Source organism: Phragmites australis, chromosome 11 (genome assembly GCF_958298935.1).
Source record: "Phragmites australis chromosome 11, lpPhrAust1.1, whole genome shotgun sequence".
Classification (NCBI taxonomy): domain Eukaryota; kingdom Viridiplantae; phylum Streptophyta; class Magnoliopsida; order Poales; family Poaceae; genus Phragmites; species Phragmites australis.
The window spans coordinates 31,105,495-31,171,943 of record NC_084931.1 but is presented as its reverse complement, the minus strand read 5'-3'; the positions used below and the strand labels follow the sequence as shown (position 1 = coordinate 31,171,943).

General features: G+C 45.1%; 11 protein-coding genes across 29 annotated transcripts; 4 read left to right on the top strand and 7 right to left on the bottom strand.

The window, feature by feature from the left end:
* Positions 1–2,553: 2,553 nt before the first annotated feature.
* Positions 2,554–5,514, bottom strand: LOC133885417 (glucan endo-1,3-beta-glucosidase 8-like). The gene is made up of 2 exons (XM_062325127.1): positions 5,141–5,514; positions 2,554–3,823 (listed from the first exon to the last, which is right to left on the bottom strand). The coding sequence occupies exons 1-2, from the start codon at positions 5,512–5,514 to the stop codon at positions 2,713–2,715; spliced, it is 1,485 nt and encodes a 494-aa protein (XP_062181111.1). The 3' UTR covers positions 2,554–2,712.
* A 1,427-nt stretch (positions 5,515–6,941) lies between these two features.
* LOC133884727 (protein MLN51 homolog) lies at positions 6,942–12,445 on the top strand. Of its 12 annotated transcripts, none has more exons than XM_062324256.1 (12): positions 6,942–7,587; positions 8,734–8,827; positions 8,917–9,311; positions 9,408–10,153; positions 10,604–10,721; positions 11,022–11,132; positions 11,248–11,300; positions 11,427–11,472; positions 11,558–11,599; positions 11,745–11,811; positions 12,009–12,073; positions 12,149–12,445. In XM_062324256.1, exons 1-9 carry the CDS (start codon positions 7,097–7,099, stop codon positions 11,583–11,585), a joined length of 2,082 nt encoding a protein of 693 aa, XP_062180240.1. In that variant the 5' UTR covers positions 6,942–7,096; the 3' UTR covers positions 11,586–11,599; positions 11,745–11,811; positions 12,009–12,073; positions 12,149–12,445. The 12 variants fall into 12 exon arrangements, with proteins under 12 accessions (XP_062180240.1, XP_062180238.1, XP_062180244.1 ...); XM_062324254.1 differs by having other exon boundaries at positions 11,902–12,073; XM_062324260.1 differs by lacking the exon at positions 11,745–11,811 and having other exon boundaries at positions 9,408–10,123; positions 11,558–11,744.
* A 1,410-nt stretch (positions 12,446–13,855) lies between these two features.
* Positions 13,856–16,039, top strand: LOC133884728 (protein SODIUM POTASSIUM ROOT DEFECTIVE 2-like). Of its 2 annotated transcripts, XM_062324262.1 has the most exons (3): positions 13,856–14,174; positions 14,274–14,349; positions 15,863–16,039. In XM_062324262.1, the coding sequence occupies exons 1-3, from the start codon at positions 13,965–13,967 to the stop codon at positions 16,030–16,032; spliced, it is 456 nt and encodes a 151-aa protein (XP_062180246.1). In that variant the 5' UTR covers positions 13,856–13,964; the 3' UTR covers positions 16,033–16,039. The 2 variants fall into 2 exon arrangements, with proteins under 2 accessions (XP_062180246.1, XP_062180245.1); XM_062324261.1 differs by having other exon boundaries at positions 13,856–14,349.
* A 699-nt stretch (positions 16,040–16,738) lies between these two features.
* On the bottom strand, positions 16,739–19,025 carry LOC133885426 (calcineurin B-like protein 4). The gene is made up of 8 exons (XM_062325140.1): positions 18,525–19,025; positions 18,323–18,405; positions 18,163–18,222; positions 17,963–18,071; positions 17,821–17,873; positions 17,616–17,696; positions 17,410–17,522; positions 16,739–17,292 (listed from the first exon to the last, which is right to left on the bottom strand). Exons 1-8 carry the CDS (start codon positions 18,604–18,606, stop codon positions 17,238–17,240), a joined length of 636 nt encoding a protein of 211 aa, XP_062181124.1. The 5' UTR covers positions 18,607–19,025; the 3' UTR covers positions 16,739–17,237.
* A 9,615-nt stretch (positions 19,026–28,640) lies between these two features.
* Positions 28,641–30,690, bottom strand: LOC133885861 (uncharacterized). The gene is made up of 2 exons (XM_062325625.1): positions 30,005–30,690; positions 28,641–28,863 (listed from the first exon to the last, which is right to left on the bottom strand). The coding sequence occupies exons 1-2, from the start codon at positions 30,611–30,613 to the stop codon at positions 28,702–28,704; spliced, it is 771 nt and encodes a 256-aa protein (XP_062181609.1). The 5' UTR covers positions 30,614–30,690; the 3' UTR covers positions 28,641–28,701.
* A 3,055-nt stretch (positions 30,691–33,745) lies between these two features.
* LOC133885664 (pentatricopeptide repeat-containing protein At3g49240, mitochondrial-like) lies at positions 33,746–36,434 on the top strand. The gene has a single exon (XM_062325402.1). It carries the CDS (start codon positions 34,337–34,339, stop codon positions 36,248–36,250), a length of 1,914 nt encoding a protein of 637 aa, XP_062181386.1. The 5' UTR covers positions 33,746–34,336; the 3' UTR covers positions 36,251–36,434.
* Positions 36,435–38,369: 1,935 nt separating this feature from the next.
* Positions 38,370–42,574, bottom strand: LOC133884723 (CLP protease regulatory subunit CLPX1, mitochondrial-like). 5 transcript variants are annotated; one of them, XM_062324244.1, is made up of 14 exons: positions 41,765–42,574; positions 41,454–41,515; positions 41,267–41,361; positions 41,094–41,173; positions 40,896–40,946; positions 40,570–40,644; positions 40,395–40,472; positions 40,104–40,160; positions 39,688–39,758; positions 39,489–39,588; positions 39,289–39,393; positions 39,039–39,101; positions 38,799–38,921; positions 38,370–38,717 (listed from the first exon to the last, which is right to left on the bottom strand). In XM_062324244.1, exons 1-14 carry the CDS (start codon positions 41,939–41,941, stop codon positions 38,397–38,399), a joined length of 1,458 nt encoding a protein of 485 aa, XP_062180228.1. In that variant the 5' UTR covers positions 41,942–42,574; the 3' UTR covers positions 38,370–38,396. The 5 variants fall into 5 exon arrangements, with proteins under 5 accessions (XP_062180228.1, XP_062180225.1, XP_062180226.1 ...); XM_062324241.1 differs by having other exon boundaries at positions 41,267–41,367; positions 41,756–42,573; XM_062324242.1 differs by having other exon boundaries at positions 41,756–42,573.
* Positions 42,575–43,024: 450 nt separating this feature from the next.
* LOC133884725 (uncharacterized) lies at positions 43,025–45,442 on the bottom strand. The gene is made up of 3 exons (XM_062324247.1): positions 45,282–45,442; positions 44,965–45,174; positions 43,025–43,373 (listed from the first exon to the last, which is right to left on the bottom strand). Exons 2-3 carry the CDS (start codon positions 45,150–45,152, stop codon positions 43,187–43,189), a joined length of 375 nt encoding a protein of 124 aa, XP_062180231.1. The 5' UTR covers positions 45,153–45,174; positions 45,282–45,442; the 3' UTR covers positions 43,025–43,186.
* Positions 45,443–46,259: 817 nt separating this feature from the next.
* Positions 46,260–48,689, bottom strand: LOC133884724 (uncharacterized). Its single transcript, XM_062324246.1, has 2 exons — positions 48,163–48,689; positions 46,260–46,763 (listed from the first exon to the last, which is right to left on the bottom strand). Exons 1-2 carry the CDS (start codon positions 48,528–48,530, stop codon positions 46,529–46,531), a joined length of 603 nt encoding a protein of 200 aa, XP_062180230.1. The 5' UTR covers positions 48,531–48,689; the 3' UTR covers positions 46,260–46,528.
* Positions 48,690–48,976: 287 nt separating this feature from the next.
* Positions 48,977–55,991, bottom strand: LOC133884722 (probable starch synthase 4, chloroplastic/amyloplastic). Of its 3 annotated transcripts, none has more exons than XM_062324240.1 (16): positions 55,598–55,989; positions 54,986–55,094; positions 54,701–54,776; positions 53,672–54,608; positions 53,514–53,565; positions 52,786–52,908; positions 52,607–52,682; positions 52,347–52,531; positions 52,038–52,229; positions 51,888–51,944; positions 50,805–51,014; positions 50,557–50,682; positions 50,192–50,341; positions 49,876–49,937; positions 49,709–49,784; positions 48,977–49,628 (listed from the first exon to the last, which is right to left on the bottom strand). In XM_062324240.1, exons 1-16 carry the CDS (start codon positions 55,720–55,722, stop codon positions 49,458–49,460), a joined length of 2,727 nt encoding a protein of 908 aa, XP_062180224.1. In that variant the 5' UTR covers positions 55,723–55,989; the 3' UTR covers positions 48,977–49,457. The 3 variants fall into 3 exon arrangements, 2 of the variants coding, with proteins under 2 accessions (XP_062180224.1, XP_062180223.1); XM_062324239.1 differs by having other exon boundaries at positions 51,876–51,944; positions 55,598–55,988; XR_009903163.1 differs by lacking the exons at positions 48,977–49,628; positions 49,709–49,784; positions 49,876–49,937 and having other exon boundaries at positions 50,198–50,341; positions 50,557–50,695; positions 51,876–51,944; positions 55,598–55,991.
* An 8,898-nt stretch (positions 55,992–64,889) lies between these two features.
* Positions 64,890–66,221, top strand: LOC133885692 (probable serine acetyltransferase 5). The gene has a single exon (XM_062325428.1). The coding sequence runs from the start codon at positions 65,004–65,006 to the stop codon at positions 65,973–65,975; it is 972 nt and encodes a 323-aa protein (XP_062181412.1). The 5' UTR covers positions 64,890–65,003; the 3' UTR covers positions 65,976–66,221.
* The last annotated feature ends 228 nt before the right edge of the window (positions 66,222–66,449 follow it).

Sequence of the window (66,449 nt, the reverse complement as noted above, 5' to 3'; positions counted from 1 at the left end):
CTCTCTCCCGAGGACTTTAGAGGGACCTTCGGGGCACCGAGTCCTCGGGGGCTGCCACGCGCAGCCCCGAGCACCCTCTCCCGAGTACTTGAGTGAGACCTTCGGGGCACCGAGTCCTCGCGGGCTGCCACGTGCAGCCCCGAGCACCCTCTCCCGAGTACTTGAGTGAGACCTTCGGGGCACCGAGTCCTCGCGGGCTGCCACGTGCAGCCCCGAGCACCCTCTCCCGAGTACTTGAGTGAGACCTTCGGGGCACCGAGTCCTCGCGGGCTGCCACGTGCAGCCCCGAGCACCCTCTCCCGAGTCTCTGCTTTTACCTTGCAGGGTGGTGATATGTGGTGGGCGGCCGGTTTGGCCTCGGGACTTAGGGACCCCTGGTTCTAAATACACCGACATAGGTTTATTATGTATGGGTGCTACTCCTCTATCAAACTAGAGGGTATTTAAGGTGCACCATGATACCGGTTGATAGGAGGTATCATAGATTTCATCTAACCGTTCATTTGCTAGAGTAATTTAGTAATTATTTTGTTAATTGTGAAATAAGCCATATGTACCCCTAAGGGTAATTACATCTTTCGTTGTTAACGTTTCATCGTGTGTGTCCCTGTTTGTCTCAGGTGTGAAGGCATCGGATCTGCCGCCACCGCAAAGTACATGCTGCAATTTTTCAAGCTGCCATCAATAATAGCACACCCTGGTCTGTTCACGCGTACGTGAGGCGGGAGGATGGCCGGCGGTGAGCAGCTTCGGGAGATGCATGGGGTCATCGGCTCCTGCTTCGCCGCCGTGTTCGTCCTCCCCGGCGCGAACCTCTCTCATGGCGCGAGCTTCCCATTGAACACCAAATTCGTCTACACCTACTCAGTGGCGCGGGGGTTGGGTTGGGTTGGGAATTGCGAGGGCTTGATCGCCGAGTGTGAACCAGTCCGAGCATCGCGACGGTGGGCCACCCGTAATGAGCTTCCACGCCATGTACCTGCGCGTGCCCACGATCCGCCTCCCCCGGCTACCGGTGCGGCGGTGCTCGAAGCCCTTCGCTCCTTCTTCATCTTTTGGGTCTGTCGGGAGCTCGCCGGCTAGGTCTGCCGTGCCAAAATGGCCGATCTTGACGCGGAAGAGGGGGTTGTCACCGCAGACGAAGACGGAGGAGGCGGTGAGGCAATTGTTGATTGTATCGGGCTGGAGGTGGATGTAGAAGAAGGCGTCAAGAGCGGGGCCGCGTCAGAGACGAGCTTGTAGGCGTGGAAGAGTGTATGCGGTCGGGGGAGGTGGCAGCGCTGAGGAGGCGGGGCGATGGCGGCGTGGTGGCAATGGCCGACAACGGTGAGGCAGGCGGAGACCTCGCGTGCGTCGCGGCGGAGCGGGCGGCGAAAGACGGTGGCGGAGTGGCCATGAAGGGAGCACACAATGAAGAACCCTAGCACGATGAGGAACCCTAGTGCACAATAAACCAATCGATATGAATCTGTAAAAAAAATAATTTAAAATTATGATTACTATTTTGTCATATTTAAATCCAGTTATTTATAAGTTTGTCACTTATTCTATTTCCAATAATACTCTTATGATACCTATGATACTTATATATGATACTATAATACAGGAGATGATGAGGAGTATCATTAAATTGATCTAAACCGTTCGATCAGGGAATTGAATGATCCATATTAATTGTAGTGCACTGTAAAAGTCCTCTAAAACTACGCCTTGCGCCCGCGTTCGAACCGTGTCAACGGTGAGCGCCTATCTGTTCGGGCCTGCGGAAACTAGTGTTTACACTCATGATGGAAGGCACGGGACACCAGTACAAAAAATGCTCATATCAGACGACCCATCTTAGGCTATGTTTGGAAGCTAAGAAGAGGGAATCCCAGAGAAGGAGATCCCTCAAGGGGATTTTGAAGGCAATTTGTTTCCCTGGGGGATAGGGGAAAAAAGAAGAAAGCTACATTTTTCTTTCACTTAGTTCATGCATCCAGACAAGATCAAATCTTCCAGTGCAGGACAGTTAAACTGAGAAAACTGCTCATTACATATATGAATGACTGTTGGCCAGTAAACAGGTAGCATCAGTACTTTGTATAAAAAGAAATACAAAAGGCACCAAAGAGCTATGTATCATTATATTAAAAAAGAAAAGGTTCCAAAGTACAATACCGTGCCAACGGCCGGGTTAGCTTTGGTCTAATATGCGCCACAAGCATCAGTAAACGACCTAATCCGACTAATCACTCTAACAGATCACGCAACCCCCTAGCTCCCCCCATACACCATAACCAGGCCTCATCGAAGATCTTCCCCAATAGGCACGTCACGTGTGGCCGGTCACCCTCAAATACACATCTTGCTGTAATATATCAGTAGCCAGAATAACAACTGTTACCGTAGGAGATTAAGAACTTTACACTTGTTGATATGCAAGATCATCAACTGAAAAGTAGAAAGAAATATTAGTTTCTCCAATCACATATGCCAATTTGTAGCTTTCTCACTGTGGAATGTTAGTGCACGCATGGTACTACTGCCAGCAGGACAGAGAGAACAGCTCGGTTCAACAGCTTTGTCTTCCTCATCAGCTTCATCCTGAGTGACTCTAGGAATACGAAGGAACAACGCTTTTGCATTCCTGTCTTCTTTTCTCTGTCATGTGCACTCCTATTATAGCTTCAATGACTTAATATTTCAGAGTTTACTACTGTCATCTCTTGTCTATATTAGAGTGAATACAGATACTAAAAGAACCAAGGACATAGGCAAAAATATCAGTGGCACCACTCTTCCTGAAGCACTCAGAATCTGTACTGGAAACAAGCACCCTTCTTGTGATGCGTTTGTTGTTGTGATCTTTGCAAGGCCTCCAAAAGAACAAGCCCTGACATCCTCATCCATTGTTTGGAAATAGATGTTGAATGCATATGATATGTTACCATCATGGCTGAGACCATTGCATGAGGACCCATACCCCAGTGGTGTACAATCTGCATTTGAGCATGCATAGTTTACAGAGGCCGGCAGATCTTTGTACTTATCCTTTGCATCCTTGTTGAATACGCACCACTGTGATGGCAAGTACTGTACTCCTTTTACTCCAATGAGATACTTGTTTTGGCCATTTCCACCGAGATCCATAAAGAACTTTGGTTTTCCATCATAGGTAAATAGTCCCCAGTGGCGCTCAAAGCGTCCAGGCAGTACACTCTTCTGGTTTTCATCAATCAACGCAAACAGGTAAACATCCATGTGACCAGGTCTCAGAGGTGTGCCGACATTTTTGGCCATCTTCTTCAGGAAACCATCATAGAACCTCTGTGCATACTTGACATTAGCGTTCTTATCACCATCTGTTGGCCAGCCAACCTCACCAACGATGACTTTCATGTCGGGCGCACCAGCTTTCCTCAATGACCAAACAAGAGTGTCGAAGTTGGCATCAAACACATTGGTGTATACCAATCCTTTGTCATAAACCGGCTTAGTACCACCATCAAAGAAGGAGAAATTCAGCGGGAAGTTGGGATTCTGGTATAGGCTGAGAAATGGGTAGATGTTGACAACAAAGGGTGCATCATTCACATTGAGGAAATTAACAATGTCAACCATGAGGGCATTGATATCCCTGCGGAAACTCCCAGCTGATGGCACTGGTTTGTTCTCAGGGGAGCTGTAGACATCAGCATTCAGCGGTACAACTGCCTTGATGCATTGGCCAAAACCAGCCTCATCTAGAGCTCTTTGCATGTTCTTGAGAGCAGGAAAGGTAATGTTGATGAAGCTCCCATTGTAGCTCTTCAGAAAAGGCTCATTGCCAACAGCCACATACCTGGACAATTGACATAACTCGTTGAGGCAGTCATACAGTCCACAATAGGTCTACTATGAAAAGCTGGAAATCAGTAATCAGTGTAATTTTATGTGCAATGAGTTCATCGGATTCATCTAAATATGCTAACCTTACACTGTTAATTAAGATGGTGATAACTAATCAATGCACTGGGCCTTCTCTATCTCAAAACATAAAGATTCATCTTAGTTTTTAAGCACCATCTTAAGAAAGAAGACAAAAACTGTACTAGGAATATACATAGGATACTACCTGTCATGCACATGAGAAAAATGTGACTAAGTGAAAATAAAAATACAAAGTTCGCTAGCTAAACATGACACTGCAATTTCACCGGCAGAGGCACTGAAGTCCAGAAAACTCCAGAAATACCAAACTATGGTGCATTGACCCATGCTTTACGGTTCGCCCATACCATCACCAGTAAAACACGTCTAAATTATCACAAAATACTCACCAATGTAGGTTTAAAGCAGTTTAAATCAAACAAAAACTTCATCCTGACTTTCTTTGGCAACCTACATTTAGAAACCTATAAATTGTAGGCCACTTGATCAGCCTTCTCCAGTGTTTTACTCACTTACAATGCCATGCCTGATACTTCTATGCATAAACAGTGTGCCATCTCACATGCATGACACACTCCTACGCACATCGCATGCCATCCCTAGGACCTGCACGCGCTATCTTCCAGGACAAATCAAAGCGCAGTCCTCTAAACCACATATATAATATACAGCTTCCTATGTGGACCAGCATGCAAAGTTTGATGCTCTACATTCAACATGAACCATTAACTGTCATGCATTTGAAAGCAGCACTATTGCACTTGCCTGTAAGTAACACCTATATCTTCCAAACGGCAGGAGAGGCATGAACGTCTGATGTGAATAATAACAACAAGAACATCACATCCATTTCGCATGAACCAACAAACAGGCACATCCCACTGCGATATCCCATCAACCAAACACTACGTAATCAACAGCACACACAACTCCATGCCCAATTGTGGTGGCATTCTACGAAACATTTCCTGCGCACCAGAACACACCACGTCCGATTCGTGCCACGAAGCTATCAGCTCCATACACACATTTCGCACGCGCACTGGAAGGCAGGCACCTCGTCTCGCCACGCAATTCCGCCGAACACTCAGCACGCAGTGCAAATCACATGCACGCCACGCATGCGCGCGCGACATCCCACGGCGCCAACCCGTCGAGAATACCAGAACGCGCGAGGTAAGGTACTAACTACTCTGGTATCTGGGAGAAGGGGCCCGTTCGTGGGTACCTGACGTCGACGCCGGCGTCGAGGTTGGCGGTGACGTTCTCCCGGACCCAGTCGCGCGCGCGGCGCGGATCGCGTGCGAGTGACGCGAGCTGGTCGTTGGGAGCGGCGAGCATCGCCTGGATCCCCGAGTCGGCGAGCGCGGCGACCGTCCAGGGGTCGGCGTCGAACAGCTTCACCCGGTTCACGCCGTTGGCGCGCAGCATCTCGACCACCGCCGACGGGAGCATGGGATGCGACATCATCGTGCCCCAGTTCACCCCCACGGCTGCCTCCGCCGCGTCGGACGCTGACGCGGGAGGGAGGAGCCAGGCCACGACGACGACGGCGACGGTGACCGCCGCGGCCGCGATGGCGGCGGCGGGGCGTGGCTCCATGGGAGGAGGCAGCGGTAGGTGGCAAGGCGGTAGGGTTGTGGTTCTAAATGGTAAGGCTTGCGGGAGAGGGGCTGGAGGAGTGTGCTCGCATTGGCGAAGGTGGCGACGAGCGTGGGGAGATTTCTTCGCGGGGTGTCCGGTGTCGTGAGGAGGAACAGAAGGGGAAGGGGCTTAAGAGCAGGACGGCGCAAGGTTTTGGCGCCATTGGCTGGCTGACAGGTGGGGCCCGTCAGTGCGTGCATGCCAGCTGTCTTCGGACAGGATCTAAAATGTGAGAAAATAAATAGTATCATAACTTTTAAATACTGTAATAACATAAATTGTAACTAAAAATAATGTGAGAGGATAAATAGTAACATGTGTCGCTTGCAGAGTTGATCAATGCGGTCAACATTGGCTTCGTGAAAGATGAGCATTTTGATTTCCGAACATTTTACCTATTTTAAGTTATTCTTTTTTCCTTTTTTATGCACGGAAGGATAAGTATGCCCTTGCCTCAATAACTACAGGATTGCCTGGTCCATTTGGTGACCTCACCTGATCATTCAATGATACGATTCTGTTATACTCTCTCTGATCGTAAATGTAGATTATTTGTCTTTTTAACTATTCTTTAAATATAAGTTATTCTTAAATTTTTATGTATTTTTTTTCTCTTTTGTTCCTTTCTTATTCTTGTTTAATAAATAATATCACTCTTATAAATGAATGAGTTATCTTTTCCAATACAGAATAAATAAGGAGCAATAAATTCATTTGATCTACTTTCTTAATCCTTATTTATAAGTTTAAAATAACTTATATTTACAATCGAAGGAAATATTTTGGAGCTGACTTGCTTGCAGAGCTTATCACTCCATGTGATCCCGTACGAAGAAACAAAATACCGTATGATCATGTTACCTACTGCACAAGTTGAATTGAAAATTATCTGTACAAGCTAGTGTTTGCACTTCAGTTCATAAGGAATTATTCGTTCCTTATAAATCCAGCACATACAATTAAATACACCAATACCCATCTTGCAGAAAGAATATTGAGCTTAAGAGCGTACTTTTTCTTTCGCGTACTAAAAACAGGCAAGAAAATAGAATGAATTAGAATAGGTAGAATGTCAAGGAATTAAAATGTTTCATATTTTGAGTGTCATTTTGACGAAGCTAATATTAACGGTTTTTAAAGTCAAAGCCACGCGTTCTATGTCAAAAGTACAATTCCCTTAGAATAGGAAGAAAATAAAATAGATTAGAATACGCCAAAAACAGGGAAGAAAATAGAATGACTTAGAACAAGCCAATAATAAAAAACAGTCAAATACGCCAATAACCATCTTGCCGGATGTCAGGATGTGGACCATCTCTGTCGGTGTCCGGAAGTTGGAGGATTTGGGCAGTCCGATGGTTTTGAATCTTTTTAATCTCAATCCATCCCCACCCCACCTCTCGTGGATAGCAAACTACCCGCAGAAGCAGGCAACACCGGAAGCCTCTCGAAGCTTCCTAATTCCGTCGAATCCTTCCCCGAGCCCTAATTCTCTCGCCGAATTCGCCCGATCCAACTCGTGATCTCTCGGTTCCCACCAATGGGCGACAAGGAGAAGGCAGCGGAGGCGGAGGAGGAGTACGAGAGCGACCTCGACGACGCGCCCCTCCCGGCGGTGCGGCGCCGCGCCGCGAGCGATGACGAAGAGGAGGGTGAGGATGGCGGTGGGACGCCCTCGCAACCGAGGAAGGCCGGATCCGACGCGGAATCCGACGGGCAGGGCGCCGCCGAGGTGTACGACGAGGGCGTGTACGATGATGGCGAGGAGGAGTACGAGGAATACGAGGAGGTGTACGAGGAGTTTGAGGAAGGAGGTGACGGAGGGCGTGGGGAGGCCGCCGAGACGGTGGCCGCAGCGGGACGGGAGGAGGGCAAGGCGGGGGATGGGGAAGCTCATGAGGTGGATGAGGCAGCGGCAGGGGAGGAGGAGAAGAAGGGGAACGAGCCCTACGCTGTGCCAACAACCGGCGCATTCTACATGCACGACGACCGCTTCCAGGAGGCCCGTGGCCGTGGCCGTGGGCGCCAAAGGTTCTGGCCTTTCCATCTTAAGTTTGTTGCTTATTATGGTGCTATTATTTCCGTGAGTGATATTAGGATTGGACTATAGATAGTTAGTCTACTTTAGTTGCATTGTTAACCTAGTTTGGCTGCAGCTAGTTACAGCCTGAAGAGATTCTGTTTTCAGTACGCCCCGTCTAAATTTACCCAAATACTGTATTATGGTGACTAATGACTAGTGCTGTGATAGTGCTAAAGAATTCCAGATACTGTTATTTTAATGAACTGTTAAAAACATATGATAAAGCTGATTTGCCTAATTTTCATTCATTATTTAGGAGGTGAGAACGGTTAGAATAAGCATTATACCATGTATGATGAGCATGGTCCATTGTACCAGCAGCCATAACATGTGCATGCACGACCTTTACTTATGACTTATGAGAGTTCATTGTTGTGTATAGAAGCATGGAGCAAAAATAATAATAATAATAATAATAAATCACTGCATAATGCACTGCACGAAAGAGCGATCCTATGTTTATATTGTGATGTAGAATTAGCATAAAACCAGACAAGAATAACGATTAGCAAGGTAAATCAGAACTTGAAACTTGGTATGGAAACCATATAGCTTGCAATGTCTATTGATGGAAGTATAGATTTGCTCATGAGTAACTAAACCCCCCTGTTTGCATATTATACATCATTCCAGCTCTTAAGCATAACAAGTAAGATGCATGGTAAAGATGATAATATAATGGGGTGAATGATACTCGATGGGAATTTGGAAAGATGTTTCTTGGAGAGGTAGAGTGAAATCAGCATGAAACTAAAGCTAAAGCAGAACATGACTTATACTCAATGACACAGATGCAGTATAGTTCACCTACGAGATGTTGCTTCTGGAGTTTACATATTGCATATATATGATGCTGCATATATTATGACATTCTTTTTTTTAAAAAAAAAAGTGGCCTGACCAGTGAGTCAAAATTCCAACCAGTGAACTGTGTGCTTAACAGTCAGACTTATGAGCTTTGGTTATGTTTGCATGAATGTTCTACCTTAACACCAAGAATGTTGATGTGATGATTGATCACATAATCTCGATATTCCTGATGGATTATAATCAGGTGTTGATTGATGTTTAATATTTCCATATTGTCCACTTAGGAGAATGGTGAACAATAGAAGGTTGTGGAATCCTAAAGAGGAGCAAGCCTGGGTTCATGACAGATTTGAAGAGCATGATATTCATGGTGGCAATGTAAGTATTATGTTTTCTTCCTTTGTATTTATCAATGCATCTTTTGATCTATTCATACCAAGTTGCTGTTTCTTCAACTGTTCTTTTAGACAAAAAGAAAGCAGGGAGGTCGCTTTAGAGGACGTGGTGGTGGACCTGGTGGTAGAACTCGTGGTAATTTCAGAGGCAACAGATCTCAAACATACTATCATGATGGTAGCAAGAACTACAGCTATGTTCCAAAGGAATCTCATGTTCACCTTGATAATACCAAGAACACACGACGCGCTTTGTACGATAATGTGAAGAGCAGAGCTCCAAAGCCATCCCATGCTCAATATGATGATGTCAGTCACTATGACATTGTTCCGAAAGAATCTCGCACTTACTACGGTGATGCTAAAAGTCAAAAGAATGCGCCAAAAGTAGTTCGAGGAAGAGGCTCTAAACGCTACCAGCCACGCTGGAGGAGTACCACTGAGATATCTTCAGTGCAAAACAATAAGTGAGTGTTCTTTCTTTAGCGGTCTTAGCACCTTTATTGTGAATTTATGATATGTTGAACTAATGCAGCGTTTTTGTTTCTGTTATTGCATTTCAGATTTCAGAATGAAGACACTTCGTCAAATGCAAACTTGGGAAAAAGCCAACCTCAAACTTCAAATTCTCAACCTGAACAAGTTCTTCCAATTAAGCAAACTGTTGCATCAAACTTGAATTCGGCTTCACCACCCTTTTACCCTTCTAGGTCGTCCCATCAGGAATTCCAAGTTAGCCAGGTAGGGAATGGACAACCTAGTACTACTAGCAGACCCTTTGTTTCTCCGACCCCACAATATGGCAACCTTTTGAGAGGGAAGTCTTTTGTACCATCAGTTGGGCATGTTGAAGCTGCTATGAAGGGAATGAATAGCCCATTGCATTCATCTGCATCATCGTCAAATGGTCCATTTCCCGTAGCAACTAATCAAGTCACTAGAGATTATGTTCGGCCTTCATATCCAATTGTTCAACCAAGTCCAGTTCTACCAAGTCCAGTTCAATCATCTACACAATCTGCTCCAAGGATGCCTGCCCAGATGTTTGGAGCACGATTTGGTAGTAGCAATAAAATGCCATCTTCCAGACAACGTGGCTCGACATTTTTGAATGAAGATACAGAAATCTCTTCTCCTAGTGGATCAAACAAACTTAATACTCGATTAACATTAAAGGGACAACCTGGTGACCAGGGGGAAGAGTGTGCTTCTTTTCTTTACGGTGGAGCTCATGTTCTTGGGGCTACAGGTGCAATGGGCCTTACACTTGGTGACCAAGGTATCCATGGCACCCCGGCACTGTTGCCAGGTTTGTATTGTCAGTTAATGGAATAGCAATAGCAATTTAATAACATGAGTGCTAAATTCTAACATGGTTGAGGCGGAACAAGTTATTCAACCCTCTGAATGATCTTGTCTACTGATACTAGAGAGTACATGCTTTTGTGCATTATAAGGGAAAGAATCGGTAACGATGTAAAATCTTTGACAAATAAACTACTTCAAATATTGATGCTATATAAACCTTCAACATACTTAAGGTGTTTTTTTTTAATGAGGGATTTGGTCTAATATCATACTGTTATAGTGTTATGATGCTTTCAAGGCTACCAATCTCCTGGTAGATGGGCACTAGCGTAGGGAGGGTGGATGCACCATTATACAACATTCATTTTCTTACTATCTCCTCTCCATGCTTGTTTTAATCCTGAAGGTATTGTATCATATAACTTTAAACTGTTTCTTTTTTTGGGTACAGTTATGCAGTTTGGAGGCCAGCGTCCAGGTGGACCTGGTGTTCCTTCGATTGGTATGACTCTACCAGGATTTGTATCTCAACAACAACAACTTGGTCTCAGCAATTCTGAGATGACTTGGTAAGGAGCTTACTATTGCTTTTTCTGGAAACTATAATATGTGCAATGTGGAATTGTACTCCATGTAGAAGTTTGTACTCTGCTCCTGGTATGTTTATGGGGAATATCCATTGTTATTAACCACTTTAAATTATTATGAGTTTAGGACTGTATAGTCATATCAGGGTGATAAAGCAACCTTGATTGGTATTACACTGTTATGTACTACTTGCACATACTGATCCAATTTTGAATGTGCCAATGTGGCATTCATAATTAAATTGTACCTAAGTTTATCTTCTTGTGTTTTCATGAAATTAGGCTACCAATATTGACTGGTGCCTCTGGAGCTTTAGGAGCAACTTATGGTTCGCCTTATATAGCTGTGGATGGGAGCTATTACTCCCAACCATCTTCATCAGTTTCTCTTAGGTATGTTGTCTAATACTCCGATATGGTGCAATATGGGAATTTTTAATTTCAATTGCATGTTATAAAAGGATGATGGATTATTCTTGCTGCTTCATCTTGTTTCTCCTCTGTGCAGAGAGCCAAGTTCAAATAATGCCTCTTCTCTGTTGAAGTCCCATGAAATAACAGGTAAAACATCTAGATTCCCTTTTTGTCTACTTGGCAATCCTTCACCAGTAATTATTTCCAATTATGTTAGTAGTTTTGCCTCACCTGTGTCCTAGAAATGTTTTGATGCCTTTTTCCCTTTTGCAGAGGTTGTAGGCGATGAACTCGGTCAACGCCAAAACAAACCTCGCCGGTATGTTAAAAATACACATGATAAAATAATTGTTTCCTTTCTGCTTTAACACTATTTGTTGACATCATTCTACCTTTTGCTACAGATACTCGGAAATGAACTTTGGCCAATGAACATAGTGATGATGGTAATTACTGTGGTCTCATTTCTCAGCTTTGGGTCTGAGTTAGACTTGTGAAGACCTACTATCTTAAGGCCTTCCTCAGTCCTTGCAACATTTCACTGTTTGATGTCTAGCACTATGGGCTAATTTGTAATCCAAAAAACGCCAGGTACATATGCTTCTTCTACTGCATGCTGAGCACATATCCAGTATCGTGTGACTTTTGAAATTCCATTGTATATCTATCTTCTTGTTCAAGTTTCTTATCTTTCACTTCACAATTACTATTGTTGGGTATTTACTCAAGATTGTTCTAACTATCTCAGTGAAGTAGTGAACAACCCGGTTTGGATATTCTAGACTTCAGAAGCTAGTTCAGAATCTGTTGGTTGTGGCTACCAAATCTGACAAGCTTGACATTGCACATGTGCAGGTATGACAGCTGACAAGCTTGACATTGCACATTGCACATGGTCATTGGTGTTATTGCATTATTAGGTAAGGTACATTTCAACTGCTCGATGAATCCTTACTATGCCGTGAAGGTTCTGACTCTCGTTTTACATTTATTAGGTGAGATTTATACGGTACTCTATGATACCATGTTGAGCGTCCATTGTGTAAAGTCATAAGCACGAAGAATGTGATTATGAGGTGTCTCCATTCTGTAAAGCTTGTGTCTTATGGTAAATGAGTTTGTGTACTGGGTGTTGGTTTGCTTCTGTGCCTGTCTTCTAGTGTTCAGCTGACTTGCCAGCTCTTTGCTTATGAAGCTCTGTAAACTTGCAATCTGTTCCACTGTGTTCATGACATTGTCCAGGACTGTAGTAGGGGACGAATTAATAATATATTCTGAGTTATGGTGGTAAATCATTATTGGGATGTTAGCGATCAAATAGGAAAGGAGAAATATCATGCTGAGCCGCTGCGCTAGCTTATGGGAAAAGGCAGTGCATATTATGCTCATTTGGACATTTATCACCCGTGTTGCCCCACTTTCCGGACATGTTCGCTGTTGCTTTGAAGTGAGCTGGCCATGTCATCACGAGTGCACGGAGCCATGTTCTCATTCATGTAACACCAGTGTCACGGATTCCAGAAATAATCGAGACTATTATTGCCGAGAAACGTGTCCAACTTTGAAAACGGCTGCCACAGGTAGACGAGAGTCCTGAAGTCTAGACCAGCGCCGAGTCACGAACGCTGCGCTCGGTTCGGTTATAATGGAGACACCTACGCTTGGTTCTACGGCTACTCTTGATTTCTCGTTCTCGTCCGCGTACAGTTACTATTGTGCATTATATCGAAGCAGAGCAAATAGACCCATGCTACCGTATTGCTGGTACAGCTAATCCCCTATTGGTTCGCGTGCCGTATCGCCGTGCATCGTCTGGTCCAACAAGATTTGTGCTGGTCCACAGTGCATCGTCTGATCCTCTGACTTCACCTCTTTGGTGGCACCATAACTTCACTTCAAACCGAAAAATGTTGCACAACTAACTGAAAAACGTTGAATTAGTTATAAAATTGGAAAATATTGCGTAACTTACTGAAAAACATTAAACTCTAATAAAATTAAGATTCAATCTTAAAGATTGATTATATATTAGACGGCTCTTAGAGTGAAGTCACGCCGTGCCTTTACAGGTGTGAAGTGAGAGGATCAGTATCCTCTCACCTAAGCATCAATCCTTGTAAAAAGAAAAAAGCAGCAGCACTGCACTATCTGTTGCTGCGCAATAAAATGGTATAAACAGCGGCGATTTGCCACACCCTCTCTACTTGCTAATCTTTATCAGCCAGGCCAGCCTATTGGCAATGTAGTCTTTCGCCGGCATGATCACTCTTTAGAAAGCAATGATTAAGCTCTTTCCCAAGCTATTGTCATCTAGTGCATCTTCAGGTACAAGCACAGGCTATGATCAAACAACTATGCGAGAGATTCCACTATTAGTCGCGCATTGTCACATGGGGAGCTTGGCAACCTGTCCCCTTGCCAAGCCGAACCAGGCAGCAAAAATAGCTGTGATTGCACAAAACACACGCGATCCTTTGGTTGCAAGTAGTTCGGATATATTCGAGCAAGAGCCCACTGAGCCGGTATTGTTGGTACCTGATAGGGGTAGGTCACTGGCTCATGTACCAGCCTCGCCGATCTCTTGCAGCAGCAACGGTGGGCAGTGGCGCCCCTGGCAGTGTCGTACCACGCCTTCATTTACCATGGGCATCATAACTAACTAGATCTCGGCCAATCTTGATGAGAGAGAAGAGAACATGCATGCTCCTGCTCCTTTTAATAGATGCATCGTCTCTTGCAGTAGCTTCAAACACGGAGTAGCTAGCTAGAGAGTGAAACAGTGAGTGAGTTAGTGACCTGAAGGGCAAGGCAATGAGGAGGCTGCGCATCGGCAAAGTCCTGGGTGACTGCTTCTCCTTCTCCCTGTGCACGGGCACCTGCGTCTGCATCCGCGCGTTGGAAGACGAGGAGGAGGTGGCCGTCGAGAGGAAGGCGCTAATGAGCGACCGGGTGGATCAGGTGCTGAGGCTGAGGGATCTTGCTGATGGAACCAGGACGCTCGGTTTCCATCTGGAACCAAAGGTATTGGATACTGATCCCATTCTCCGCCATGAGATATCAGTGTGCTATCGACATTGTCTGGTATATTTTACTTCGGTTGGCTTCGCTGTTTTGATGCAGACTGTGGAGCTCAGGGTGTCCATGCACTGCAACGGGTGCGCCAGGAAAGTTCAGAAGCACATCACCAAGATGGAAGGTACTTATCAGAGCATGATCTTTTAGCTTCTGGGTTTTCAAAAGCAGTTTTTATTTGTTTTTGGAGACAGTAAATGTTTAGGAGAGAGTGTTTGCTATACATGACAAGGTCGCTTTCATTCGCCAGATTAACTGAGCTGAACTCCACATTCATGCGGAACTTAGAATTTTGTTTTCGTCAGATAAACTGCAGTCCTTTTTTTCAGTCAAGGACAGAAGTTGTCTTTTCGTCTCTCCCTTCTTCGTCCTTGTTCCCCTGAAGTTGCAGCCATGTCCACTGGATAGCAAAATTTATTCCCACATTTCGACGAGTTTAGTTCAGGTCTTGCCATGCAGGCTGGAGGCTGAAGAGATTCCTTGTATAGATTTTGGAGTAGTTACCTTTTTCAACTGCTGGGCAAAGGGGCTAAGCATCTTTCGAGTTGGCCAACCGAAAACCGTACAAACCAAGGTTGTAGACGCATAGTACCATGAACATTGAATCCTCTGCATTTTATGTGTCGATATCTATCTCCCTGTCCTGCCACTGATCAATTTCATGTACTTTTGCAACTACTGCCTGACGTTTCTTTGCTCCAACGCCACCTGATAAACCGGTTCCTATCCTCTGTTTGTCGCTAGTGACGATGTTATCAGTATCTCGAACTGTACGTCGTCCAAATCTTACAACATTTAGAACCACGATTTTTTTTGCAGCTTTGATCGTATCCTCCTGATGCTGTAGTCCCGAACTTTTCAGCCTGAACATGATCCTGGTTTTGATTATTACATATCTACATCAAATAGTAGTAGTATATTATATCGAAGACGGGCAACCAGGAAAAGACATATATTGAACTCAAGAACTTCAAAGATCGAGCGGCCGTAGCAGAGACTGCACAGCAGAGAACATGGGACAGGAGGATCACCAGTTCTTGTCTCGTCACCGATCAACTCACACTGAGCTCGCGCATACGGCAGACCCCGGGTCTCTCATTCCACGTACATGCCGTGGCCGTTGGTCGCCTGCAGCCGAGCTCGCCTGGGACCCGAAGCATTCAGTTCAAGAGTCATTCGTGTGGCCGCTAGCTCTGCCCTTTTGAGACCAGGGATTAAATTTTTCGTGAATTTTTGTGAATTTTGATAATTTTGGTGGAGAATAAAATATTTAATTTTAAATTTTTCTTTCATCGACATGTGAGATACATATGGTAGAGGTGAAAAATAACCAAAATTTTGATAAAATTTTGTGAATTTCGGTTTTTCACCAGCGAGCGAAAAAATTATAAAGCGATATTGAAATCCCTGCTCGAGACTGTTGCACTCCCCAGTATTCCTCACATGCTTGTCCTGCCCAGTACAAGTGCGTGTCTCTCTCACGTCCAGCGTGCCAGCAGATATTTGGAACGAATGGTGCCAAAACTGATCTGTTAAAAAAATTTATCAGTCTTTATCCGGAACAATAAAACACGTTCAATCGATCACAGAAGAAATGGCAGATGTCTATCGCGAGTGTCCTGTCTGTGGTTCTGTAGGTGTGACGTCGTTCGAGGTGGATTTGGAGAGCAAGAAGGTGGTGGTGATGGGGGACGTCACGCCGCTCGAGGTGCTGCAGAGCATCTCCAAGGTCAAGTTCGCGCAGCTCTGGATGGCTCCAACTGAACCGACGAAAGGGACCATGACTTCTTATGGTGTTGAGCGGTGACGAAAGCAAATTTTATACGGTTTTGTCTAAAAAGATTCTTATAAAATTTTATCTATATTATTTATTCTGTGATCCATACAACTAGTAGTACTACTTATCTTTTATATAATTAGATCTATAAAATTTACTTTCTAAAAGCACAGCCTGAGCTGCAGATTCGGCCAGGTCTCATCTAGCTTGTACCGCGCCTGCAGGCTGCACGGCACGGGTTAGCGAAGGCTGTGTGGTAGACTGGTAGTGGTTATAAGTAGTACTACTAGTTTGTGTGGAGTAATTGCTGGTATGCTTTACTTGCCGCTGCTGTCACTATAGTTTGGGATCTCGAGGGTTGTACAAATCGTAGTGCACTATCAAAGCAATGCAGGCTTCTTCTTCTTTTTTTACCGAGGTGATGATCTAGCACTTTGGTCTTTGGGACAAAACATTGAAAATTGCTTCCTAACTCTGTGTGTTTGGATTCGCCATGGCCCATGGACCGAACATGGTACATAGACTTTCCCATCCGGGGCCATGTAGAGCCCATATGACAGACGTTCATTGACAGATACATGAACCATCACTCCCCAAAAATCGGTACTTGACAATTAGTATATTTTTGTTAGACGAAGGAAATACACCTTCCGATCTCTATATCAATAGGTTATTAGGACATCAAGGATATATATAGTTATTTTATAAATATGAGCATTTTATAAATATGAGCATATGTACCGAGTACAAGACTCAACCCAAAATATTTCACCACAAGGACCTGACCTAACAAACTATGCTCAGTTCAAATGTGATTATGATCATCTTACTACGTGCCCTTCCAAAAGACTATTATAATCCACATGTGCTATTCCTCACCAGTCAATACTGCTTTACAACTACATGCAAGACGGGCCTTGCAACTATATTCAAGCTGTAAAATGAGAACATTTCAGGAGTCGGCACCGTAAGAACTTGACTCGCACTGCTTCGCTGAGCAAGCTTGTTGAGCCTCTGAATCCTTCACATGGGAAGAAAATCATTGACTGGTCATCTTCTGATGCTTATCATCATTCACATGTCCTCTTGATCGTCATCATCCTGTTAGGCCACATTTCAGTGGCAGCTACATTCTGAACTTTCTCCAGCAAATTCGGAGATAATTGAGCCACAAGCCCACAACGGAGCGCATTGAACTAACTGCGCTGGCTTACATACTACTCTACCAAAATGTTTCAGTCATTGGCTTCTGAATGAACTACAAAGCTTGGAAATGCCATGGTAATGTCCCTGAACAATTAGTAATGACGCAAAAACTTATGAGATTGAAAACGAAATCACTTGAAAAGAGGATAAAAACAGCGAATTTCTAAGGAACATGTTTCTTAGGGGAGATGCAGTACTCACTGCAAATATGGAAGTGACATGTTTCTTAGTGCTGCTGGGTTCTTCTTCACAAATTCCTCCCATTCCGTAGGATCTATCTTGCCATCTCCATTTGAGTCTGCTTGACTGAATGTCTGCAGTTCAAACGGATCAGAATAAGACATGTTGGAGTAAAAAAAAAAGAGAGATCTTTGAAGATAAAAACTTGAAGAGAAGTGTCTCCTTACATTATCAACAATCGTCACGACAGCGCTGTCGGAAAGACAGAGATCAGACTCGTCTAGAAGCGCCAAGACCATCTCCCTGAGCTGTTTGAATAAAATGATGATTTAATTAGAATAAACCCCAATGCAGTGTCCAGATCCACTAGTGGAAACTATGAGTAGCACAAGCATAAATAATGTAGGTGGAAAAAGAGAAGTGAATGATCACCTCTTCTTTCTCGATGTAACCTGTCCCCCTTAAATCATATAATTTGAACGCAACTGCATAGAAGAGAAAAGCAAATCAAACATGTCAATTTCCTAGCACGCATGACAATAAGATGAACGAACATGAGGTAAACAGTTCATACACGCTGTTTTTTCTGATGCAGGTGTTTTAGGGTGGAATATACTGAGCGACCGCACGAACTCCTCAAAATCGATCACCCCATTCCGCTTGAGATCGAACAAATCGAAGACCTGTCAACAAAAAACACATGAATCGAGTTGATCAAGAGAAATACGAATTGATCAACTCTCCTGTAAGAGCAAGAATGGACAGGGGACAGACCCTGTCTGCGAAGAGATTGGCCTTCTTGCTGTTCCTGAACAATGCGAGCTGAAACTCCTCCTGAATAACACAAACTCATTCATCAGCACAATAAAAGTCGTATGCGCGCAAAGTTTCATCGAGGTACCATTGCCAATGGAGTTGAATCTATGTGTCCTACCTTGTGAATGAGCCCGTCTTTGAAGATGGAGAAGCTCATCTTCTTATACAGCTCGTACAGCGCCTCCACCTCGTTCACCGTAACTGCCACAAGCAAAGCAACCACAATGCGCAGCACTTCTCAGCGTTACAGAACAAGAGTGCCAAATTGCTCATCAAGAACTACAAGTGAGATGCAGAGTTGTTGGTCAGGTGGTTCTCACATGAGGTTTCGGAGGCGAGCACGGCGGGCTCCTCGTACCCAGGCGCGGGTCTGCTGAACTGCTTCGACGACACGCACCCCATGGGACGCGAGCTTCAAAGCGCGTCCGCGCGAAGCGACGACGGGCTCGGCAACTGATGTGGCGCAGGCGCGCGGGGCCGTCGAGTCCGCCGCCGAAACGATGCGCGAGCCTCGGCCGGCACGAGTCTCCCTCTCCGCACGGTCCGCAGCCGCCGGCCACGAGATACTTGTGGAGCCGCGCGGCAGGGCGATCTGTCCGGCCGCGGGCGCCAAGAAACAGCCAGAAGAAGAATCCTCTCGTCTCAAAGGCAATTCTATCTAACCTTGTGATTCGGAGGAGTGGGGAAGGAAGAGGCTCGGCGATGCTCCGCCTCTACTTTACTCTCCCTCTCGCGCGCGGAAAATCTCGTGCCGCGTCCTCACCCTGCACGCGCACGCCTCTCTTTCCGTCTGTCTCCTGGCTGGAGTCGCGCGTCACCGAGGCTGCAGCTTTATGGTTTCCACCGGCACGCCGCTCGTAGTCAAACGTCCTTGTGCTTTTCTGTGCGGCGCGCACGCACAGTTGGCGATTTCGTGGACCCTGGGCGCCCAGAGCGCGACAGGTGCGACGAACCTGGAGGACGAGAGGCGGCCCACGGCTGTGCTCCACTAGGACACCCCAGGCCGGTGAGCCTCGAGGGCCACCGGTGCCGTCCAGTCCTCGTACAGGCGTACTCCACACGAGGCCGCGCGCGCGAGGCGAGATCGCTGAGCGGCACTGGATATTTTGCCCGGCTGAACCCGTTGTGGTTCTCCGCTTCTCACTAGGTCGCTCGCGGAAATTGAACTGGTGGATGATGAGAAGGTATTCTATGTAGTATTGGATCATCACTAACAACTAGGATTGGACTTATATGTCATGCCAGGCTGAACCCGTTGTGGTTCTCTTTTCACTCGTGTCGCCTCGTGGAAATTAAACTGTGGACGACAAAGAGGTATTCTATGTAATACTGCATCATCACTAATAAGTAGGATCGAACTTATATGTTACTGCATCGTTTAAGGATCTATTTCTATAGATGATTATCACTGTAAATTGGTAAGTTGGTTGATGGGAAAGCTCAAATCTGGATAGATCATATTGGAAGCAATTTTTCTGGTACTAGGGTAGTATTTAATTTTTTTAATTTAATCGGTAAAGGTGAATCTTTAGTTTATAAAACTTGCATCTCTTTACCAAGTAAGGAGTTAGAGCGCTCATGGGTAAACACCATCAGATCCGCTGATCCAACCATGACTACCCGTGTAAACAGTCAGCTGTCATCGGGGCAGAGGGAGGCGTGCAGCCCCGTCGAATAAGATTGTGAGCTGGACGACGACTTGGTGGCTACTAGTTTTCAACGACGCAGCACAGTATGGCACGCTCATGCCGCACAGACACACCGGAAAGGAAATTCTACAGGATCCTATGTTAAAAGACCCCCAAAAGACCATCTCATATATGTATTTGGTCCCAGGTGTCACATAAAATAAAAGGAAGACACATATCTATTTAATTAGAAAATCTTTCGAAAGATGAGATACTATATAATTTTCTTTGGGCGCACGGACACTGCTTGAGACTCTACATCGGCTGCAAGTTCAGCGCACCCACCTACGCTATGTACTTGTGAGGTGTTTGCATTGGTTCCTCAGCTTTGCTAGGGCCTAGAGGCTTGCGTGCGTGCTTGCGAGCGTGCGTGCTTGCGACCTCAATTACGTAACGCCGCGGCTGCCATCGCGCGACGCGCCGAGGCTGCAACTACAGGTGCAGGTGCAGTTGCAGAGGTGCTCAGGTGCTCAGTCCCCATCGGAAAGGTCACACCGTTCCTTCTCGCTGGCACGATTTGTTAAAGAAAGAAAGGTCGGACTACCGTTCATTTTCTGGATGAAACGGATTACCTCTCATTGACGTGATAGCGCGAGCTCGTATGATTCTGCTCGTTCCAGTCCCGCCTTGTTACAGTGGAAAAGCGCTTTTCGTGCCGGTCACGTTGGCGACTGGTCCTTGGCATCTGGGTACACTCTGGTCGACTCGACTCTCATCCTCCGCCGTCCAGCAAAAGAAAAAGGAGCAAAGAGTGACCGAAACCGAACTCTGAAACCGAACTCGATCGTTCGCAGCACCTTCCATGATTTGTGCCTGCCAGCGGCACAATTGGACTGCGGACAATTGTACCTCCAAGAGAAGGGCAAGAATCCCGTGAAGTACTACTCCATCTGTTTAAAAATAATATGTATATTTTATTTTAAAAAAATTAGATTTTGTGTACTTTGATTTATATTGAATCAAATTATAAGAATATTTAGTATATAAAGATTATACAATTAGGTTTATAATTCAAAATAATTTCACATTATATAAGTTTTTTTTGTTATACATGATATATTTTCTGAGAAAATCATAATCAAAATCTAATTTCAAAGATCAAACTAAAAAATTATATCTACTATTTTTAAACAGAGGAAGTAGATGTAGACTAATTTATTTGCCATTCAGCACACGCGGACTTCTTGCCGGACATATCGCTATTGCCCAATTGATCAATGATACTAGCAAGCTCAAATATTAAATCTGGACATAACTGCACAATACTTTTACTACGTAAAAATAGACAAATGAGATATAAAATTAATAACAAATTATAATACGATATATCATATATGATAATAGTGATAGGTCATAGTTGTACTAGTTAACTACTATCTATCACTAATGATTAATTCATTAGCGACGGGTTATCTTAGAGAGTCATTAGTGTTGGATCGAGTTATGACCCGTCACTAATGACTAGTTTGATGAAATCGAGCATGTGAAAAAAAATTAATTAACCAATCACTAAATGTATTAGTCAATCAATTTCCCAGTATAACTTACTTATTTATTTTCTTATATACTAAATATGTGCATAACATGATGTTGTAAATTTTTTTTATTTTTTTCTCTTATTTGTTCTCACCCCAGCAGCCTATGATATGAAATATTGTATATTTTTGCTCAAGTTTAATGTAAAGTGTGACGGATATAAACACAAACGCGTGTTTAAAAATGGTGTAGAAATTTCAGAACGCGAAAACTCAATATTCTAGATTGTTATTAGCCTCGATAAATTCGTTGATCCCGATGAAGTGAGGATAAACGGATGTAACTTTTCTGTAGATATCCGTAGAGTAAAAAAAATCAAAATCGATGTCTATATACAAAAATTATACCTATTTTATCGAATGTCACTCCGTGTCATCTATCAAATTATAATTCAGTAAAAAAAATAGTTATAAATGACGAGTCATAACCGTGACCTGTCACTTATAATAACGGGTCACGATTATGAACCGTTATTTATGACCTTTGGAAAAAAAAATGTAAAAATGATAAAATATTTGTCTTCCTTCAGAACACACGTGAGGGTATGGTGGTAAGGGTCAACACAAGTGAGCAAAGGTCGTGAATCTGATTCGTACAAAACGCAGAGTTTGAAAACAATGTGTAAAATAGCATGTGACTAGGGATGGTAACGGGTCAAATCGGGTGCGGGCGAATCAGAACAGACTCGTGCTCGCAAAGGATGGCGGGCACAATAGTGTGCTCGTGCCCGTTGGGTACCCAAAACACGCGGGTAGCCTACGTGTATTTGACTGCAACTAGCCAGGCTAGCTTCATTGGCTCGCAGGCGGCTCTAGCGACGGGTTCGATCGAATCAAGTAGCACAAGAACCAGCAAGCGACGGTGAACGTATTGGAAAGGACCTCGACCGTTGAATCGGTCCGAAAGGTGGCCAGCGTCGAGTGAGGGTTAGCGACGGCGCTCGGCTCTACGGTCAATCACGTCGATGGTGGGCCGAGGCCAGACCAACGCGCCTACAAGCATGCACGAGGTCAACTAGAGCTCACAATGTGTTAAAAGGGTCGGAAGGCATGCATCGACGGCGGGTTGATGGTGAGGGGCGGAAGATGGTCACCGGACTTGGGGAAAGAAGGTGGTGGCACGCGAAATTCATGAGGAAACTGATGGGATACTGTTGATGAATGTTGGGGAGACATCGCTCGGCCTTCTTCCTTGCTCCTTCAGCCTTGGGTTGGGCGGATCTGGGCACTAGGTGATGGACTTGGGCGCCATCCACAATTGAAGTGCTGAGCGGTGCCGAACATGCAGAGTGCGGAGCGCTGGAGGCCTAAAGTGCAGTGGCTAGGGGCTGGAGTCCTGGAGGCTGGAGTGTGGTGGGTGGTTACTGGAGCTGGAGAGCTAGTGTGCGATGGGCGATGGGCGGTGTGATCGTGTGAGTGTGTTGTGGGGTTGGCTGGTTGAGGAGCAGGACAGCTAACCTAGGATTACACTTAATTTGGCTGGGCTAAAATGTTTTGGGTTGAGGTTAGAGTTTGGTACACAGTGTCACGGGTATACCGCGGGCACCCGTGGGCGAACTGTCATACTCGCACCCGACCTATGACTTCGCTGGTACCCGACCCGTTGTGCTCATGGACAAAATCATAGACTCGTGCCCGCGCCCATTAGGCACAGTACCCGCGGGTAGGATTGTCATCCCTACATGTGACATGTAGCGAGTGTTAATAGCCCTTACGTTGGGATAGCTCAGATGATTATTTTTGAATTTTTTCGTATTTTAAAATACGAAAAACGTTCATCAGTCATAAGTAACCGATTATAACTGTGACTCGTCACTTACAATTTTTTATAAGTGACGGATCACACTTATGACTAGTTACTTATTACCTTTATTAGTGATTAGTAATGAATCATTACTCGTTACTTATAACTAATTATTAGTGTCGCATTCAGAACGACAGATGTAAAACCTATTAACTATAACGATTATCATCTATCACTTATGTTTTTTTAAGTAGTGTGTTGATGTCATCAACTTGTGAAACAATTAGCATGTCACATAGGTGGGTGGACACTTGGGACGTTCGTGAACCATTTTGCAGGTTTTAACTTTTTTTCAACGAATTGGATAGAGACGCAGAATTATATTAATAAAAAGTAGCGTCCGATGGGCAAAGAAACCTTACAGAAGAGCCGAAAAACTGGAAAAAAAGAGGAAAAGACAACAGAGAAGCGGGATAGATGTGCACTATTCTCCTCTCATGAGGTGGCCTGAGTGCCGTGCCCCTGCAAAAACCACACGTGGGGCTGCGCTATTTTGTTAAAAGTCATGGTGTTTCGCTCTTTTCAGTCCTCCTAGCGGACTAACATGATGAGCCACTTTATTTCCCTTATTGGGATTTGTGGAGCACCGGCCATGGCTGCCCACCACCGGTGGAATTTGCAGGTTTTAGACTGCATTTCCACTAGGAGTACACGCTGTTTTTGACCCGTTGCTGACACGATTATTTTGACCACAGTGATAAAGGAGTACACATCGTTTTAGGAGGACAGTGATTACCCAATCGTTTTCCTTCGAGGACTAAAATCCCATCATGAAGAGATTTTCGTTCTCTCTTCAGCGTTTCAATAGTTTCTCTTCACAGTTCACTTTACGACCGGATTTTCAGAGTTATTCCCTTCAGAACAAGATTCTCTCTCCTTTCCCTTCACGATTCCTCTCAAAGAGGAGCTGTTGGAGATGAGAAAAAATAAAGGTAATGGAAACGGAAAAGTGAATCGGGAAGGAAACAAAATGAAGAGAATATGGTTAGAGATGGTCTTAAAAAGCATACCAGGTGCAAAGCACTGCCACACATACGTTACATATAATTGTAGCTTAAGTACTAGGTAGATGAAGTGTATAAATTGTTATATACTTAATAGTACAGTATAGTAGAAGATAAATTGCTATATACATATAAGATCACATTTGCACGCCACTACCCCACACTTAGGAGTAGCATTGATATTTATACATCAAAATGACAGTAGCTGTTGCATAAAGCTTTTTGTTACAAAAGGTAAAGGATGTAACACACCAGAATCATCGAGACCCGTGCATGAGTGCTAAATACATCAGCTGAAAATAACTAGCATTGCTATATATACATCAAAATGACAGTAGCTGCTGCCGAATGCTTTTTGTTACAAAAGGTAAAGGCTCTAACACAGTAGAAGTTGTTAAAGCTTAAATTGTTGAGACCGAGTGCTAGATGCATTAGGCCCTGCAAGGCACAGATTTGCATAAAGATCAGTGTTAACACCATAAGGCATTTGATAGTGATTAAGATCTATAATATATTTACACTTTCTCCAGTTTGTTTAATAAAATCCTAATTGTTGCACTATGCATAACCAGGTTAGGAAATTTTCAGTAAGTACTACGCAGTAGAGAAAATATGTACTACTTACTGATTAAGTTGTAAAGAAAAAAAACGAAATTCTTATGACATTCTTATATGAAAATTTGGAGCAAGCTTATTGTCGCAAAGTTGTAGGTGTGTATGTCAAGGTACAACAGCATGTTCTTGGGCAATTGTCCAATACAGTTATACAATATTCAATGTGCCAGTTATCACAAAATTCTACAGCAGAACAAAGTTGTTTATTAAACCTTACTACTGCTTTTAGGCTTCAGCGTGCTGCACAGGCCAAATATTGCAGCCTCTGCAGTATAAGTTCCCTTATCTCGGTTATGCTATGATTTGATAAAAGGAAAAGTGTTGCAAGGCAACACTGCACATGGCAGTTCCATAGGAAACTATGCCCAAACAGAGAACACCACAAGCGAAGATAACCTCTCGTTCCCTAGCGTTATCTATGAAATCATTTTGTAACATGAACCCTGATTTGTTCTTCCAGCATGTACGACCTCATTTTTAGTTAATGGATTAGGTGGTATGGACATGTGGGAGAAGCACTGCAGACTCGGTTAATGGCTTGGGTGCTATGGACATGTGGGAGAAGCACTGCAGACTGATATTGCAGCCGGTTGTATGACAAGCACCTAAGAGAGTACAATTTGTGTAGAGATTTTCCTTTGCTTGATTAATATAACAGGAAGCTCTATTATTAGTTTCATAGCAGTTCAGAAGTGCACAATTAATCAATCAATAATCGTGATTCATCAGGTTAATTATGCAGGCTTGATGTCTTTACGCCTTTACCTTTTACATGTGTAGACAATTATGCCCTGCCCCTGAAGTGCACTAAATTAAGGCTACTCAGGTTCTATCACACAACATTGTCCCTTTTTCTAGACTAATTGCTAAACCAGGAAAGAGAATAATCGTCGTAGGAGATAGAAACTATGAACTTGAGTATTGTGCCACTACCACTGCATTCAATTTAGAAAGGCATAAGAGAGTGATTGCGCACGCAAGATGCATACGTACCAAGAAGCGTAGACGACGGATTTGCATGCTGTGAAGCAAAGTTATCGGAATGCACACTGATCTGAGTCTAGACAAACAGTACTCTACCATTACTTATTATAATAATTTATCGTAGCAAGATATTGTAGCGATTCTATTGTTTATGGAGCCACTGTAATAAATAATCTGATACGTTCGTTTTAGATCTATCGGTTGATAGGACTAATTAAAGCATGCAAAGTAGCATGAAATACAGATTCTTTCCGGATCTAAACCCTCACGGTGGAGTGGGTTGCCGTGAGGGCGACTGTTGTGGAGATAGTGAGTGTCGATAGAGAAAGAGGAGACGTTGCCTGTATCTGTGAAAGATGGTTTTTTTGCCGATCTATTCTCGAATCAGATCCTGCGCTCGATCTGGCTCAAGATGTACTCCATCAGCTCGCAAGTGCTGGATCTACAAAAGAAAGTTTGATTTGTACCTATGTAAGTGGGCAGTGCGGTGGAGAGAGAAGCGGCAATCGAGTTAGTTTCACCAGCTAGTTGTTGAAGACGAGGAGTTCACAGCTGTAAGGCATTTCGTCCCTTTTCGAGCTTCGCTCTGGGTTCTTCCAGCTGTTAGTGGAGTCTTCGAGACTTACGCGTGAGCAACTGTGCCATACATGAACAACGATACTGTTCATTGCTGATCAAACGGTGGTGGTAACCAACGTTGTCGAGGACACGCTCCTGTGCCGAAGGTGCGACCAGGTTTAGACTAGTTATTATTATAGATTTCCATGTGTTAGGGCCTTTCATTCGTTACACGTGATCCATGCACAAATACGGTAGAAAGAAATATGTGTATTCCTGGTGTATCCCCCCTAACCAATCGGTGCCCTACCTTAATTTGCGTTTTGGAGATGAAAAAAATTCCACCAAACTTCGAAATTTGCACAGATCATTAGAGATTCAAAATCGTTCCAGATTAGGCCATGTAATGAACGACAACGTAACTACTAGTCTCAGTAATACGATGAAGGAAATATGTTCAGGGATGTGCAAAGCAAAAGATTCAGTCTGTCTCCAAAACCATTAGCGCTTTCTCAAACTGTACAATTAAGTAACTACAGGCCTGTCTCTAGACCTCGACTTCTTCGTCAAAGTGAGGAGGAACTTTCGGCGGGTTGCACCCGACAGCGATGATATCTGAGTGATCCTTCCCCAGATTTGCAGCCATACCCCTCATATTCTTGTAAGACCTTTTTTCAGGGAAACGAGCTCTTTATTAATTAGAGAATGGTGGAATACAATCAGTACTTAGAAGATGAGCAATACAACTTAAGATACTAGCTAACCAAACTGCCGAGTTGATTGCTCTTCTAGCATGTCCAAGCTGATATGCTGAGTTTTAACTCCGTCAGAGCTATCACACAAAAGCTGAAGTCAGTCTCTACCACCAGGTCCACTGAATCAATTCCGAAACATTAACAAGCCTTCTTTACACGTATCTATCTCTGAATATTCTGGTAAGACTTCACGATTGTATGATGAGTTTCCCGATAATATGTAGCTTGTAGAATATGTCCAGTCTTTTTGCAGCAGCAACACCGAACTTAGTCAAAAGATAAGGTCACGCACATCTTTGTTAATGGTCTTAGTTCCTTCCAAGGCGTACGCAACCGCCGTCGACAGCTTCCGGCGTCACGCCGCCGAGGAAAGTGAAAAAGAATTCGTGCGCGCTTTCTGAGATCAGTGCGGGCCTCGAAGCTTCCGGTAACATTTCGCGCGAGGCCGCGCACACGGCCGGCCGGCCCTGATGCTGCTTGGCTACTTGCTCACGGAACCTGATCGAAAAAATGCAACTCCATAACATATTATTACATATGACATATCTCGATTGCTTATCTCTTTTACCTAATATATCTATCCGTTAATTCTTATATATATTCTATTATTTTATTATCTATATTTTTTATATAAACCTTAACTCAAATAAACAGTTTTAGCATGTAGAAATTTCCCTTCCTATCTGCCTTCCCGCCCCGCGCGACCATCTGCCATCTGGCCGTCGGCGCCTCGCGTGCTCTCGTGTGAGTCTCTGGATCGAGACACCCAATACCACGTACACTTGCCCCGGTCTCCGGAGCCCGTGCTTCGCCACCGCAAAACCTCGAGAAAGGTTAATTCTACTCTACATTTACACAGGGGTTTCGTATTTCGCATTGGCATCAGGATTCTCGACACGGAGAAAACCACTGCGTACCACTGTTTTTGCACCTGTCACATGGGTCTTCTTTCTACCTTGCTCTCTTTCTATACGTATTATATAAGCTTGGCAGAACTCCGGCCGGCCGTTTCGAAAAAAAAAGGGAAAAAGATTAGCCTTTGGCGACGAGTATACTAGTATAACACAAGATGTCCATCATCTGCTGAGTAATAGTATTAGCCTATTAGGCCTTTTTTGCTAGAGACCTCAGTGCCGGCACCACCAAACACTTTAACATATATGCGGTCCTGTTGGCCTCCTTGGCCTTCGCCACCTTGCCGCAGTAGTAGTCGTCGACATAAACGACGCCCTTGTCCTCGCACTGGCGCCGGATGCCGTCCCGAAACTCGGCAAACATGCCCTGCATCTCATGATTCTTGGCCGCTTCGAGATAGATCTCTCTGGTCTCGTCAACCAGCTCATGCCCTTGCCCTAACAACTCCTGGCAGCAACATCAGATGCCTAGGATGGAATATTTCGTTCTATTGAGTTACATATATACAGGGAAATGCCTAGGATGGAAGGCAAAACAGTAGTGAACATTGGTCAAACTAGGCAAGACAGTGGTTACACTTCATGGAAAATCTTCGTGGGAGAATGATTCCATTTCTGAATCAGTCATACACTAGTAACATCAGATGGAAACAATACAACCCTGGCAGCAGAACCAGGCTACCAAGATGCCTAAAAATGCTCCGGCAAAAACCTGTGATGGAGTGTGCCCTAACAATTCCTTAAGTTTTCTTTCACTAATCGGATGGCCTTGAAACAGGTCCTCAACGATCTTATTGAGTACCTGTGTCAATCACAAAGCATATATATCAGGTAACAGCTTCTGAAATTAGTCTCACGATCAATGATAGACACATGTCGTACCTATAAATTCAAGGACCAAAACAACCTAGAAGCACGCAGCGAGCAACGATCAGGAAAAGCACCGTCATAACACATCATTGTTTACTGGGTTGATATGATGCATATATCAAAAACGATAATCAGGAGTGTTCTAAAATCTAAACCAGAATTCGAGTGTCTGAGTACAATAACCAGTTACCACTAGGAAGTTCATAGACATCACAAATTACTGGGTGGACGACTGATTCAGTGGCTTAATTGAGTTAGTCTCGGAAAAAATCATTGACAATAGGAGTCCTTAGTTGATGTACTGGGTTCATTTGGTCAATATATGTGTTACTCGAGGTACAGTACGATGCATCAGGAAAACAACCAAATGACAACACTTCAAATCTGAGTTGCTAGCTATGTGGTTAATAAAACTCTATGAGCTAAACAAAGTAGCACTCAAGTTTAAGGTGCACAGTAAATTTATGCATATACGGCATCAAGCCAAAATTATTAACTTTTCTGACTAAGCTAGTAGTGTGGAATATCTAGCCATACTCTTCTATGTTGCCTATTATACTATGGCTACTTATAGCGGCATCACAATATCACTGCCAACAAGTACGCCACAGTTGAAGATATTTAAAAACAGACAATTTTGAGCCACCAATACTAAAAAAACAAAAGTACCAATTTACCTGCGCCACAAGATATATAAAGACCCAGAAATGAAAAGTATTACTAGCACAACACAAGCCATATATCAACCAACAAATAATCATTTCTGCAATTTAGCTGAATTGTTTTGGAATCAGGATGTCCTGCCAAGCACAACAAAACCTACATCTTGTACATGACATTATATAACGTTTTTTTTGCCCAGCAACGTTTCATAATGATGGAAGATAATAGTATCCATTGCGTTCTAATTTATAAATGCAGTTTCAGACTTCCATTGTAATGCAAAATTACAATGGTGGTTTCCTCATTTCACAAAATTAGCTCAGTGAAAACTGAAATTTCCAGAATAAACTATATCGTACCACTCAGTAAATTACTATAAAATAGACAACGCAGCCGAATCATCATCTCACCTCGGCCTGCATTCCGGCGTGGCGCCTGACGCCCGTGGCGTCGTACATGACTATGAGAGTAAACCCAAGACACACGGGGAAGAGCGCGTCGCTGACACCGTGGCAGAGCGCGACGGAGGCGGTGAGCGCGGTGCAGAGCGCGGTGTGCGAGGACGGCATCCCCCCGGAGCTGAAGAGCATCCGCAGGTCCCACCGCCGCTCCACGAAGGAGGTCAGCACGGCCTTGGTGGCCTGCGCCACCGCCCACGCCACTAGCGCCGACATGAACGTCGGGTTCGCCGCCAGCGCCAGCAGGTACGGGCTCTCCCGCGCCTTGGTCACCGCCGCCGCCGTCGTGCTCATCAGCAGCGTCCCTATCCCCTCCCCGCCCGCCGCCGACGCAGCGAGGTCCGCGAGCTCCTCTCCCGCTCGACCGCCCCGCAGCGCCGCGACGAGTAGCCGGGAGAGCGAAGGCTGCGGCGAGGAGGGCGACGGCGCGGCATCGGCGGGGGCGGAGGCTAGGGTTTGGAGGACGCCGCGGCGGCGGCGCGGGGGCTTGAGGCGCTTCGATACGGGATCGAGGAGGTTGGGGAGAGCCCTAGAGAAGCGGCTGGAGCTGAGCACCTCCATGGCTGGCTGCTCCGCATCGCCACAGGAGGACGCCACGCAGAGGGGGAGGAGTGGCCGTGTGGCCGTGGCGATTAGGCCGGTTTATACCGACTTCTTCATTGGACAAAAGTACCCCTGCACTTTCTCGTATCGTACTAAAGCGGCGAGTAATGACATAAAATTATAAGTACTGTATTATTTGTAACATAAAATTATAAATATTATATCTAATAATAGAACATTATAAGTTTTGTATATTAATTTTATACAAAATTTGATTCTAATTAAATTATTTAAAAATTGTCTTATATTTCTCTAAAAATTATAGATTTTTTGGTAAGTATTATTCATTTGAAATTTATTTTAATTGGATTTATCTAAAAAGTGCGTGTAGAATTTAAACTATTAAAAAAAACTATTTTTATAACTCCTAATAATTGTTAGGGTCTCAAATAAAATCCCCAAAATATAAAAAAAATCATTAATATTTTTCTTATATAATGAACTAATTTGTAAAATTATTTCTAGCTCTAGTTTATATAGTAAAAGAGTGAGTTCATTTATAAGTATATAAATATAGAATTACAAAAGAACTCATTTTTCATCCTATAATTTAGAGCTGAAATTAATTTTAGAAAGTAATATATCATATAAGAAGAATATTAATGATTTTTTTTTCATATTTTAGAGATTTTATTTGAGTCCCTAACAATTGTTCAAAGTTATAAAAGTAGTTTTTTAAGAATTTTATTTTAAATTTTATATAAGATTTTTAGATGAATCTAATTAAAATAGGTTATACATATATTATGTACCATATATAAAAAATTCTATGATTTTTGAATAAATATAAGACTATTTTTTTAGATAAATATAATTAAAATTAAGTTTTATGTGAAAAGTACATAATACTTATAGTTTTATGTTACTAGATACAATATTTATAATTTTATATTACAAATAACACAATACTTATAATTTTATACAATTCAATCTTAAAAACATGGTCACTCGGGAGTCCAAAGCGGCGAGGGGTTTCTGGCATATTACATCGAAGATTCCAGGGTGGTCGGAAGTCGCTGTCGCCCTTGGTTCTCCACTCCTGTCAAACTAAATTTTATATTGTTTTTATAATATAGGAATTGAGAAATGTAGAAATAAAAATATAAAAATATGATAAGATGATGGGTAGAAAACAGAGAATTTGAAAAATACATAAATTGTATAGGAATTAGCGTTTAGATGAGTCATAAGAAAAACATTGAAATAGTTAGAACCTACGGTAGGTTAAGGTAACAAAACCACTACACTTTACATCTGAACAATACCACTTTACTGTACCTTATCCTCTCGATAGTTTGTCCACTTGTTCGGACATCATCCTTATCCACTCGTTGTCTCCCACGGCTCGAAAAAGAAATCCACTCGTTTTAGCGTTCATTCCTATTCAGGGCGAGCTGCGGTGAGGAGGAGCTCCAGCGGCGGGGCCGCGGGGGTGAGCTCGTGCGGCGGCGGCACGGCGAGCTACGGTGGGGAGAGCTCGAGCGGCGCGGCACTCTCGTGCGGCCGCGTGGAGCTGCGGTAGAGAGGAGCTCGAGCGGCAGGGGCGAGCTCGAGCGGCACGGCACTCTCGTTCGCGGTGCGCTTGAGCACTCATATTCGTGCGGCGGCGGTACGGCGAGCTGCCTGGGGTTCTTCGTTCCTGTTCTTCTTGCCTAGTTCCTTGTTCCTGTTATTCTTGCCTAGTGGCTAATGAGGATGATGATGATCGATTTGCCTCGATCCTTCGCGCGAGCTAGCGAAAGAGGTTCGAGTGGATGTTTTTTCCCGTGAAATCGTAGGGTAGCAACAGTATTCTTATGAGATTTCTTCGTGGCTTTCTTGTGAACCAAAGGCATCTACAGTTTTCCTTTGGAAATCCTCCGTTCCAAGGGGCCTTAGTCACGCATAGGAAATCACCTGTCAAATTTTTTCTATAGCAAAACTAGACGAGATTTTAACACCTAAAATGATCACTCCGATTTTGTCCGACCCTCTCAAACCAAACATTACTCTATTTGTTTCAATTTTAATATGACTAAATTTTAACTCGACTTCCTGAGTCAATAACCAAACAACCCCAAATTAGTCGAGGTTTCAGTTCAGTTTAGCTTGTGGAATTTGAATTTTTTGTTGCTTGGCAATTGGCATACAAAAGTGTTCGCTTTTGATTTTGTTTCTGGCCACTACCTGGCATGAAAAATGGACATTGGCTGCACAGCTTAGTGGGCCAATTAGATTGAGAAAGGAAGAAATAAAGTACTTTTCTTCCATTGAAAATATTGCAAGGAAATGCTGCCAATAAAAAGAACATGCTGGGTTCACTCTAGCATACTCTGCTGGTGTATGTGACGTGATTATGTCCATTTCTTCTTCGGATATTGCTTCATGTACGGCTGTTACGTATGGTGAAAACTGTCACACACCTGGGGTTCCGCTGTTCTTCTGCCAAACGAGTGACGTACGTTTAGCGCCTCGAAATTGTTGCTTTTCTTTTTGAGCTCCAGAGAAAGAGAGAGATTTTGTCCACAATGGCGATCTAAGACTACTACGAGCGACCTTCTCAGTTTTGAATTAGAATACGTCACTGTCGGATGATTACTGATAATAAATCTGGTATATAGGATGAGGACGTGTTAGTCTACTTTTCTCATGGGTGTATATCAAATTAACTTAAGAACATAATAATTTATCTAGATTTAGACTTCTCGTGAAATAATATCTTTATGTGTTATGTATTTTTTATGACTTGGATGAACTTGTTACAAAGTGTCTATTACTTTATTAAGATATTCACCTTTTTATATACTAAGAAAAAAGATATCATACAAACGAATTATGCTAAAACAAATGATAGATCTATATCTGACGAGGTCTAGCTATTTTTAGCTTATCATGACAGTGGGTATGTACGTCCACCTTCTCTAGTTGTCTTGCACGCCTCGAGTCAAGTAATCAACATTGATGTTGTCACATTTATCCATTAAGTCATTCTGTAGTATTAAATACTATAAGATAGGACACTGTAACATCACGTCGTCTCATGATTTTACTCGCTAAAAGTGCAATTGGAAAAAAAAAACTTAAATAGATAACATTAAATGAGATTTGAGTGGGCAGGGTCTTCTGGTCACATGAGTCTTGTCCTGATTGCAGGATGATACTGTGGTCTTGAAAACATCTACAATCAACTGATATGTAATGGTATGAGTCCTCCTGTTAGGGCACCACTAAACTATTACACCGACAGTCACTGAATCTTAGATCTCAATGTTTTTGCTTCCCTATGATGGAAGCGACAGAGCTCCTACGAGCCCTAGAATAACTGGGAGAAGAAGGTGAACAACATTTTATGATAATTTTTAGCCTGTCCATCCAGAATTGAAAACTCGGAATCACACTGGAGAGCGAGAGAAAAAAAAGACAATTCCCCATCGAAATGCTCTAGACAATGTCAACGTTCATCTCCAATCACAACGATGTATGCACATCTTGTCATGAACTACGTATTTCAATTTAGAAGGCTGAGTCCGTTTCCCTTCAGTGAAGGCGTAGTACACGTCGTACCAAAACCCGTCTTCTGCTACCCAACCGCCTCTCAGACTCTCTCGGGCGGTCATCTCCTCCCAACTCAGAACTCCCGGAACCCAAAACCCTCCTCCTCCCCTTCCGGCTTCCGCGCACGGCCGCGCCGCGCCGCAGAAGATGTCGCTCCCAAAGCCGCTCTCCGCGCGCCGTCTCGTACCGGCGCTCTACCCGCTCGCGCACGCGGACGCCGCCTCGGCCGCGGCCTCCCGCCGCGAGCGCCTCCGGGACGCGTTCGTCGCGACGCCCCCCGCCCCTAAGCCCTCCCCGAGCGCCGTGCGCCTCGCGGAGCCGCTCCCCACGCTGGCCCCGTCCCGCCTCGCGCTCCACAACCGGATCCTCGCGCTCCTGTCGGGCCCCCAGGCTGACCTACCCGAGGCGGCGCTCCTCACCCGCCACGCGCTCCACTCCAACTGCCGCCCCTCCTCCTTCACCTGCACCGCCGTCCTGGCCGCGCTCCTCCGCGCGCGCCGCCTCGACGACTTCTTCGCGCTGCACCGGTTCGCGCTCCAGGCCGCCGTCCCACCCACCGCCGCCACGCACGCGCTCTACCTCTCCGCACTCGCCGCGCGCCGCCTCCCCGACGACGCGGTTCACCACCTCCGTCTCCTCGCGCGCCCCGGGTCACCCGTGCCGCCTTCCCCCACGGCCTACCGCGTCGTCATCGAGTGCCTCGTAGCCGACCACGGCCGCCTCGCGGATGCCGTCGAGCTCAAGGATGAGATGCTCAACTCTGGGTTCGTCGGCCCGGACCCTAAGGTCTACAGCCTCCTCATGGCCGGTTTCGTGGATGCTGGGGATGGGTCCAAAGCTGTGGAGCTGTACCAAGAACAGAAAGACAAGCTTGGGGGCGAGCCGGTTCTTGATGGCATTGTGTACGGGAGCCTCATGAAGGCGTACTTCCTTATGGGAATGGAGGAGAAGGCGATGGAGTGTTACAATGAGGTGCTCGGTGCAGAATCGGAGGTGAGGTTTGGGGCCGAGAGCTACAATGAGGTGGTTGATGCGCTTGGGCAGAATGGGAGGTTGGACGATGCACTCAAGCTGTTCGACAGAATGCTCGGAGAGCATGACCCTCCACTGAGGATTGCGGTTGACGTGAGAAGCTGCAGTGTGATGGTCGATGCTTATTGTGCTGCTGGGAGGTTTGAGGATGCGATTGCGGTGTTTAGAAGGATGGGGGAATGGAAGCTGGTGCAGGATGTAGCGGTGTATAATAATCTGATACGGCATCTGGGGCTTAACCGGTTGATAGGTGAGGTGGAGGTGCTCTACAATGAGATGTGCGAGTGTGGCGTTGGTGCGGACGAGGAGACATGTATACTGCTCATGGAAGCATGCTTCAATGTTGGTCGCATCGATGATGGTATTTGTTACTTTGACAAAATGGCTGAATTGGAGTTGAAGCCAGATGCAGCTGCATATCATAAGATTGTTGATGGCCTGGTCGGTTTCAGTATGCTTGACAAGGCATATGAGTACTTTGATCAGATGAAGGATAAGGGAGTCAGCCCAAGCATCTCAAGCTATGAGACACTGCTGAAGGCCTATGTTGGTGCTGGTCGGTTGGACGATGCAGCCAAGGTTGCAAAAGGTATTATTTTGGACGAGAAGGTGGTGTTCAGCGATGAAGTGAGGGAGCTCCTGGAAGGGGCACTGCGTGGAGATGGCAGGGAAGATGACATTGCCAAGCTATATGAGGGCGTGGAGAGGGAAAAGGCAGAAGCAGCCGCTCGGGCCGAGGAAGAGAAGGCAAGGGCAGAGGCTCTTGCCAAGGAAGAGAGGGAGAGAAAGAGGGCAGAGGCTGCGGCTAAGGACGCTGCCGCAGCTAGAGCTAGTGCTGCTGCCATTGAAGCTATTCTGAGCCATAAAAGGAAGATGGAGAACGGAGGTGCTGTGCCTGCACCTGATGCAAACACTCTGGATGGTGGCTTTCTCAGTAAGCTAGGCATTAGATCAGCTGGAGAAGGCGCACTTCAAGGCACTCCACTAATTGCAGAAACAAAAGAAGTAGATGGGAACGGACAACTGTGATGGCCACGAGAAATCATGTCCAGGATTTGTTCGTGACACTTGGTTATAAGTTATAGCTTGTCATTTTGTATCATTTTAACAGCATTGATCAGTAATTTCTGAGATGCCAAAGACTCATCTTTTGGTAAAACTAGTACGATGCTCGTATGTTGTAACGGGTCTTAAATCTAGCATCATTACACTATATCGCAATGGTGTCTAAAATGATGAAGCGAACCAGGGGGGCATCGAACCGGCTAAATTGGTGGCGAATTGAGCTTCGGAGTGGACAAACTGCAAATTCCGCGGGAGATTTGAGATAGTGAAGTTAAGATGAATCTCTTAATAGTAACAACGATATGAGATTAGCAGAAAAGATATCTAAATATCAATCCAACTAATAAGGCGGTAGTTATATATCCTAACTGAGAAATCTAGGGCTGCACAAGCAGTCCATGCATGATTTTTTTCCGAAGCTCAAAACTGTTGACTTTGAACACAAATACCAAGCTGATTGGACAAAGTATATGGGAGCAAGGTGAATATAGGAGTAACTTATGCCTTTCTACAGAGAGTGAACTTCGCTAGACAAATATGTGGGCAGCTTTATTTTCTCCTTCACTATCTTCTGTTGAATTTTGTCTCTGTTTCCACCAACAAATTGGGCCTACCATATATTGCAAAAGAATAAGCACACAAATAAAAAAAATATCAAACAGATAAATCATCTACGAAGCAAGCAATTGAAGTTAGAAGCTTCCTTCTCAAATAACTCACGTTGCCGGTAAGCATTTCAAAACGTAGGATTCCCACACTCCATCAGTCTGCAGCCTTATCATGACTTTTGCTCTAAACAATTTCTAGTGCTATATACTCAACAGTACCATACATTAAGTTTGATCTAGTGTTTTCATCAAATTCTTTTGACACGCCAAAGTCGGTTAGCATGACCTAGAAACGTAGAAATATCTAGAAAAAAAATCAATATTCTAATGAGTACATGAAGGGGGCTATGGCTGATACAATTTTAACATAGATGCGTGCAAGCTATGGCTGATATAATTTTAGCATAGATGCGTGCAAGCTCCTCCTAGCCAGATAAAAAAGTAGCTTAATTAAAATTTAGTACAACTTGATAGGCACAAAAATGAAACTATGAAATTAAATTGCCTAAGAAAACCCTGTTTGCAAAGCTGAAAAAAGAGATGGCCCCTATTTAAGTCCAGGACAAGGTAAAATCAGTATTTTGTCAGACAAGTGCTAAAAAAGTACAATGTTTAATATTGGAGAGCATGGAGTAGGCGGCGTGGACACAGATGAAGTCCTTGGCGGAGGCGGGGAGTGAGGCGGTGTACCGTAGCCTTGATCTCTGTCATGCTAGATCATGGGCGGAGGCTGAGGACGTCGTATAAAGAGTTGGCCGCGTGGTCGGCCCAGCGACTGCGACAATGGATGAGGAGGGGGGAGGAGGTGGTGGAGAGTGGCGGTGATGCGTGGAGACGGGTGGCGGCTGCCTAGGGTTTATAGGGGGAAATCCAGCTGTTGCCGCCTGGATCTGAGAGAGAAAAACCAAAACGAAAAAAGGAGGAGAGAGGAAGGAGATGCGAAGGACACCATTTGGTGGCCAACGGCGGTGGCGGCGGCCGTCATTAGGCGAGTGAATGGGGGTGGTTGGGCTACAGTTGTGACGCTGCTCGCCACATGATCGGGGAGAGGGAAGGAGCGGAAGAAGGTTGCGGCGAGACGTGGTTTGTTCAGAGGAGCTCAGATTGGGAGAGGAATTGAAAGGAGAGCGACATGCGGAGATTAGAGTGGAGGCTGTCAAAACTTAGTGTGGGATGCCTGGTGTGGAAAATACTACGTATTTTTAACTAGGAGAGATTATTATTTCTCTGTTTGAGCCCTATGCAACTACACTTGATGCATAGAAAGAGAAATACTTACATGAAAATTTGATGCGTAATTATTGAAAGTTGTTTTCTATTTGTTCAGTATTACTGCAAATGTTGTATTTGCTACTAGTAGCAGCAGCATGTAAAAGAGATGGGTTCTTGTTGCAAAAATCCATCCTCAGCAACTGCAACGCAAACTACACGAGAAAGCAGAAAGTGAGCCCCAGCTATCGTACAATCCCAACAGCTGACACGAAAATAAGCCTTATTATATTTCATTGCGTAAAAACGTTTGCCTTGCACAGCATTAATCCAGTCCAATCATATATCGAGGAAAAACAAGGTAATGTCTGGTAGATCCAAAGCTTAGTCGCCGATAATGCTACTAGAAGGCAGAGACGGAAAATGCGACCGCGTCTGGGGTTGCTCTGAATCAGTCCCGGCAGTTTGATGTTGTTCTGATAAACATACAGTTCCAAGGCTCCATCATCACGGAAAATTTTGGCTCCACATCCTCGATGGTGCGGCGGCCCTACGGACTCTTCGTCGACAAGAACAGCTATTATCTTCTCTTTCCCCTCTTTTGCATCAGGAATCTGTAAATGAAAGGACCAAATTCATGTGAGTCAAGCTGATACTCGATTACTAACTGGCATGACAAAAAGAAGGTAAGTCACCTCAAACATTGCTTCTGTCAAAATGTCCTCCATTATGGATCGTAGTCCACGGGCACCAGTTTCTCTTGCAGCTGCTTTCTTTGCTACTAGCCGCATAGCATTTTCAGTAAAATGAAGCTTAACCTTATGGAGGAAAAATGAACACAGAGCATTTTCTTGGTTATAAGTTATTACAGAAAGAATTCTTCATTTGAAGCTTGCTATCATTTAAAAAATGGATAGAACAAAGCACAGACTAACATCGTTCATTTTGAACAACTTTTTGTATTGCTTTCCTATTGCGTTTTTGGGCTCCCTGAGCACCTGAAAAGAGAATTAGCTATAATTTGAGGTTGCAGTCATCTTGAGAAGAAAAAGGAAATTGTAGAATCAACTAGTAGACAGGAACAAGATGTGAACAAAGCAATCCTTCTGGAGGCAAAGAATTATAATTAAGTAATTGTAAGAAAGATTTACTCGAAATACAAACGTATGCAAACAAATTTACTACCTGGACCAATTGCTCTTCACTGAGATTTGTCAGGCCAACTGTTATTGGCAACCTTCCAATGAATTCTGGGATCAGGCCGTAGGCGATCAGATCATCATTCTCAATCTAAGTAGGAAATCATTGAAAATTATTTCTATTGTCAATGCAGGCTTTCGAACAACAAAATGTATATAAAGTAAATGTCAAGAAACTGAACCTACAGCATCAATATAGCAAGATTCCTGAAGAGCAGTTGTCCAACCACGGTTCCGCAAATCATGACATATTTGTATGCCAAATCCAAAAGGACAGTGTTGATGTCTTGCACAGTACAAAAGTACTTTGAGAAACATATAAATGTAGATAAAGAAGGATAATTCTGAAAGGTGCATAAATTCATATAATTTCTAACTGCATAACCTTTCTATGACCATCTTTCCCAAGCCAGAAAAGGTACCTCCACAAATAAAAAGTATATTTCTTGTATCCACCTGCAAAACCAAATAACATGCAACTGACAGCATATAATAATTCCATATTGACACAGAGCTCATCGTTGAGCCTATTATTTTTTTCCTAATTCAATATTGCAAAGGCACAGCCTTTTTGCTAAAATATCACACTGATAAACAAATGGCTAGGGCTCTGTCTGATGTATAGTTTTTCCTTTCTTTCGTCAGGTTTTTGTCCTGTTTGGATTGTGTTGTTTCTCTTTCTTTGGTTCTAATAAAGCTTCTGGCAGTAGGGATTTTCCCTACTGTAATCCCCTAAAAAAAGATAAACACATGGCTAATTACTATTTAACTGACTGACCAGAAGTTTTTGCAACCAATTACCTCAACATACCCATGGGATATATTATCTCGACTTCTTTTTCTTGGCACATTGATGACCTAAGAAAGACAGCAATAAACAGTTCTTGTATTACAGACAGATAGCATGATGTAGGAAACTCAAAGTTCAGGAAGGAAAATATGATCAAGAGATCCGTTGTGCTTATAAATTGGTTATGTTAGTTAACCATGTGAAGTTGATCAAATATTGTATTCCTCTAATGGGCAAGTATGACTACTGAATGCAAAATATGGCTTTACGATACGAAGGAGAAAATAAGTAGATGGACGTACTATTCCTTCAAATATTTTTAATAATGCTTGCTGGACACCCTCTCCAGAGACATCTCTTCGGTCCTCACGACATTCAGCCTGAAAGTAGCAATGGATACAGTTACTGTAAGCGCAATTAACTTCACTACATGTTGCAGTAATATTAGTACTGATAGAGCTAATTTGTTTGATAAACCTTCTTTGTGAGCTTATCAACTTCGTCAATGTACACAATGCCACGCTCTGCAGCTTCAACATTGAAGTCAGCAGCCTAAGAGGGAGCACATGTCAGCCAACGAATACATAATTCCCTTGAAGATATAGAGGAATTTGTTATCAGTAGCTAGCTGAAAGAATTTCAAGCCTGGTACCTAGATAGACTATGCAACACTCCTAGAAAAAAAAAAGGATAGGATATGTAACACTTACAGTTGATGGCACTACGCACTACCATACAGTAGTAACACCACGGTTAATACTCGAGTGCATAAACAATCAGAGAATGATAGTCAGAATATGTACCACTAGAAGTTTGTAGATTACAGATTCCACATCTTCACCAGAATATCCAGCCTGAAAATGCAGTCTATTTTTCGCATCAGAAAGAAGAAAACAGCAAGAACAGTCAACTTGGTTCCTTGCCTATCTCTTATATTAAGGATAAATGGAACATCAAAGAAAAAGTCCAAAATGCATGTGGTACCAGCCATGCGTGATTACCTGTGTAATTGTTGTTGCATCAGCAATCACGAATGGCACATTCACAAAGCGAGCTAACGTTTTAGCTAACAGCGTTTTACCTGTCATAAGAGACAGAAAAAAGCAATGACATTAGCAAGCAACATTACCACTTTGTAGTTATAGAACACGCAACTGTCCACACTCCACGGTACCTGACCCTGTTGGCCCAATCAGAAGGATATTACTCTTTTCAAGCTCAATCTCATCATCCCCACTCGTACCAACACCACCGCACGGCAAACTTTTCCTAGAACTAGATGATCACCGGTCACAGACGAAACTCGAAGTCATAATCATGACGCATACTTGAACCGCCGAATTCAGTTAACAAAATCTAACCGTTTGTTCGAGGACTCATTGTATATCCTCTTGTAGTGATTGTGCACAGCAACAGAGAGAACCTGCAAAACCAAGTCCCAAGCTAAGTTCACTGCCTACAGCGTGCTTATAGCTAAGATTTCGTACAAGATTCACATAAATCCGACTTTCTGATGCATAGATCAGATCGTCAGACATGTATGTGAACTAACGCGAAAGAGAACATTCATGCTCTTATACACGAGCAGATGATATAGCACCAGCGCCAGTTAAAATCGGGAGCGACGAGAAGGGAGGTGTGCGATTGAGGTAGGCAAGGTAACCTTCTTGACCTTGTCCTGGCCGACGACGAACTCGTCCAAGCCCCTGCGGATCTCCCTGGGCGTCGGGAACCTAGGCCGCGACGGGGACGACGCCGCGGAGTGGGAGTAGTAGTAGGAGGGCGCCCACGCCGCCGCGGCGCAAGTGCGGGCTCGGGAGGAGAGGAGACGGCGAGCGGCGGCGTACATGGGGCCACGGTCCGGTGGCCACAGCGGCCACCCGACGGCGATCTATTTCCCGATCAGGCGCCGCGGGCTCAGCTTTGAGTTTATCCCCCCGGCCGTCCGCGTCTGGCTTGTCGCTTCGATTATTCAGTTCAAAGCGGCAGCGCCCGTAGGTTTGTTCAGGGAGGCCTTGGTGCGCGCAGAATCGAACCATCGCGTGCGGCGTGGGCCCGGACCCATGCTGCCGGTTGCTGTGTTCCTTCGGGCTTGGCGCGTCCGCCGAGAGGTGGAGCGCGGGCCGGCTGGTGAGTTGTGGCGGCCGGCGCAGCAACAGCAGACGGTGCTCTGTGATCGAGGGGTCGCGCGCCGCGCGCGGCAATGGGTGCGCGCAGGAGTTAACACGATGGCGGCGACGAGCGCGCGCGGGGGCAGAGGTGCGGTAAACAACGCAAGCTGACGAGGGGCCAGGGGTGCCGAGCACGGGGGTTTGGGGCGCAGCGCGGCGCCGTGGAGAGGCGCGGGGAAACCGCGATCAGTCACTCGTGCCGTGCACGGTGCACCTCCTCCTCCCTTGCACCCGCGGGCCGCGGGGGAGGCACCGCACTTGCCTCGGCCGGTGCCTGCGCGCGAGGTGACGAACTGCTGCGCTCCGGCTTCAGGTGAGGTGAGGCCGTTCGGCTGCTCTACGCCACCGCTATGGTGGTTAGAGCATCCGACTATTTTTTACTCCATTTCTTCTTTTTCTGATTCTTTTTCTCGTTTATATATTTTTTATTTTCTTTTATCTCCTAACAACTTTTTTCGAAGGGATTTGTAAAATAAAAAAAATACTGTATTGAAAAGAATGATCTAGAGAATCTCTTTATAAAAAAATCCGTGAAGAAAAATCATTACAACGTAGAAAGAAAAAAATCCCTTCTCAAAAGAGAATTAGTTGCCATAGACAACTCCCCCCGTCCACAGTTCTCGAATTGTATGGAAGACAGGTCAGTCGAAACAACTCATGACAGCAAACCCATAGCAAAACAAAAGGCAAGGGCATCAATGACATATTGACATCTCATGGGGGGGGGGGGGGGCAATGTACCGTAGACTTTAACCAAGAGTCCAAGACGCAGTGTGATTATTTTATCTCATCAAGTCGGTTTCACTGAGATGCGTGCATTCCATACAGCATCACGAATATCTCGAAAACAAAACTGCGCATCAGGTTACAAAATATTGAGTTGCCTAAAAGGTCTTCACCGGCCTGAGTTTGTTGCTTAGCACTCAGACATGGTAGCCTGTGAGAGTGAATCCTCTACCAACGATCTCGCCAGCGCAGAACCATGCATACAACTCAATGCCAAAGAGTGCAGCAATGCCAGCGCGCTCAATGTTCAGATCCTTTCTGTTTCTCCACAACTGCCTCACTTGATCAAGCTCTTTCCAGAATGCTTCGTAGCGACCAGGGAGGCTGCAAGAAGTATCTGTCAGCTAAAATATATACCTGAAGATTTGAAGGTGCAGCTCATGATATAAACAGATCAATGTGAAGCAATCTAGTTACCAATCTCTTTTGCTAGCTATTCCATTTGTGGTGCTGAAACTATCTATTCTGATTCAGTAGGTATAGAGCACAAGATCAGAAAAATTTGTATTTAAAGATTTAAACCTTTGAGTAAAAAAGGATTTAAACCTTCACAAGTCTTTACAGGATGGACTACAGCTCTTAAAAGAAGTCACAATGCAATTCTCTATTCACGTATCATAGTTCAATGACAAAGACAAATCTCACATTACTGCAGCAGTACATTGCTGTATCAATGTCCAGTAAATGACACAAAAGGTAGCACAGAGAAACAGAAACTCCCTTTGCTGTATATAATGGAAACAAAACTCAGATAATAACTAGAGTCAGTCCACTAAAAACCACTAAGAAGAGGACACAATGAATAATCATGAAGGGAATACAAATTTTAGGATCGGCCAAAACAACTCAGTGTTTCTAAGACAACAATGCTTTATGATTAAGTAGATGTCCAAATGTTTACAAGCAATTCTTTTTTTGTGGTAAATCTAGTTAAGTAAAGCTCAAAACCACACAATGTCAGTTATGGCACAAAGGTGACCCTGAACCCACATGACTAAATAAGCTGGAATCCCTCGCTTGCATTTTCATTTAAAGAAAACTAAGGGGAAAACTTACTTTTACAAAGCTCGGTTAACTACATGCAAAAAAGGACATCACTTTCCAGGCTAACCATGTTTGACATCCTCAATGACTCAGTTCACAATGCTCAGGATTTGTGTTCAGTCACCACAGGGTCATTGGACATGAGCCTACTTTGTAATTAAATACTTTCAGTTTTGCAAAGAACATAGACGCAACTCACTTTCTCACAACATAATTTTTCTAGTCCAGACCTCAGAGCATTTGAAAGTTATATATCCAGCCACTCTCCACACAACGTAGTTCATTCAATCAACTGACCAAGAAGCCACATTATGACATAACATGACTAGACTTTCGTTATACTCTATAGATGCAGAGAGTTTCAGGAGTACCCTTTGGAATATTGAGGTGATAATATATATAACGAGCAATAAATAACTCTAAAATCTTCAGTTCAAACCTTAAACTAGATATATAAAAGTCATACATTGAACATCAAATGCATATTCAATAACTCAATTGTTGAAATGTACGCGCAGCATGCTAAGAAGACCATCTAAAAGGCTAAAGCCCCAAAATCTTGTCTAACCCTACTATCTTCACTGAGAAGATGAGTACTCCTATACTCAAACCAGCCTGTCACATCACTGTCACAATAAACCTCAATGCTATTTCAATCAAACTCGCAGCCCAAACACAACCGTACGGCCACGCTAGTGACTAGTCACAATCATAAGAAACTAACACTTGAGGGCTGTTTGGCAAATACATCAATATAACCATAGTCTTGCATTGAAATCACAGAGCAAGGCGCACACAATCTGCCACAAGATCCTCAGATGGGATTATGGGAAAGAGAACAGGAGGAGGAGAGGAGATCGATTGCAGGTACCTAGCGAGGCGGGTGTAGAAGAGCTGCTTGGAGAGCTCCTGGCACCGCTCGATGGTGGGCGGCTCGACGACGTACTTCTTGTTCTTCTCCAACAGCGCCTTCTGGTACGCGCACCCGTGCCTCGCCGCGAACCGCGTCGCCTCGCACGCCTTGTTCTGCAGCTGCGCCAGCCTCGACGCCAGCGCCATGGATCTGCTCCGGCTGCGACTCCTGGGGCGACAACGAGGACAACAACCAGGTGAAGGGGATCGCAGCCGTGGGGCGAGATCGCGAGAGGCAACCCTTGAGGATTCGTGCGAAGGGCCAAGGGGGTTTACCTCTTGAGAACGGACGGATCGGTGGGGGGAGAGGCGATCGGAGAGAAGGACGGCGGCGCGAGATGGGTTTGTGCCTGTGCTTCCTTTGGGAAGGGGCCGGCTTCAGGGAGGCAAGTAGCCAGGTATTATGTTTCTTTCTTTCTTTCATTCTTTTTTTTTTTTTGGCTTGGGGAAGAGGTCAATGCTGTTTTAGTTTGGGTAGATCACGATTTTATTAAGTGTTTTTTTAACGCAGATTTTATTAAGGGTTGGTTTCCCTTCTCCTTGTACGGCCAGGAGGTTCATCTAGTGCATGATTTGCATCCAAAACTTTCCCCGCTTGAAGCATAACTACCGAAGATCCAAAATGCAGAGAGCTAGCGTGTGTTTGGTTCCTTGCATTTCTTTCATCCTGTTTCAATGGATACGTGTATTTACTGTTGTAGCTTGATCTAGCAGTTGCAAATATAAGAGTTTATACAAACAGACTTACATGTTAGTATCATAATATTATTTTTATACGAGTAATCAATTATAATCTCAACTCTTACATCTGCTCATACGTTATTAGATTCAGTTAGCCAAACAGAAACTCAATCTAATCTGTTCAGATATATACAACCAATTAAATACTATTTTTTTTAACAAATATAACTACACTCTAAAAACCTCGTTTGGAGAACCACAAACCCCTAGTGAATACAAATTACAGTGCTCAAAATTATTCCTTGTGCTACACGAGAAGGCGAGTTACAATGTCAGTTCTCATAGCTAGTGCTCCCTCTACTTAAAATTACTTACACTTGATTATTATTTTCAACTAAACTATATTTATAAAATTCAATAAATTTATAATATAAGTATTTTTCAAAACAATATGCACATATAATTTTCATGTTACGAAGCTAAATGTTTCAACCTTGTTTTGAAGGTCATGTATGTATGACCTTAAGGAGTAGAATTTTATTTTGAACGTCATATATCTATAACCTGAGGGAGTAGAATTACTAGAATACATTGCAAACTATAGAGTACACCGCATAGCAACACCAGCTCCACGCTTCACCACTGGTGGATTGTTCGTTTGACTGTGAAGCAAGGCTGGGCATTCCAGTACAAGCAACAGTTACATGCTTATCCAGGAACTACACTAAGTTCGCACTTTGCAGACGATCAAACTGCATAGACTTTCCTTGTTTTTGAGGTAAGAGCTCGAGAAAATTCAAAGAAACGTAGCGGGCAGGATGCGCAGGGCATAGATGCCAGGTTTACTTGGTCCACCAATGAAGGAAATCCTTGCGCCTGCCGATCTTCTTCTGCAACTGAAGAACACCGTACAGTAGAGCTTCAGCAGTTGGCGGGCATCCAGGGACGTAGATGTCCACGGGCACAATGCGGTCACATCCCCGCACAACAGAGTAGGAGTAGTGGTAGTACCCACCGCCATTGGCGCAGCTGCCCATCGAAATAACCCAGCGAGGCTCTGGCATCTGGTCATAGACCCTGCAGAAAACAACGAACACTGCAAAAGTCAGCAAGGAAGCTACAGGATGCAACGAAGCTGGAACAATCTAGAGGAAACGGCCCCAACATCTAAGATTTTGATTAATTCATGAGGAATTTCTCTGTGTTGACCTCTCTGACTTCTAACAAGACATTCGAAATATCATATGAAAGAAACACTAACGGGAAATTTCTTCAAATTACTGACAAATAACACTGCCATCTTTCAACTAACAGAAGGAAACAGGACAGTTGAGTTAAAGCAGGTATCTTGATACACCAAATCATTGTTCACTGAATTCTAGACCCTATCTTGATACAACAAATCATTGTTCAGTGGAAATGGATGGAAATCATGCTTCTTAGTATTCCACAAGCAGATGCTAAACTTGTACACAATTTTCTATTTATGCTCCAAACTTGTATCCAAATTATATACATGTATTGATTCGATTCGTATACATTTTGATCAACTACTAAAGTCGTGAGTCTGGTATAGGCAACCTAACCAAAACCAGAATAGGTTTATCTTGAGCCTGACTATGTGTTGTGCCTTGCTCGTTGCTTGCTGGATGCAACGACCTTGAGTTGCACGATGCTTCTTAATCTATTATCTTAGTAAGAATTTTGAAAAAAAATCATTATTTTTTATTATAAATTTTAGCTATTGATTAATTGTATTTTACATGGACTCTTTATTATCTTAGTATTTAATTTTTATAATAATTTGATTTTTTTTCTAAGACTATATGGCATGGATCCTTCCTTTTCTATTCTAACCCCAACTTCAATTATTATTTATTTGATTTTATTTGGACTCTTCATTTAGATATTTTGCTTCCTAAACCGTATAAAAATCGAAAGGCTAATTTTCCATAATTTTTTAATTTCGAATTTAGCTATTTATTAATCGTATTTGATATGGACTTTTTGGCTTTTGAATTTAGCTATTTATCAGTCGTATTTGATATAGACTCTTTGTTAAATCTAGATCATTAGATATTCATAACATTAAGTAGTCCAGATTTTTTTCAGATCAACCTGTTAATTTCGTGACATTAAGAACGGACGTAGTGACTCTTTTTTTCTCTTTCAAATAACAATATAATAGATAGATGCTCAAGCATGAAATGCAAATGCAATCGATCGAAACAACATACTACATACGCAGCCCAAAATTGACCGAAGGTTCCCATCGAATCACACGGACGCCCTGCCGAGATCTAACCAGAACCACCGTCAACTAGAAGTGCAAAGCAGTAAGAGTCCTAACACAGAGCTGTTCCGATTCTCCCAAATGAAATCAACAGAATCACAAATCTGAGGTCCCCGTCTGATCATTATGTAAGCGAAAGCCAAGGTAAATTTTTTTTTTGGGGGGGGGGGGGGCAAAGCGTACTTGCGAAGCGCGGGCGCCATTTTGTTGGTGAGCGTGCCGGCGACGATCATGCAGTCGGACTGGCGCGGCGAGGGGCGGAAGATGACCCCAAAGCGGTCGAAATCGTAGCGGGAGGCGCCGGCGTGCATCATCTCGACCGCGCAGCAGGCGAGCCCGAACGTCATGGGCCAGATCGAGCCCCGCCGCGCCCAGTTCATGAGGTCGTCCACCTTGGAGACCACGAACTCAGCCGCCTTCGACATCGGCGCCGGGGGCGGCGCCCCGCCGTACGGCACGGGGCGGGTCGCCGCGGCGGCGGAGGAGGAGGAGTAGGCGCGCGGGGAGGCGGAGACGAGCGCCAGCCGCGCCGTGCGCGGGAGGAGCGCCATGGTGATCGGTCGCGGGTAGGGAAGAGGTAGTAGTGGTCGGGGTGGGTGGGGTGCGGTGGCTTCTTCGCCCGCAGGGTTGACGACGCAGGTGAGGTGGGTTCGAGAGGGAGCAGTGCGGTGCGGTGCGGCGCGTGGAAGGGACACGACTCGAGTTTGAGAGGAGGCTCGAGCCAGCGGTGTGATATGGACGTGATGAGATGGCCCCACAGCGTCGGTCGGTTCGAGGGAGAGAAAGAGAGGTCGGGCGGAGCGGTGCGTCATGCGGTTCGGTCGGTTCGAATGTCGAGCCATTTGGGAAAGGAAAACTGGAAAAGGACCACGTCGCCGAATACGGATGACGTCTTCATTTGTTTTCCAACATTTTTGTGAAACAAGCGTGAACGCGGAACGCCTCCCATCTTAAAAAAAGAACACCTCGAATGCAGATATGACTATGAATATGAACATGTAAAAGAGTACAGTTCTGCATACCCTTCTTCTCTCGTCTTAACGACGGAAGATACATGTTTAAAACAGCAGACTTTGCACAGATAAGGGGTACAATTTACACCAGTTTATGCAAACCACATTACATGGACTATATAATCTCACTTCACAGCCTGACAGAGCTGAACAATAACGTATAGTAACCGGTAATTCGTCCGCACTGGCGCAGCGGCACTGAGTATTCATGGGGACCAAGTGCCAGAGATTATGCATCCCACAGTAGCTGCATCACGAAACATCCTGATCTCATGTGTGGTTCTGACACATCCGTTCTGTATTTTCTTTTATCGCTTTGCTCCGTTGGGAACTGCAATTAACGCCATGTCGCCGCTTGCAGGCCCGAGTAGCGATGCTAATTCAGAGCTGGTAGAACCATAGTTACCATACGACAAGGAACAGCATTCGAGAGAGTTCATGGAGGCGTCAGGAAACTGTCTACGTTTACGCTGCCGCCCTTGCTCGAACAGCTGCTCTTTGATAGATATCTTCATATTGTGAAGCCGAAGAGTCCCAACTGAAATCTATCCTCATGTCCTTTTGTACTAACTGTTTCCAGACTTCAGGTTTCCTGTGGTAGTAGTTGAAAGCTCGCTCTATTGCACTATCAAAACCCTGTCAAAATGAACATCTCGCATGATCTCCACCCACAAAAATATTGTAAGTTTCATGTTAGGATATATACAGATATGCACCTGCTCATCAGCCTTCACAAATGTAAAGCCATTTCGCAGTTCCACAGGTATTGTTTCATCGTCAAAGTCAAAAACACTATAGTCACAAAGCACATCAATGTTGCATTACGCAATGCTTATTTGAAAGTGACAATGATGTTAGAAGGAATAGTTGGTTTACTATTTACCTGTCATTCAAACCACCAGTTTTTCGAACGACTGGTACAGAACCATATCGCATGGCTATCATCTGTGGATAAAAACAGGTCAGAATTGCACATCAGAAGACAAGCACGTATCATTTATCAAACAGAAGAGAAGAGCAAGTATTATTGAGGTAAAAGGTTGAACTGCATAATTAATTCTAGGAAGATATCAGATGACAACGATGGTAAAGGATGTCTGTCAGTAACTGATACACGCCATGTTATCATGCTAACCAACAACAGGCAATTTTTGTAATTTCCTGTATTTATAGCTATACACGCTATGAAGAAAGCACACCTGAGTGAGGCCACATGGCTCAAACATGGAAGGAACAATGAACATGTCCGATGCTGCAAAAATCATATGTGACAAAGCATCATCATACTTCAGAATCAGCCGGATATTGCTGTTGTTCTGAAAATGGTCTGCAATACCCTCGAACTCCCTCTGAGAAACAAATGAACAACTAATATGTCACTGTTCCGACCGCAAAGCAAGCAGCTGCTCTACAAGGAAAATAAAGAAATACAGTTTTCCAAACAACAAATCTATGCTCCTTCATTATTATAATTGGTCATGAGGAAGTGAAAGCCATTTTCATCCTGCCAAGATTCAAGTACGACCAAATTTAGCTGCAGAAATAATCCATCAAGAGAACATACTTGAATATGAGGTACTGGACTTGAACCCAGAAGAACAAACTGTCCGCCTAACTCGGCTGTTTTGTATATCGCATGCCTAATGAGATGTACACCCTTTTGAGGAACTAGCCTTGTAATGCAACCAACCTGCTTGTGAAAACTTCAGTTATCTAGTTAATCTTGAAGAGAGGAAAAAATACTCAAATCAAGTACACGGTCAGCTTATACATAAAATGATTGACATCGGTTAAGTGGATAAAGAAACATACTAGTGGTTGGGAAGCATATGCAGAAGACAGTTTTAGCTGCTTTCTGAGAGCTGCTTTGTTTCCTGACTTTCCATGTAGATCATTAGCACTATATTGAACCTTGAGAAACCTATCTCTAGAAGGATTCCATGTATCCGTGTCTATTGCATTAAGTATTCCAACAAATTTCTTGGAATGTACTTTAAGTGTATCCTGGAGCCCGTGCCCACCCTGAGCACCAGAGGAACTTAGTCAATAACAAAATGCTGAGACACTTCATTTCCAAATGGGGAAATTCTTGATGAGCTTCACAATGGAGAGGAAGCTTTTTTGTCAAAAAAAAAAATGGCGAGGAAGCTTATGACACATTAAATTAACAGTTCTAAAAAAACAATTAATAGCAAATAGAAACACCAGTAGCAGTACAGGCCCCATATGGGTATGTAGGATAGTATATCTTAATTGGGTGATAACAAGCATTCAACCTATTTATGCAACTCCCATGTCATGATCTAGCATCTTTTTAATCCATGGAGAAACATCAGGAGAAGAAAATATTACACAACAAACAACAGGGCACTAATGGACAGAGGAAGACATCAGTAAATATATCTATTAGCTTCCCCATGTGCCATGACGTGTGCAATAATCTGTCTATCCTTTTCCATCAAATTCAGCATCCCCATAATTGATCTACTTTTTCCCCATAAGTTTCAGCAGTGCAAGACTACTGTAGAAACTATGACTTTTACAAAAAAACTAATTCCGCATCCCTACCACTATGGGAACTGACCCTTTCATTTTCAAATGTGCATGTTGCACTACATTTTTGTTTATAAATTTTGCTATATGGGACCTTGAAATATTGCAAACGTGCATAACATTACATGCTACATCCAAGATTTTTTTTGGGGAATATAAGCAACATAGCGTCAAACACTTTTTATACTGTATACACTTTCGACAAGAGGGGTCACAGAAAATAGGGGTACTAAAAAATTTCTGTTAAACACATTAAAGACAATCCAATCAACAAGTTAGTTGCATCAAATGGAAGTGCACCTTGGACCTAAAGGTCAGAAGAACTATTACCTCAGAGCGCACCTCTTGAGCATATGTTGGTGATACAGTTGTGACAATGTTGGAATACACAATTGCACCCTGAACACAATAAGCACAGCAAAGCATGAGTGGTACCAAAAGCTGAAGTTCGAATTCCAAATATTATGCTACATAGTTTTCCTTAGTTCATACCTTAACAACATTTATTCTACCATGTGAATTATCCCGCATTCTGTCTGGTCTATCCAGGTGTTCAACATCAAGGCCACAGTATGCTAAATCCTGCGCCGGAGCAACTCCTTGATATTCAAAATTGTGACAGGTAAAACAAATTCTAGCTGAGTTGAAGCCCAGATTTGCGTAGACATCCCAATAAAGAGGTGCCTGGAGTTTACAGTGTTAATAAAAAAAAGGAACATAACTTAGTAACTTCAACTTAGTAAACCAGCTAAGAAAAACAAGATCATTTTTTCAGTCTGCCCCATGATCTTTAAATCTTACAACAAATGCAGTCTGCCAGTCATGACAGTGGATTATGTCAACTTTCTTGCCAGATTGGTGAAGTAATTCCAGTGCCACTCGACTAAAGTAGGAAAAACGTTTGAAGTCATCATGCTCTCCATAGTATTGTGCTCTCCAGAAGAATTTGGCTGGATGCTGTGGTTCAATGAAGTAGACAGGAAGGCCTGCATATGCTAAATTTAGTTAGGTCAACACAGATTTAATTTTAAACAATGGTTAAACTGAGGGTTGCTTGGAACCTTCAACAGTCCCAGTCCATATCTTGTTGCCAAACAGATTTCCCTCAAAGTAGGACTGTACCACAACATCTAGAACCTGCAGAATCACCAAACAGCAATCTTACCCAAACAGAAGATGCAACCCCCACAAAAAAGATCCAACTAACAGCATAATAAGAATCAACAAAGAAGATACATACCTTAAGATTGTTAATTTGGTTATGCTGCATGCAGTCATATTTGGGAAGAATAATCTCTACTAGATGCCCTTTTTTCTGAAGTGCCTTGCCAAGGCCAGATATCACATCTGCCAGACCGCCAACCTAAACAATCATGCATATAAGCAAGATTAAAGATGACAAATAGGATTGAAACTTAATTGGCATGGACAACTATTACTATTATAAAAGTAATTAGTGAACCAATGCATCAGTAGTTTAATAAGCATCTTATCTAAGGAACCAGTTTAAACTTCAAAATATACTCTGGTTCATGGAGATCATTCTAATTCAATTTGTAAGCTATAGCCTGTATTTTTTACAGCTTTCAGGCAGTTTACTAGTTAAGCAACATCAAGACTGATTTTGTGGGTGATAACATCTAGAAAGGATCATACTGTCAACTGTGTCGACTTTGTTGCTCTTTCAAGTCAACCCTAGAGATTCTCACAGACTGTGGATCATAGGAAAAGCACATCTACAGTACTTATGTATTGGTGAAACCTCGTTTGTATGCCTCTCTCCCACATCTAAAAAACAAGCAAAAAAAGGAAAGACAAAACCACCTATTACAACTTGCTCCAGTTTAAATGGAACACTGGAAACGTGATGCTTTACTACTGACAGAATTGGAGTACTTAGAAAAAGTAATATCCTCTATGCGTAGATTTATACAGCCTATTACATAGCAAATTAATACCAAGGATCACCTTTGCAACAGGAGCCATCTCTGCTGCTATGTGGACAATGTGCAAACCAGAACTGCATTAACCAATAAATTTTTTTAATACAGACAACTGTTTTCTGAAGCATAGGTTATTGCTACAAACAAGTTTTTTCCTCTAACTGGCAAAGGAGAAAGTCATACCTGGTTCCTGGTAGTGCCATCTTTAGAAAATTTTCCATCAATTTCCTCTCTTCCATACCTCTGCACGACAAGTATGCTTCACGAAGACGATTATCCCTTTTCCAAGCCATTTCTCTTAACATATTTGCATTGTTGTGGGATATTTTCTTCTCAAGGGACCACCCATCAATCAGAAGAGAGATTCTACTCCAGAATTCAGATGGCATACCTTCTGCATAATGCTCCAGTGATCTTTTCTCACTTTCCTTTATTATTTTGCCCAGGGTTTCATGAAACTCCACTATTGAGTGTTCATACAGTTCAATTTGAGAATGCATTTCATGATTACATGCTTGGAAGCACTCTTCTACTGATTTTACCCTTTGCTGCAAAAGATCAACAAAATAGAGACAGAACTTTGATATGTTTGCTGCTGCCAATGATGCTTTTAGTTTCTCAACCTTATCCTGGAAATCATGATTGAGGTCCAGAACCATAGCAGCATGCTTGACTTGGTTTGCTGTGGACTCAAGCAATTCTTCCAGATTTTCTACTTTCTCCCACCATGCATCGTGCTGCTGAGGACCAAGTTTCAACATATCAGATTGTGCAGCTATGAAGCTACACTCCAGCTCCCTAAGGGAAGCATCTAAAAGAGCACGCTCTTTCTCCAACTTGGATAGACTCTCCTCTGTCTCAGCGATCTCAACAAGGTTTGTTTTAAGAAATTCAATGTCGTCCTTCAGTAGCATATTCTCTTCTTTTAGGGCATCAAACTCCATAACAAGAGGAGAGTCACTAATCTCTGTATCAGACTTCGAAAGCTTGGGTTGTGCACCTGTTTCAGACAACTTCATCTCTAAAATGGTTATCTTCCGCTGCAATGCTTCCTTCTCTTTAAGAATTTTGTCAGCACGTTCCAATGTCTGAAGACGAGCTTGATTCAGAAGCAATATATCTAACCAAATAACGTTATAAATCAGTGTTTGTCACGCACATGTACATATTTCTCATAACTATATGAATATTCAAAAGGAAGTAGTCCCCTACTCTTCTCGGTACTCTGTATCATTCCTACCAAATCTTCCAGTTGAATGTTTGGTAGGCCATTTTCACCTTCAAACTTCTGTGGAAAAATATCAAAGAAAAAACGATTAAAAGTGACAACAGTAAACAAGAAATGTTGATATTTCATAATAACGTTGATGGTAGCATTAATAAGTTGCAAGATAAGACTCAAAATATATGAAGCGTGGAAGAAATACTCATATCAGGCACTATTCAGTAGAAAACACCTTACGGCAGATATAATTTCTGAAGAATATGCTGCAATACCTGCCGGCGTTCTTTGTCACTGGAAGCTGCTGCTACATCTCTCTGGATATTAGGCCTCTTACGGTGGTTAGCACTAGGCGTACTCTTCTGAGGAGGTTGCACGCTAATCCTGGCACAAAAAAAACAGAAGTTGGCCTCCCACTGACATATTTTGTAAATTCCAGCAACTAAAGTTTCTAAAAATAAATAATTTCAAAAGCACGTCAGCATCGAAATCGATCTATAATGATTTTATTATGGCTGCAGAAAACAAGTAAAATATATTTGGCACTGCTGTTTACAGATGGTAGAACAGTGCGACCAAACATGGCAATAGCATTACTAGAGACTCGACATAGCCAATTCGTACATACAACGCACACATAGTTTTTTTTTCAGCCAGATGCCACTTCCTGTTTCCCATAGTTTTCAATAACTGCAAACTGTACATAAGCAGCCTCAAGAAAAAGTTGTACATAAACTGCGACGCGAATTCAACCACGACCCAGCGATCGCCATAACGGCAACGCTCCATCAATCCATGTCACAAGCAATACCCCAAACACATCACAAGCACCTTCCAGACGGAGCTCCTACGGCCACGGGCGCGCGCGCGCACTCGAAGCAACTCACCTGAGGTTTTGGTGGCGAGTCCGGCGGGGCACGGCGAGGCGGCGACGCCCGGCGATTGAAGACGGGGCGGGGTGGCGGAACAGGAGGGCGGTCGCCTCGGCACCCGCCGCCGACGAACACGCCATAAGAAATGGGGGAGCTCGAAGCGGCGGCGTCGGGATTCGCGTGGGCTGCGGTTGGAAAAGTAGCGGAGTGGAGTGGTGTGGAAGCGTGGGTAGGGCTGCGTGGCGGTGCACGGGGCGGCTGGTGTCTCGTGCACTGCGCGCGGGGAAGCCGGAGGAGAAGAGAGGAGTGCCAAACAGAGCCGGGGCTATCCGGCCGCCTGGGCCCCGCAGATCGGGGACCGCGGGACCACGACGGCAGTGGTAGCCTCTGTTTGTTGAAAGTTGCCAAGCCAGCGTGCAAAGCCAGGTGCTCAGTATGGACATTAGTGTTTCCGGGGATTTCAGTTTTGTTTTACAATTTGTTCTTCAACAAAAAATCGAAATTTGTGAAAAATAACCAAAATTTTGGTTATTTTCGTCACCTGCTTTGTGATCTCACATGCCAATAAAAAAAAATTCTAAAATTAGATATTTTATCCCACTTTAAAATTTCCAAAATTTCTACGAAATTTTAGTCCCCCAGTGTTTTCCACCATGATATCTATAAGGTTTACTACTACTTGAATGGCGCTAAATGACAAACAACAGTATCATAAACCTTGAATGGCGTATAAGTAATGACTTTCTAGATATATTTTTCTTTTTTTCTTTCATTAGTGGAGGCTCTACACCCTCAACAAAGGGTGCCTTCAGGGCCACACTGGGGATCAAACCCTTGTCGTCGGTATGGGAGCTGGCTCCAGAGTCACTTGGGCTGGTAAGCTTGTTATGACTTTATAGATATAGTTAGTTGCATACGTAGAATGAAAATGTAGGATCCATAATTTCTAGCTTAGAATTGAAAGGCTGAGGACTCATAAAATGTAAAAAAAAAAGGTTTATAATAAAAAATACATAATATGATACAATTGTTTATATTAGACGGCTCAAATAGTTAAGAAAATCTACATAAAACAAGATTCATCATTCATTCACCGAATCAACGATTTGCAATCTGTTGAACTAAATACTGAATCAACATTCGTACTACTAGAGTCTAGAGCGTATAGCAAAAAGATCTGGCTGGTAGCTGCTGCATGCTTAAGCTTCTTTGTGCATATGTGCTCTGCTACTCGTAGTGAGATGTTGTCTGCTCTCTTGAGCGATGGCATGCCGATGCGTGTTCTGAATGCCATGAATCATGATGGGGTCCACCCATGGCAAAAGCTAACATGGAATAGTCGCAAAGTTTAATAGTAACTTTTAGGATGCGCTAAGGGTATCTAGGTAGCGGTAGCCGGTGTGCTAGGTGGTGGATTCGCCTCTTGTGTGAGCAAGCAACTTTTCACACTTTCACCTTGTCTTCACTCTTCAGAAGTTGTAGTTGCAAAGTTCATTGGGCAAGTAGTTTTACTTGACATTTACAAGTTGTCTTCTCAAAGTTCACGCACAAGGTCTTAGAAAGATGACATTGATAGCACAGGGAAATTGCATACGACCTCGAACATCATCGTGTAGCCTTTGTAAGAGCCTTTACGACTAACTTTAGTCATATTCATAAATAAAAGACAAAGATCCACTAACTTAGTTCTTATTCATGTAACTAAGCATATTAATTGCATTTAAAATCGACCTCGTTCTGAACCTCGCTCTATAGGCATTGGCATAACACAATACAAGCGAAATAAAACTATTGACCTTCAAAAACTCGAGGTTGAACAAGGATAGCCTATATCCTACGTATTATCTTATAAATTGATTGAACTTGTTACAAAATGTTATCTACAAGTAAAGTCTTCAACTCTTTATATATTAGGGGCAAAGATTAAAAAAAATAGAGCATGTCAAACTCTGTGACAGGTTTACCCTGACAAAGCCAACTACCCCTAGCTTATCTTGATGTCGGATAGGCATGACTATTCTGCTCTAGTCGTCTTGCTCGTCTTGTACCATCACCGAACGCCATCACTCTCACCCTTCACACCATCTCGCGGTATTAAATGCTATGGGATAGGTCACTGCAACTCCGCATTATCTCACGACTGTGCCTCACCGAAAGCAAGTGTCTAGGAAAGGAAAAAACACTCAAGTAGATAACATTAATAAGACTTAACCGGGTAGGTGAGTACATGCTCTGCGATCAGCAAGGGTTGGTCATGTGACCTCGCTTCATGACCAGGGGGCTGATCACACGAGCTTCGCCCTATGTAAGACCCCAATCACAGGATCTCATGCGCCTCCTGTATCAGTCCCTGAATTAAATAGCTGATGCGCACAGTATAACAGTTGTAGTATCACAGTTAAGCTTCGTACATAAGTATTAAGGTTACATAGTACAAAAGGTTACAAATCAAATAGTAATAATACAAACCATTGTACTGACACGACTCACACCGTTTCACCAGCTCACGGAAGTCCTAGAGGGCAATGGGCCAATAGAATCCTTGCCAGAACGCTTTTTCGACCAAGGTGAAGTATGAAGTGTGGCTACCACATATGTCTCCATGGATATCAGAGAATATTGTGCTCCCCTCTTCCTAAGTGATGCATTTCAGTAAGAGGTCATTGCTTCTTCGGTGGTAGAGGCGTCCCTCTACCAGGAAGTATCTGCGAGCTTACTGCGAGACCTTTTCTGCTGACGCATCATCATCAGGGACTGCTCGGTTCTGAAGGTAGTTCAAGATCTAATCCATCCAGGTCGTACCCGAACCGAGCAAGGTGACCATATGATAGCCTGAGGTCGATGGCACCGAAGGAGGCGTTGCCTCCAAAGGTGTTGAATCGGGTGATCCGTTTTCGAGCGAAGCATCCCCTTCACCTTGGGCCGAGACCGCGGTGGATGGCCGTGAGAGTCTTTCTTCAAAGACTCCGACAGGGACAGATTCTCGAGAAGAAGCTAGATGGTCCAGCTCATCGGCTAGGAAGTTGTTCTTGCGAGGGACGTGCTTGACCTCAAAGTCAATGAAGTGTTGCTCTAGTTTTCTCACTTCGGCATGGTATTCCGCCATTGTCGGGTCAGAGCACTAAAACTCCTTTTGCACTTAGTTTACGACTAGTAGCGAGTTCCCTATCGCTAACAGTCATTTAATCCTAAGTGTGGAGGCTGCTCGCATTCCGGACAAGAGGTCCTCATATTCAGCAATGTTATTAGTGGCTGGAAAATACAATTGAACGATGTACCTGAGTATGTCACCAGTGGGTGAGGTCGGAACCAACCCAGCTTCGGCTCCCTTTAGCGTGAATAACCCGTCGAAATGCATGGTCCAGTGCTCGTCCGCCTCCGGTCACTGCGCCTGCTCGGGCTCGAAGGACGACCATTCGGCTACAAAATCGGCTAGCGCCTCGGACTTGATAGAAGTTCAGGGGATGAACTGGAGGTCGAATCCCCCGAGCTCTACTGCCCACTTTGCTGTTCTCCCTGCTGCATCTCTATTATGCAGAATTTCCCTAATTGAGAGTGAGAAAATCACCTTGATTTTGTGAGCCTGAAAGTAGTGTCTGAGCTTGCGAGAGGCTATCATGATGGCACACAGCAGTTTCTGAGCATGTGGGTACCGAACCTTAGTGTCGAGTAAGACCTCACTGACGTAGTACACTAGTCACTGGAGGCCCTCTCGCTCAGCGATCAGAACCGCGCTTGCAACCTGTGGTGCGCGGCAACATCGAGCAAGAGCTCCTCGTTGGGTTGAGGTGCAGTTAGTATGGAAGGGGTGGAGAGCTACCTTTTGAGTTCTTGGAATGTTGTTTTCGCCTTCAATGTCCACAGGAAGCAATCATTTTTCTTCAGGAGTTTGAAGAGTGGAAGTCCATTTTCCCCCAGCCTTAAGATGAACCTGCTCAGAGCAGCAATGCATCCTGTTAGTTTCTGAACTTCCTTTAACCTGATTGGCGGCCGCATCTGGTCGATGACTCTGATTTCATCGGGGTTGGCCTCAATCCCCCGATGAGATACGAGGAATCCCAGTAGCTTTCCTGACGGAACCCCGAATGTACACTTCTCTGGATTTAGCTTCATGCGGTACTTCCGGAGGTTATCAAACGTTTCTTGGAGATCGGCGACCAGGTCTGACTTGATCTGACTTTTGACGACCACATCCTCCACATATGCCTCGACGTTTCTCCCAAGTTGTGGTTGGAGAATGAGTTGAATGCACCGTTGGTAAGTGGCACCGACGCTTTTCAGGCCAAAAGGTATTTTTACATAACAAAAGACCCCAAATGGTGTAACAAAAGCCATTTTTTTCACCCCCCCTATACATGCTAATCTAATGGTACCCCAAGCAGGCATCTAAGAAGCATAACAGGTCACTGCCGCCAGTTGAGTCAACCAGCTGGTCGATTCGGGGAAGGGGAAAAGATCTTTCGGGCATACCTTGTTCAAGTTGGTGAAGTCGATGCACATCCTCCACTTACCATTGTGCTTTTAGACCATGACCGGGTTAGCCAGCCATTCTGGGTACTGCACCTCCCGGATGAAGCCTACCTCCAGGAGCTTATTGATCTCCTGTCGAAGTGCTTCCTTCCGGTTGGTCGCGAACCGACGCACCTTCTGCCTGACGGGTCGAGCGTCCGACCGTATAGACATCTTGTGCTCGATCACATTCCTGGGGACTCTGGGCATATCAGACGAACCCCATCAAAAGACATCCGCATTCAACCAGAGGAAGGTGATGAGCGCGAGTTCCTATTTGGGATCCAGCGATGCCCCAATCTGGACTGTCTTACTCGGGTTGGTGTCGTACAGGCTTACTGCTTTGAGTCGATCGTCTGGGCTGGCGATGACCTGGACTTTTACTAGCTGTCCGTTAGGTTCAACGATCTCAGGCTGCGACCCGGGAGTTAGCTCGACCATGTCGAGGCTCCTTTTTCCAGCAACGGTGATGGCCCCTGTTAACCCAGGGATCTTGATTGCCTAGTACGCGCAGTGAGCAACGGCCATGAACTAAGCCATTTCCGGTCACCCGAGGATCGCGTTATACGTAGTCCCGAAGTTGGCCGCATTGAAGAGGACCCTTTCGGTCCTGAAGTTGTCCGGTGAGCAGAAGGTGATCGGTAGCCCGATTCGTCCTAGCGGCTTGGCCGAGGAGCTCGAGGTGATCCTGAAGAAAGGTGGGGATGGCTTTAATGAGCTTCTCAGAATTTGCAGGGTGTCCAGTTCATCGGTGAAGAGAAGGTTGATTGAGCTCCCACCGTTGACGAGCACACGGCCTAACCAGATGTTCTGTACCGTGGGTTCGACTATGATAGGATGGCGACCAGGGCGTCTGGCGCATACCGGATGGTCGGCCTGGCTGAAGGTGAGCGGGACCTCCGACCACTTGAGGCATGGGCTCGGGTCTGATGTGGTTGTCCACACTTTACGGACCACTGACTTGTATTCCCTATTAGAGGAATATGTCGTGGCCCCTCCGAAGATGTGATGGGCCATGTAATTGGCCTGCTGGTACCCCAGTGCCGACTGGTCTGGGGCACCCTAGTATTCATCATGGTCGTCGCGTTTGTGCTTGCACTCTCTGAGCTCCTGGTCGATGATGCCTCGTACGACCTTGCATTCGGTTAGATCGTGGGCATCTGTACGGTGGATCGTGCAGTAGCTCCCGACCCTTTTTCCCGTTCTTCTTTTTGAAGTGTCGGCGTGTAAGGCCGGCTTGTTCGACTGCCAAGAACTCGGGAGGTACGGCCTTCTGCTTGCTCTTCTTGTCTTTCCGGTCGGCTCCTTTGGAAGAGGCAGGATGGTCGGACGTCGGGCGTGACCTGGAGTCGATCTGCCGCTCCTAAGCCTCGGTGGCATATGCGCATTTGTTCGTGAGCTCGAAGAGCTCGGTGGTGTTTCGGATTACTCGGGTGGCTAGCTTCTCGACCATTTTCTGGTCCTTGACCCCCTCTTGAACGCTATGACCACGAATTCTCTCGTGATCCTCGGAATGATGTTCCGGTGTTCAGTGAAGCGTCGGATGTAGTCTCGTAACGACTCGTCTTATCGCTGTCGGACCTGATACAGGTCGTCCTTGACCTTTGGTCGGGCGTAGGTTCCCTGGAAGTTGGCGATGAACTGGTCGCACAGGTCCTCCGAGGAGTGAACCGGCCCGCGGAGGAGATTCATTAACCAAGACCGGACGGAACCGATCAGGACAGTAGGGAAGTAGTTGGCCATAACCTTCCCGTGTCCTCTGATGGCCTGCACCATGGTGGTGTAGATCTATAGGAACTCTTCCGGGTTGGTCGAGTCATCATACTTTTCAGCTAGGATCGGCCAGAATTTGTCCGGCCAGTGCACCTCCCGTAGCCTGGCGGACAGGGCGTTACACCCTGTCCCGTAACGGGGCGCCGCTCATTGCTGGGCAGCAGTGCGTGTCCTCGAGGAGAGACGTCAGTCTCTGGGTCCTAGCAACGGTGTGGAACCATCCAATGCCTCCCTGCAGGGGGATGGTGTACGGTAGGATTGTTTGCCCTTTTCTAGCACCCGTCGGGCCCTGTTATCCTCCTCTCTAGTGGCCATCTAGCTCTGGATTATGCCCCGAAGGTCACGTTGGCGCAGGGAGTCACGTAGGTCGAAGGGTTGGCCAACCCAACTTGGTGGTGGCCCATGGGTACTCCCCGCGGTTGGGGGAGCACGTGACCTATTCCGTCGCGGGCCTGGCTATGACCCATGGCGATCGCGACCCGCACCGGACCTTGCGATAGGCGTGATGCATGGCGGCATGGTCTGGCGTCGGGCGGTCTCGACCAGGAGGGCGAGATCACGTAGCCATGGTGCCACTGGCGAGCCCTTTGGTATGGGCACCGACGGGTGGCTGAGGAGAACCCGTAGGGTCTGGAGGTTCTATGCTGGCGTCATGGTCTCATAGTCGAGATGCTGGGCGTGGAGTGAAGATAGGTCGCGAGGTGGGGAGCCCCTAGTGTTGGGGCAACATGATGGCCTAGGTGAAGACACCACCGTAGAATACGCCCTGTGCAGGGGCTCCTCAGGACGATGCTGGGAATGCTGGGGCTGTCTTGGAGCACCTGCCTATCTGGCGCCAGGCTGGTTTCCCTCTGGGTGAAAAACCGAGGGTTTGCCGCCAGTGTTTAAGGTGTGTGGTCCTCCAGCGCCCCCTGCGGAATGGGTCGCCATGCAGACCTAGCGTTGGGTCTCAGAGCTTTCTGATTTTGGCTAGGTGTCCCATGCTTGGAGTACACCGGGTTAGTCTGGATGGTACCCCATGACAAATATGTCGCGACGGCTGGGGTCCTCGGAATGGGACTTAGCGGTTGTCGTGGATTCGGCCATGGGTAGCCTGATCAAGTTTTTTCAAACTTGCTGAAACTACAAAAACGCGCCCCCTAACTGGCGCGCCAAATGTCAAGGGTAAATCCCTGACAGTGATTTCTGGGTATGCTGGACAGTGGGTGCGTGAACGATGTTTCAAGGACTGGGTGTGTGTGTGTAGATGGCGGATTCAGGGACACCAGGGGTTATACAGGTTCGGGTCTCTCGGAGGATAACAACCATACGTCATGTGTTTGTGTTATCATAGATCCCACTTGGTTACAGACGGTGTTCTAACAATTTGCCAGAATTGTTTTTTCTACCTTACAAACGGGGTCCTCATCCCTTTATATAATAGGGAGGGGGAGAACTTACATGTGGGCCCTACACAGATGGCCTTTGCCCATTCTAATATCTAACTCAAATCATCATTACAGAGGACCATGTATGTTAACTTGCTCTGACAGCATTGTATGTCGTGCTGCCGTGCGTCGTCATGTTTAGCCCGTAGAGCCCTACCTCGCCGCATTTAATGCTACGAGACGGAACAGTACCCTTCTGCATTGTCCCCGTCCGTTTGTCTCTCCGCGCCGTCCTCATCCACTTGCCTCTCTGCGTCGTTCTTGTCCACTTGCCCTGCCAAGTGCCTGACAACGTCCCATCTATCGTGCGGCGCTGCGTCGGCCTGTAGGGTCTCACTATGTAGCCTTTAATGCTACGGGACGGGACATCGCCCCCCTGCACCGCCCACGACTTTATCCACCGGAGCCGGTGCCTGGTGAAGAGAAGCGTTTGAGAGGGTGCCAAATAAAGACGCTTTGGATGGGTTGCGTCTAATCTGGTCCCGCTACTAGTGGGGCTGGTCGCGGGTTTATGTGAAGGCGTAGCAAGATTGGTCACTAGAGGCCTTGCATTGGTCGTGGTAACTCTTTCCTGGTCGCACGACCGATCAGCTTTTTAGGAGGCATGTTCCCCTGCCTGTTTACACCCTTCGTGAGGCCTGTTAGCCAGGGTACCCCTTTACTCAATACATCGACATTCACCGAGCCAGAAACCCCAAAGATTCAACCTTTCCAACTCCTACCTTCCCAGTCCCAACCACCCATCTTCTTCTTCTTCTTCTTCTCGAACACCATCTGGAAAACACCCCCCGCCCTCGTTGTCTCCTCTGGGGCGACCCTCCTCCCAAACCGCCTCCTCCTCCCTTAGCACTCTGAACTCATCCATGGAGGCGTTGAACCACTCCAACAGGTCATCGTTGAGAGCGACAAGCCAGTTGTGCGCGTCATCAAGGTCACTAGCCCCAGGGAACAGCGGTTGCTTCCTCGGGAGGATCGGCACCGGCCCCAAGGAAGTCGCAGGATGATTGGAGCACGCGGGAGCGAGCGCAGAGGCGGGACGCGGTAGCGGCGAGCAAACCCAATGAGGCCTCAATGGCTACGACCGACTTGTTATGCGTCCACAGAGGCAGGGGAGGCCGAATCATGGCAGGAGCGCATGGGGACGAGCGTGCGTTCAGAGGATGGCGTGCGGGAGGGAGACGCCAAATCTGGCTTGCGGGGGAGCGGGATAGAGTGCCCGGCAAAATGGCGTGGGAGATGGTATGACTGTTGGAGCATCAAATTTGTAGGATTTGACCACCCGGTGAGGTGACGCGTGTGATAAATAGTCTCTTAGAGATGCTCTAATCCGATTCTATCGAAGCCCATTTTACCACAAGGTTAGCGAGCACAAAAATTCCACTGCCACTTGAGGACACATAGTTTATCAAAAATATTTATTTATGTTAAAATTTGTAGTGAAAATATAAATAAAAATTATAAGATAAATAAAAAGATTAACACATGGGAGTTACATTTGACGACGCTAGCAGAGGGAACAGACCGCCGTGTCCCTGTCTCTACTCTCCACTTGTCTCTCGTCCGCATATATATACACCCCCAGACCCCCTGCGCCGTTCGGCCTCTTCCGCAATCGACCCAACCGGTCGCAAGTGGCCCGTCTTCCTCAGCTCGCCTCGCCCACCAACCTCGACCCCTCCGCGTCCGCCCCCCCCCCCCCCCCCGCCAGGGCGATGCCGGTCGGCCAGCCGCACGCGCACGCGCCCGACAGCGGTGGCGACGGGGGTGGCGTCGCGAACCACTCCAACCACCAGCCCCACTCGCCGCCTCCCCCCGCGCTCCCCGCGGAGGTGGTGCCGGCGTACCCGCCCCCGGAGTCGGTGGACGACGAGATCTGGGTCTGGACCCAGATCAAGGCGGAGGCCCGCCGCGACGCGGACGCGGAGCCGGCGCTCGCGTCGTTCCTCTACGCCACCGTGCTGTCCCACCCGTCCCTGCCGCGGTCCCTCTCCTTCCACCTCGCCAACAAGCTCTGCTCCTCCACCCTCCTCTCCACGCTTCTCTACGACCTCTTCCTCGCCTCCTTCACCGCGTACCCTTCCCTCCGCGCCGCCGTCGTCGCCGACCTCCTCGCCGCGCACTCCCGCGACCCCGCCTGCGTCGGCTTCTCGCACTGCCTCCTCAACTACAAGGGCTTCCTCGCCATCCAGGCCCAGCGCATCGCGCACGTCCTCTGGGCGCAGCAGCGCCGCCCCCTCGCGCTCGCGCTCCAGTCCCGCGTTGCTGACGTATTCGCCGTCGACATCCACCCCGCCGCCGTCGTGGGGAAGGGCATCCTCCTCGACCACGCCACCGGCGTCGTCATCGGTGAGACGGCCGTCATCGGTGACAACGTCTCGATCCTCCACCACGTCACCTTGGGTGGCACTGGGAAGGCGGTCGGCGACCGGCACCCCAAGATTGGGGATGGCGTGCTGATTGGTGCAGGAGCCACGATTCTTGGCAACGTGAAGATTAATGCTGGGGCTAAGATTGGGGCAGGATCGTTGGTGCTGATAGATGTTCCGGCGAGGAGCACGGCGGTGGGGAATCCCGCGAGGCTGATCGGTGGGAAGAAAGCGGAGGGCGAGAAGGATGAGGACATGCCGGGGGAGTCCATGGATCACACGTCCTTCATACGGCAGTGGTCAGATTACACCATTTGAGAGCGATTTTCCGATGTCTACTACTCTTCCTCTGTATCATCAGCAGTGGTGATGTACCAAATAGCAATGTACTACTATCAGCTCTTGTGTGCTCTGGTTTTGTCTGGGACGAACTGTATTGTAGAAGTGTAGCGTTTGTGATCAATCGTTTTGTCAGTTGAATGTGCCACGCTCAGATACTGATAAATTGTGGTTGATCAATGAATAAAGTTTGTATATCCACAGAGAGTTGGTTGGATTTTGTCACTTGCCTTATGAATCAAACTTCAAGGACAGATTGAAGTGTATAAAGTGACAACTTATATGCTGGAAGTTTCTTAACTCTATATTTTATTCTCTCTGGTATGGAAAGATTTTGTGACTTGAATCGTTGATGTGATGCATTGTTCACTAATATAATCTGAATAATCATTAGAACAATGAGTCAGTTTGTTTTGCAAGTTCACTCAGTAAACCACTCTGCATCCCAATCAC

What these genes read in the sequence shown, in the direction of transcription:
- LOC133885417 (XM_062325127.1), bottom strand. Translation starts at nt 5,514, where the DNA reads ATGGAGCCACGCCCCGCCGCCGCCATCGCGGCCGCGGCGGTCACCGTC. An exon ending in GACGCCGGCGTCGACGTCAG is followed by an intron (nt 3,824 to 5,140) that starts GTACCCACGAAC and finishes TCAATTGTCCAG; the next exon opens with GTATGTGGCTGTTGGCAATG.
- LOC133884727 (XM_062324257.1), top strand. Translation starts at nt 7,097, where the DNA reads ATGGGCGACAAGGAGAAGGCAGCGGAGGCGGAGGAGGAGTACGAGAGC. An exon ending in CGTGGCCGTGGGCGCCAAAG is followed by an intron (nt 7,588 to 8,733) that starts GTTCTGGCCTTT and finishes TTGTCCACTTAG; the next exon opens with GAGAATGGTGAACAATAGAA. An exon ending in GAAGTCCCATGAAATAACAG is followed by an intron (nt 11,301 to 11,426) that starts GTAAAACATCTA and finishes TCCCTTTTGCAG; the next exon opens with AGGTTGTAGGCGATGAACTC.
- LOC133884728 (XM_062324261.1), top strand. Translation starts at nt 13,965, where the DNA reads ATGAGGAGGCTGCGCATCGGCAAAGTCCTGGGTGACTGCTTCTCCTTC. An exon ending in GCACATCACCAAGATGGAAG is followed by an intron (nt 14,350 to 15,862) that starts GTACTTATCAGA and finishes GTGGTTCTGTAG; the next exon opens with GTGTGACGTCGTTCGAGGTG.
- LOC133885426 (XM_062325140.1), bottom strand. Translation starts at nt 18,606, where the DNA reads ATGGGGTGCGTGTCGTCGAAGCAGTTCAGCAGACCCGCGCCTGGGTAC. An exon ending in GTTACATCGAGAAAGAAGAG is followed by an intron (nt 17,697 to 17,820) that starts GTGATCATTCAC and finishes TTATTCAAACAG; the next exon opens with CTCAGGGAGATGGTCTTGGC. An exon ending in TCGTGACGATTGTTGATAAT is followed by an intron (nt 17,523 to 17,615) that starts GTAAGGAGACAC and finishes TTTGAACTGCAG; the next exon opens with ACATTCAGTCAAGCAGACTC.
- LOC133885861 (XM_062325625.1), bottom strand. Translation starts at nt 30,613, where the DNA reads ATGGAGGTGCTCAGCTCCAGCCGCTTCTCTAGGGCTCTCCCCAACCTC. An exon ending in ACGCCGGAATGCAGGCCGAG is followed by an intron (nt 28,864 to 30,004) that starts GTGAGATGATGA and finishes TGATTGACACAG; the next exon opens with GTACTCAATAAGATCGTTGA.
- LOC133885664 (XM_062325402.1), top strand. Translation starts at nt 34,337, where the DNA reads ATGTCGCTCCCAAAGCCGCTCTCCGCGCGCCGTCTCGTACCGGCGCTC.
- LOC133884723 (XM_062324241.1), bottom strand. Translation starts at nt 41,941, where the DNA reads ATGTACGCCGCCGCTCGCCGTCTCCTCTCCTCCCGAGCCCGCACTTGC. An exon ending in GGAAAGATGGTCATAGAAAG is followed by an intron (nt 39,589 to 39,687) that starts GTTATGCAGTTA and finishes GTACTGTGCAAG; the next exon opens with ACATCAACACTGTCCTTTTG. An exon ending in GTGAAGAGCAATTGGTCCAG is followed by an intron (nt 39,102 to 39,288) that starts GTAGTAAATTTG and finishes TTCTCTTTTCAG; the next exon opens with GTGCTCAGGGAGCCCAAAAA.
- LOC133884725 (XM_062324247.1), bottom strand. Translation starts at nt 45,152, where the DNA reads ATGGCGCTGGCGTCGAGGCTGGCGCAGCTGCAGAACAAGGCGTGCGAG. An exon ending in TTCTACACCCGCCTCGCTAG is followed by an intron (nt 43,374 to 44,964) that starts GTACCTGCAATC and finishes TACTTCTTGCAG; the next exon opens with CCTCCCTGGTCGCTACGAAG.
- LOC133884724 (XM_062324246.1), bottom strand. Translation starts at nt 48,530, where the DNA reads ATGGCGCTCCTCCCGCGCACGGCGCGGCTGGCGCTCGTCTCCGCCTCC. An exon ending in ATGGCGCCCGCGCTTCGCAA is followed by an intron (nt 46,764 to 48,162) that starts GTACGCTTTGCC and finishes TGTTTTCTGCAG; the next exon opens with GGTCTATGACCAGATGCCAG.
- LOC133884722 (XM_062324239.1), bottom strand. Translation starts at nt 55,722, where the DNA reads ATGGCGTGTTCGTCGGCGGCGGGTGCCGAGGCGACCGCCCTCCTGTTC. An exon ending in AGCCATGTGGCCTCACTCAG is followed by an intron (nt 49,938 to 50,191) that starts GTGTGCTTTCTT and finishes TTTTATCCACAG; the next exon opens with ATGATAGCCATGCGATATGG. An exon ending in TTGTGAAGGCTGATGAGCAG is followed by an intron (nt 49,629 to 49,708) that starts GTGCATATCTGT and finishes TCATTTTGACAG; the next exon opens with GGTTTTGATAGTGCAATAGA.
- LOC133885692 (XM_062325428.1), top strand. Translation starts at nt 65,004, where the DNA reads ATGCCGGTCGGCCAGCCGCACGCGCACGCGCCCGACAGCGGTGGCGAC.